Here is a 72,089-nt window from a genome sequence, read left to right as displayed (position 1 = left end):
AAAGCTTTGAGATTTTTCCGAAATCTTTAATGAATCTACGATAGAAACCCGCATGGCCTAGGAATGACCTAATTTCTTTAATCGTTTTAGGAGGTGGTAATTTTTCGATTAGACCTACCTTCGCCTTATCTACCTCAATCCCCTTAGCAGAAATAATATGCCCTAGCACAATGCCCGATGTTACCATGAAATGGCATTTTTCCCAATTGAGGACTAAATTGACCTTTTTGCAACGTACAAAGAGCAAAGTCAAGTGATGGAGATATTCCTCAAAACTTGGTCCAAAAACAGAAAAATTATCCATGAACACTTCGAGATATCTTTCTAGCATGTCGAAAAATATACTTATTATGCACCGTTGAAAAGTAGCGGGTGCATTGCACAATCCAAAAGGCATACGACGATATGCAAAAGTTTCAAAGGGACAGGTGAAAGTTATTTTCTCTTAATCGATTGGAGCAACAGGTATCTAGTTGTACCCGGAATAACCATCTAAGAAGTAATAGTAAGAATGTCCTGCTAGACGCTCTAACATTTGATCAATGACAGGTAAGGGGAAATGATCCTTAGGAGTCATCAAGTTGAGTTTCCTATAATCGATACACACTCTCCATCCATTTTGGATTCGAGTGGGGATTAATTCGTTGTCTTGGTTTACTACGACAGTGATACCAGATTTCTTAGGAACTACTTGTATAGGACTAACCCAACGACTGTCAAAGATAGGATAGATAATACCCGCATTTAGCAATTTCATCACTTCCATCTTAACCACGTCTTTCATGATAGGATTTAGCCGTCTCTGAGGTTCTAAGGAAGGCTTAGCGAAATCCTCTAAACGAATGTGGTGCATCACCACAGATGGACTAATTCCCTTGATGTCAGTTATGCTCCAACCAATAGCTTATTGATGTTCTCTTAATACTCCTAACAACTTTTCCTCTTGAACTTCATTGAGGTGAGAGAAAATGATCACGGGCAAAGTTTGATTCTTGCCAAGAAATGCATATCTCAAGGTCTTTGGAAGCGACTTGAGTTCTAATTTTGGAGGCTCGACATGGGAAGGAACAAGATTGGATGTGTGCACAGGAAGACTTTCAGCTTTTGCATGCCACCACATAGAATTTAAGAGTGGAACAGATTCAAGCAAAGCATTGACTTCGCTTATAGACTCTTCTACGTCCAAGTCAAAGTCAAAGTTAGCCAAATATTTCGTTTAGGGGATCAGAGTACCCTAACTCTTGATACATTTGATTGACTAGCGTATCTATCATGTTCACTTCCTCCATACCATCATCTACATCAATTCCTTGAAAATTGTGAAAAACGTTCAATTTCACTTTCATATCCCCAAATGCTAAAGTCATAATCCCATTTCTACAACGAATGACTGCGTCAGACGTAGCTAAGAATGGATGTCCTAAGATGATAGGAATATGACTGTTCGAATTGATGACTGGCTCTGTGTCTAAGACGATAAAGTCAACAGGGAAATAGAAAATTTTGACTTTAACTATCACGTCCTCAACTATACCCTTTAGAATTTTTATGGACATATCGGCTAGACTCAACGTGATATCGGTGGGTTTCAAAACCCCCAAACCTAATTGTTTGTAAATCGAATATGGTAAAAGGTTCACATTGGCCGCTAAGTCTGAGAGACATTTTTCGACCACTTGATTTCCAATATGAATGGAAATTGTCGGACATCCAAGATCCTTCAATTTTAGTGCAATCGTTTATTGGATGAGTGACGAAGCTTGGACTGCCATGATAGCTTCCCGAGGAAATGGTATTTTCATTTTAACTGTGGTCAAATCCTTTAGGAATTTCGCATAAGAAGGTATTTACTTAATGGCATCTAGGAATGGGATCTTGATATGCACATTTTGGAAGACTTCTAAAACACCCTCAAACTGTTTATCTTTTTTAGAATCTCTAAGGCGATGAGAAAATGGAGCTTTTGGAATCGGCAAAATGATGGGAGGATTTTTCAAATCTTTCTCCTTCTCTTTTGGAGACTCTATGACTTCTTTTTGAACTTTGTCCTTCTCTAGGACTTTTTCTTTCTTGTCAATAGGTTGGACCTTGTTGTCCACCTTCTTTCCCAAACACAAGGTGTGGATATCTTGGACTAAGTCTTGTGGAGCTCCAGAATAGCTTCCTATTTCGTATTGACCTTTTAATCCATTTGGAATCAAAGGTTGACCTCTAGGGTTAGGGATAGTCTGAATAGGAAATTGACATTTCTCTCTCCCACTCAAGGAGAGAGTTAACTGTCCCAACTGAACTTCCATCTTAACTATGGATTGCATAGTAACCTGATTAATCTAAGTTTGATTTTAATGGGTTTGCTGTTGAGTTTGGATGAACTGTTGTTGCTGCCTCATCAACTCGGCAATCATAGATTCTAAGGACGACTGTTGTTGGGTAGGCTGATGGTAATTGGTCATGGGATCTGGTATGATGGCTCTACAATCTGTAAATTGTTAGGGTTGATAAAGGACTTGAGGAACAATTACTTGGTTTGTGGAAGAACCAAATTGCCTAGGAAAACTCTTATTGTAACCTGACGGACCACTAGATTGAATAGGTTCGTTCTATCTGTACGAGAAATTAAGATAGAACCTATTATCTGGGTGATACGTTTGGCTAAAAGAGTTCGGAGTTGGTTTCCTAAAAGCATTATAGCTATTAATCGTATTTGCTTGTTCAACTTTGATTTGAGGTAAGGTGGGACAATACTCGACTAAATGGTCGTTACCGTCGCATATGACGTACAAAGAACTCGGTTCAACAGTCACTTGCGAAATTGTATGAGGGTCTATGTGAGGGTTAGATGCTAAGATGGTAAAGGCATCTAACTTCTTCGTGAGATTGTTCATCCCACTCACTAGACTAGACATGATATTTTTGAGATCAGGGTCTGTTTTCATCTCATACATGCCTGACTTCCTAACTGGATTGTCTCTATCAAACTATTCCTGTTTAGTGCTCTAATTTTGAGCACTCTCAGCTAACTCTACGAGGAAATTGTATGCTTGGTTGGGAGTCTGGTCTATGAACTGACCCTCATGCATTGACTCGACTAAGGTACGTAGATTCATTGTTAATCCTCTATAAAAGTTTTGCACCAACTGTGCTTTGTCAATGCCATGGTGTGAGCACTTGACCAATAAATCATTGAATCTTTTCCAAGTTTGGGAAAATTCATCATCAGGACGGGTTCTAAAATTTCTAATGGAGTCCTTCATTTTCTCAGTTTTAGTCACGGGATAGAATTTGGCCATAAATTTCTTGGATAGAACATCCCAGGTAGATATGAAATTGGGTGTTAGGGAGTTCAACCACGCAGCTGCGTGGTCTTCCAAGGATAACGGGAATAGAATAAGCTTGATACTCTCCTCATCTAGATTTTAATTTCTAAAAGTTGTACATATAGTCAAGAATCGATTAAGGTGGGTGCAAGGTTGTTCACGCTCTAAATCGTGGAACTTAGGGAGCATATTGATGGTGGCAGCCCTAATTTCAAACTGAGATGCATTGTTCAATGGTAACACAATGCATGTAGGAGGAGATGCGGAAGTTGGAGCGAAGAGCTCATTGAGAGTTCGCTCTCGATCATCCATCATAACTGTCGATGGTATCTTGCGTATCCTACTAATGGTACGTTCGATCTCAGGATCAAATGGTTCTAACACGATGTTTTGTGAACGTCTACCAAGCATGCAAGTCACACAGTCGATCAAACAATCATGAAAAGAAAAGACTGGACCTAGATAGGTTGCCTAAAGCTAGACAGCTCTTAACTGGGTAGAAATAGCACAACTAGCCTTCCAACTCGATTCTATGGAGTCAAATTTGAATCATTCGAATCTCCAGATTGGAGGTGGCGCACAATGCATAAGCAAGGGCGCTCTTAAATCACATTCCTTTCTTGAATAGACTGAGTCTATCGCCTCAAAGGGTAAGATCTTACTAGATACAAAAAATGACCAAGAAGCGCAATTGGCACAACTTGAAGTAGAATTTCTCCTATTGAGCTCGTGGGCCCTATAGTCAAGTCTAATTGATTTTAATTAATTTGATTGAATGACTAGTAAGTTGATTATCCTAATTAGAGTAAGGAATTGGTAATGACTTCCAATCCTTATCTTATCATGCCATCCCTAGGAGAGGGGTGCTCTTTACTACTTAATTAACTATTATAAGTGTGTGCAAATTGGAAAAATAACATACAAAGACAAGGAGTAAGCAACTAGCAAAGAGAGGCGTGGTTATTTCGAGATTACCTCCCGTGCTAGACGAGGTGAAGACGATTTGAGTCGACTTAGGCCACCAACTCCAATTTTGGTGTGTGAACCTAAGGAGCCGTGACGGTATTGTCCACCCGTCGTCCTTCCTTAGTTTATTACAATCCAAGCCTTCTTGGATAATTAAAAAAATTACAAAAAATCTTATACAAGAGTTTTTAAAACAAAAAAAATAAACCTAACAAAAGATTAAATGAATTTGAAAGAAAGAAGAAAAAAAATGTTCACCTACAAGAAGCAAAACAGAAATGTTAGCAGAAATGATAGTAAATAGACTCAAAAATAGAATCTGACTTATCACAATCTTGTTAATTTTGTCAAATTTTATAGAAAATTTTGTTCTACCCCAAATCGATATAGTATAGTAGATAATCGGAGATCGGAGTAGAAAGTTACAGTCAGTTTAAGTTTTGCTGTCTAAGGTGAAAAAGAAAATGAGAATGACTTTTTTTTTCAATGTTTTTTTCTTCTTTCTTCTCTCTTAAAACCTCAAGAACACTTGAACCTATAAAAGGAAACCAAAAGAAAAAAATAAAATAAAATAAAAATGAATTTTAAATCAAAACTTACCACTAATACCTTTATCTTTCTACGGTAGCGACACCAAAATTCTAATGAGACTATCGTTGTTCTTCTCACCGGAGTTAATAATAATCTTACTTTTACCTTACTTGTGGGGCAAGTAAGGGATCGAATCCAAGAGAAAGGAGGAGTAGAGTTAAGCTAAGAGGATAAAATTCAAATTAACTAAAAGGAATTAAAATTATTTTTCTTTGTATTTTTGAACTTATAAGAAGATGTAAAATTGTTAGAAAATGAACTAAAGTAAATAAAAATTAAAACCAAGTAAACTTATGAAATTAAAGCAACATTGGAGGTGGATTTACCTAGAACATGTTGATGAGCAATTCCTAATCTCTAGCCTTTTTATAACTCAATCGTAAGGGCTTGGTGTTAGCTTCTTAGATCGGAAAATTTTACTAATTAAATCAAATGAGGGTACATAAACAAAGTAGAATTCTTTGAAAACTTCCTACTATCAATTATCTAGTTTAAGCATACTTTATCTTGATCTAATCTAAGCATAAAGTATCTATATTAAGAATAAAAGGTGCAAGAAATTTAAAGAAAACTCATAAGCATTTTAAATAAAAGAAAGGCATGAAATTAGAAATAACACAAGAACTTACTCTAGGCTTTTCTACTCTCCAATAGAGGGGAGCTTAGCCTAATGTCATTGCAAGAAAGGAAAGATAAGAGATGAAAGAACTTTTCTTCATTTTATGGAGAAACTTACAACTTCTTCTTCTTCTATTTCTTACAAAACTATTTAACCAAAAGAAAATAACTAGAAGATAAATATACAAAAAATAAGATAATAGGCTAAGGGCCTTAGATTAAAGGAGTCTTGGATAAGAGAACCAAGATGGGACCCCTTCTCTAAAGATGGAGGCTTTATTAATAGAGAAAAATGTGTGTAGAAGAGTCTAAAAGTAACATCCACTTTTCTTTGCACAAAAAGATAAAATAGGAGAATATAAGTTAAGGATTAGGGCATTCCAAAGTGTTAGGACATTCTAAAGTGGTCCCAAATGCTTTTGCCTTGAGATTTTGATTCCAAAATGTTGATTTCCTGCACAAGAAACACACGTAATTATATTTATCTAGTAAATGAATTTATTTATATATAATTAAACCTACTTAACATGCAATATGGTGTTTTGAGGCTTATCATGATTATTACATTAATATGGAGAAATAGGTATAAAAATCAAGATAAATATTTGGAAAATGTGCGTATAATTGAGTGTTGGTGCCTAACACCTTCTATCACCGTAATGTGATCCCCGGACTTAGCTTCTGTTTGTAAATTAGTTGTTTTTATCCATTTTGAGTTGATGCTCGGTTCCTAGACCATAATAACTAGGTGGCGACTCCCAAACCTTGAAAATCAAAAGTGGATCCGCACACCCTGCGGATCAAGGGCGCTTTCATTTACGGTTACATCAACGGCTAGCTTGAACCGGATAAATGGTCAACAATGTGGTAAGCACGGCGATCGGCCACAAAATCAAGAACTAAAAGTTAGTGAAATGTTGTAACATCATATCCCGACTGAAAATGATCCAGTCGTGAATCCAAACTTTCTAATTCCACTACTCCACCATTATGTAATATGTATCTATTGTTCTAATTTCAATTATAAACTTAAAATCATGTTTCCTACTTCAATGTTGTCAATTATATTTATATAAGAATGAAAATATATAGTGAGTATTGATGACTGATGTATTGTAGAAATTTAAACCATTTAATTGCTCATCCCTGGATAATATGTATTAGTTAACCGTAGTTTAATTTGTAAAGCTTTTCTTGTATTAAAATGATTCAGTATGATTACTCGATCACGTTAAGTGAGGTTATTAGTAGGAATTATTTGTGGACCTACTAGATAACTATTGTTACTCACCCTTTCTTTTAATTTTTTTTAGTTAAAGAACCTGCAACTGGTGAGACGAGTGTAGAGCCATCAGTTGAGGAGCGTCTCGTTGGTCAGATCGACGACTAAAGTCTGTTACCCAATAAGCCTTGGGATCACTTCCACTACGAATCATCTTGTCTAGGAGGTATATATAGTTTTGGACCGAGTGATAGGTCTATGTTACAGTAAAGATAATTTTTTGTAATCCTGTACATTTTTACCTTTTATGCAACTCTGGTCTAATTCTATGTTTTTCAAAATTTATCATCTTTCGCATCTTGTATACCTTTGGCCCATTTTTATATAGGATTTATTGGTTATTGGCTTATCAGGTTTTTGAGTTCCGTGGAACGCTAATATAAGTAGAGGGAACCATGTCAAAATTTTGAGGTGCCACCTAGTACCTTGAGATTTGACCTTAGGTTTTGTGTTAGCATTTGGCGGGATGCCACAGATGATATCAGAACATAGTATTAGATCTGTATGGGATACAGATTAGAAAATAAGTTGATACCACAACATTAAAAATAACAATATAGTATCACTAAGGATCCAATATCCGAGCTCATCAGTAGTTCCGTATTGCGATGGTGAGCTCTTCTGTGTTTAGAAGTCCATAGAACCTAGTAAGCCTAAGATAAGATTTTAAACTCATTTTGTTAGTAATGAAATAGTGTTTATTACTAGATTCCTTATTATAATAGTAGTTAATGCTTCCATTTGAATGATGTTGGCGTGGATATGAGAAATGCCTTGCTTTTGATAAATAGTTGATTACTAAACTTGCAGGCCAGGAAAGATGCAAGGAAACAGAGTTACAACTGAACCCATGACAAGGATTCAAACTGGTGGGGAAGACCTACCTCAGGATCGAGTAAACTTACCAAGATAGAACGGTTGATATAAGTAGTCTTAAAGTTATCCTAAAGTCAAGCTCGCATGGAAATGAGATAATCAAAGATGTTTGAGACTCAAGTGATCATGGTGGATCAACTAACAAAAAGATTAGAGACGATAGAAGAAAAGCTCAGCCACCACCTTAAGGATAAATCCTAGAAGGAACACGGAGTAAATATCTCACCATAGGAAGGACTACGAGAGGAAATAGGGATAGTACAATCATCGCCTCAAAGCCTAACAGAAGAAAGGTAGTTAGGATCCAACATGAGGCAGATAATTACGAAACTAGTAAAGTTACAGGGAAATCAACCATATATAAGAAGCGAGAATATAGAAATGCTTACTCAAGAGATGTAAGACTTTTACAAAAAATAACAACATATAATATTAAATCAATCGAAAAAAAGAGTAGTGACATGTTACGAATGTGGTAAGCTAGGACACAAAGGAAAGCAATATTCGGGTCAACGTCAATCGATTAGAGATGCATGGCTCAAAAAGATATTAGATGGGCCAATTCAATGAACAATAAGGCTACTAGGTTTTAATAAGGTTGATAACATACTTATGCCACTATAAACCAACTGACCTAGCAGCCAAAAGCGAAAGAGAATAGAATTACAGACATCCAAAGGACAGATCAGTCAACCCCATACATCTTTTACTTTTCGACCAGACCCGGTCAAGAGATCGATGTATTCGAGGCTAATCACCTTTGGATCAGTGTATCCACAGTATATGATTCCTCCACCATCGAGTTGTAGAGTTCCCTCATCACTAAGTCATAAAGTAGTTGGAACTCCAGCGATGCCATCAGGGCCAAGAAAACCAACGAGGCAGATCCAGAGATTACAGACTCCAGTTTACCAACTGCCAACTTCACAGAAAATTACAAAAATAAGATCATTGACATGTTACGCATGTGGTCAGGTGGGACGTATCAAAAGTGAGTGCCCTCTATCACAGTCGCAAACAGGGTTGTGACCTAGGAAAAAGTACCTATCTCCGAAGAAATTTTGGAAGGTACGATTTCTCATTATAAGGTTAAAAATTCGAAGTCTATTTGATATTGATTCTTCTAAATCATATACTTCTGTTAAGATTTTGTACACTTTTTAGAGCTAAAAATTTTCGAGATGGGTCGAGTAATAAAACTATCTACACCACTAGGAGACTATGATTGATAAACAATTGTTCAGTGGTATAGGGCAAGGAATGTTGATGAGATAGGCACAATAAGGTAGGGTAGAAAGAAATATTCTGAATGAAAATGTGTGTGGTAGGGATGAGTGTATTTATAACATGATAATGATATGGTGTTGAGTTTGTGTGAGTAAAGGCTAAAAGTATTTATCGGTAAGTGAAAGCGCCCTCGATCCGTGGGGTACGCGGATCCGCTTTTGACCCTTGAGGTTTGGGAGTCGCCACCTAGTTATTACGGTCTAGGAATCGAAAACTGACTCTAAACGGATAAAAAACTAATCTACTACAGAAAAACTGAATCTGGGGATCACATTACGGGGTTGGAAGGTGTTAGGCACCAACCCCGCCCAGCCAGTGCCGGTCTCTACTTATCCAAAATAAGACTACATTGCTAATGGCAAAACCTAGATAAAAAAATAATAGAAATGTTACCTTCGATATGCAAAGGTTCTATTCCCTCAGATCTGGTGAAACTGCTCCTTGTACCGTACTCCTTACTTCGTTCTGTCTCCGGATCTGATTTCTGATCTCCGAGGCAAGGTATCTCCTTCTTGGATCAAGATACTTCAAATTTGTTATGGATTTTGGGGTGTTTTTGAAAGGTTTCTAAGTGTTTTTCAGGCTAAAATCAAAGTATGGGTGTTAGGTAAGGAGTTGAGACTTCAAAATTAGGATTTTGGAGAGGTTGTGGAGGCTTCTTCACCTACTTTTTCTAGGATTTTTTCTTTGATACGAAAATAGGGTGTGGAGGCTCCTATTTATAAAGTTTTTTAGAAGCATTAGGGTTTGATTAGGGTTTCTTTTAGAGTTTTAATTAGGGTTTTGACTTTGGTCTTATGAGATTGACTTAGTCTTTAGGGTTTTGACTTTAGTCTTATGAGATTGATTTGATTAGTTTAAATTAGGGTTTTGATTTAGGATTTTGACTTTAGTCTTATGAGATTGACTTGATTAGTTTAGATTAGGGTTTTGATTTAGGATTTTGACTTTAGTCTTATGAGATTGACTTTAATACTTTGACTTTAGTCTTTCTTGGTTAGCTTTTAATATCTTGACTTTAGTCTTACTTGATTGACTTTAAGGTTTACTTTAGTCTTACTTGATTGACTTTAATTTTTGGAGAACCCCCCTTTTATTATATCTTTAATTCTTTGGGCCCCCAGATGGAGGGGTCCTTGAATAAATATCCTGGCAACCATCAACAATTTTGCTTGAAAGCCTGATTGATCGATTTTTTCGTTCAAATTTTTAAATTAATTTTATTAATGTTTCACTTTACATTATTTAATGATTTATTTATTAATTTCAAAAATTTTAATTATTAAAATTGTAAAATTACCGTTTTGCCCTCGGAGAGGATTTTTTACTTTTTAAGTCGTTTTTCAATGTTCCAAGATGTGTTGGAATCAATTTTTCATAAGGAATTCAATGGGAATGTTGGTTTTTGTCATTTATGAATTTTTTGAATGAAATGGTCGTGAACTTTATGAGGGGCATTTTTGTAATTTTGTCAAATTCGTTGAAAATTGGCGAAATGATTTGTTTAGTTTTGATTTATTATTTTATTTGTTTGAATGAGTTTTTCTAATCGTAACGTAGGCTCTAAGATTGTTTTGATATTAGGGGTATTTTGGTAATTTGGTCATTTTTAGTGATTTTTATCGTGAAGCTTCTTTTTGGTCTGCAAGATGATGATTTCTATGTTTCTAGGGTCGTATTTTCCTAGCGTAGCGTGATTTCTAAGTTTTGTCAGTTCGAGATACCTCATTCGGATTTCTGAAACATATCTGGTAACAAAATAAAGCATTGGAATAGACATTCATCATTGGGAACCGTTGCGATCGGGTTGACGAGTTGATTAATCAAGCGAGTGCAAAAATGGGGTGTCTACAGATACCCTTATTTGACAGAGGGTTGAAGCAAACTAGATAGCAAATCTATTTTGGTAGATAGTACGATATCCGAATGCCAAAGCTAGTGACAGTTCATTTTGCAGCCTGATTTAGCAATTCGTCGGGGTGTTCGGGTCCTTGAGGGTAAAACTCTCCCCGAACTAGAAAAATGTCAGGTCCTTTTGCAGTCTTTGAATTTTAGAAAATTCTCCTTGACTGATGTAACAACTGTGCAAGTGTGTCTACTCAAAATCTGAGATAGATTTCAAAGAGTTTGAGTTGGAAATGAGTCAAATTTGAGATTGAAGTGAATATAAACTGAGCATAATTTTGAGAAACCCTCGATGGTATCTGAGCATAATTCTGAGAAAACCCTCGGCGGCATCTGAGCATAGTTACGAGAAAACTCTCGGCGGTAACTGAGCATAGTTCCGAGAAAACCCTCGGTGGTAACTGAGCATAATTCTGAGAAAACCCTCGACGACATCTGAGCATAATTCCGAGAAAACCCACGGCAACATCTGAGCATAGTTCAGAGAAAACCCTCAGCGATATCTAAGCATAATTCCGAGAAAACCCTCGGCGGCATCTGAGCATAATTTCGAGAAAACCCTCGGCGGCATCTGAGCATAATTCTAAGAAAACCCTTGGCAGTAACTGAGCATAATTCCGAGAAAACCCTCGGCGGCATCTGAGCATGGTTCCGAGAAAACCCCCGGTGGTAACTGGCTGAGTAAAACTGAGAATGAAGGAATAAATCTGGGAAAGAAACGTTTGAAAATAAATCTGGAAAAAGAGTGATTGAATCTGGGAATGGATAGATCAGGGAAAAAATGAATGCCCTATCTCCTATTCCAAATGTGAGATCCACAATGCTTTTTTTTGAACCTCAAAAGTTTTATGAATTTAAAACCTGAGTTTTTATTTCTTTTTGAACCTCAAGGGTTTTTCAAAAAACTGTTATCAAGAGGGTAACCTTAAGTTTGGGGTTCCCATTATCTTTTAGGATTAACATTGCTCAAAACAAAATGCCCCTAGTTTGATAACAAAAGTGGCACTGGAGATAATTGAATACATCATAAAAAGATGCCCCTAGTATAAGGGGAAATTACATATTAGAGGAAAAAGAAAAATATCCCTTGTATGAAGGTTTAAAATATTTGATTACCACAAGCGCAATAAAGATCCAACTTTTTATTTTGATTAATTTTACTGAAGATTTTGAGTCAGGCTCAAGAGAACAAAAATATTTCCTTTTGAGACTCATCATAGAATTCATCCTTCTCTCCTTTGGTTCACTTGGGGAAGTAGAACTTTTTAGATCGATCGTAGACAAGATACTTGTGGCTTCCGAGTCTATGCCTGATTTAAACTGAGTATTGAATTTGATTATTCGGACTTCTGATGTTTCAGTTCGGACCGCTCTCAACTTGGGATTTTCTTCTGTTTTTCTCTGTTGCTCTAACTTTTGCCTAGATCGCCTTTTCAGGTTTTCAATCTATCAAGCTTGCTCTAGCTTTTTCCTAGATCGCCTCTTCAGGTTTTCGATCTAGCGAGCTTTTTTTTTTCTTGGCTCTAATTGTTGTCAAAGTTGTCCTTTCAGATTTTCAACCTTGCGAGCTTGCCTTAATTTTTGCCTAAGTCACCCTTTTCGGGTTTTCAACTTAGTAGGCTTCATCATTTTTTTATCTTTTTATTCTCCTCTGAACTTCTAGAATTACTGTCTAATCATGCTTTACTATCTTCCTTGACTTTTCGTACGGTACTTAGGAGGACTTTTATAGGTAAGCCTAGGACTGGGTATAAAAAGAAAGGAATTTTGAAGCTCAAAAACCTAAATGCCCCTTGCATGGCATTTCATTTAAAAAATTTTCTTGGATTTTCTTCCCCATTTTGGATGATATTTCTTTTTCTTTTGAATTTTTTTCTTTTTAGATTTTTTTTTTGTCGAGGAATCTATTCTTTTATTTTGATGTGGTCGGGCCTGAAGTAATTTCTCAGGTTGCTTACGTACCCCAGAATTTTGGGATCAGACCAAAACGTAGTTCAAATTTTTCATTCCCCTGGGTTAGGTAATCAGGCTAAGAAGTAAAAGACATAATTTTTCTCTTTTTGAACAGACTGCAAAGGGGTTGAGAAAGGAGATAATGAACTAGGTAGTAGGAAAATGGATTCGACAAAAAATGGCCTCCTTAAATGTAGTACCGTTTGATTTGGTCAAGGTTGGTTGGTTCTGATAACTCGATTCCATCATGATTTTGAAGCCTGACAGCTTTTCCTGATAATATTTCCTTGATGATGTACGGACCTCCCCAATTTGGTTTGAACTTCCCTTTTAGGGTCAAAGATAGGTGCCTGATTCTCTTTGAGTACTAAATCCCCTACTTGTAAGTGACGGGCCTTGATCTTTTTTCAAATGCACGGGCGACTCTTCTTTGATAAGCTTGCACGTGATACAAAGCTCTCAGTCATTTTTCCTCAATCAAATTCAATTCTTCATACCGTTGGCGAACCCAATCTGTTTCTGACAACTGACTTTCCAACAAGACCCTGAGAGATGGAATTTTCATTTCAACTGGCAAGACTACTTCCATGCCATACACTAAGGAGTAGGGAGTAGCTCCGCTAGAGGATCGAATTGAAGTTCGATATGCCCATAGTGCAAATGGTAGTTTTTCAGACCAATCTCGATGTGATTGACACGTTTTCCTGATGATAGTCTTAAGATTCTTATTAGCTGCTTCGACTGCTTCATTAGTCTGAGGGCGGTAAGGAGATGCTTTGTGGTGTGAGATTTTGAACTTTAAAAACAAAGTAATAACCTCAGCTTTGAAATGTGACCCATTATTAGAAATCAGTTCCGAAGGTACCCCATACCGGCTGATGATGTTCGTTTGGATAAACTTTGCAACTCGAGACGCAGTGAGGACAGCATAAGAGGCAGCTTCGACCCACTTAGTAAAATAATCGATAGCAACTAAAATGTATTCATGCCCGTTTGATACTTTAGGCGATATTTTACCAATAATGTCAATTCCCCAAACTGAGAATGGCCATAGTGAAGTCAGACCAACTAATCGAGAAGGTGGCACATGTATGAGATTTGCATGTATTTGGCATTTGTGGCAGGTCTTGACGATGTGATGACAATTTGTTTCCATCGTAGGCCAGTAGTACCCTTGTCTCATAATTTTCTTAGCTAACATTTTCCCACTCATGTGAGGCCCGCATTCTCCTGAATGTAGTTCAACCAATATATGTTCAGCTTGATCTTCATTGACGCATGACAAATGAATCCCATCATAAGACCTTTTGTATAAACTTCCTACGCACAGGATGAATTGAGATGCTAATCTTAGTAAGGCTTGTCGTTCCTTCCTCAATGCTTCTTTTGGGAATTCTTATTTTTCCAACACCTTTTTAATGTCTGTGTACCACGGCTTTCCATCAGGTAGTCGAGTAGCAATGTTGATCTGATAATAATATGCAGGTTTGTCTTTGACTTCGACAATGATCGGCCTCAATTCCATGCCAGGGAGCAAATGGATCATTGAAGATAGAGTGGCTAACGAGTCAGCAAATCTATTATCTTCCCTTGACACGTGTTGGAACACAATAGCTTTAAACTTACTCACTAAGTTTAACAAATACTCATGATAAGGCTTCAAATTTTTGTCCCTAGTCTTCCATTCTTCCAATGACTGGTGTATAACCAAGGCTGAATCCCCAAAAACTTTAATTTCTGTAATGCCCAGATTCAAAGTAGCTTCAATTCCAACGATGCATGCCTCATATTCGGCTGTGTTATTGGTGTTAGAGAAGGCTAACTTAACAGCGATCGAAACGTGGCATCCTTTTGGAGAAAACAGGACTGCCCCTATTCCATACCCATTCTGATTAGCGGTTCCATCAAAATACAACTGCCATGTTTGGTTCTGAGGCTCTTCTTCAACATGCAAGATGTTCTCATCTGAGAACTGATCAACAGGCCTTATTCCTTCTACTACCGTGTGATCTGCCAAATATTCTGCTACAGCTCTCTCCTTGATAGATTTCTGTGTAACGTGTGTGATGTCAAACTCTGATAACAATAATAACCAACGTGCAGTTCTCCCTGTCACTGCCGGTTTCTCGAAAAGATACTTGAGAGGATCCATCCAAGATAACAAGATAATTGAATGAGATAGTATATAGTGTCGAAGTCTCTTAGTATCCCATACTAATGCCAAGCAAGTTTTTTTCAGGGCTGAATACTTTCGTTCATACTCTAACATCTTCTTACTGATGTAGTAGATAGCCCTTTTTTTGTGAGTATCTTTGCCATACTGTGCAAGCATGCATCCCATAGCTTGTTCTGTGACTGACAGATAAAGAAGAAGTGGTTCACCCGGTGTGGGTGAAACCAAAAAGGTGGGTTTAAGAGATACTCCTTGACTTGGTCGAAGGCCTTTTGACATTGCTCATTCCAAACTGTTGGTTCATTCTTCTTGAGAAGCTTGAAAATAGGTTCGCAGACGTTGGTGAGTTGAGCGATGAATCTGCTGACATACTGGATTCTATCTAAAAACCTCGAATTTGGTTTTCAGTTTCCGACGGTGGTATCTCTTGGATAGCTTTAATCTTCACAGGGTCTACTTCGATCCCTTTTTGACTGACCACAAATCCCAATTATTTTCTAGAAGTTACTCCAAATACATATTTCTACGAGTTGAGGCGAAGTTTGTACTTTTGAATCCTTGTGAGAAATTTTCCTAAAGCAGCAACGTGCCCCAGTCATTCTTTGGATTTGACTATCATGTCATCTACATAGACTTCGACTTCTTTGTGTATCATGTCATGTAGTAGAGTCGTGGCTGCTCTTTGATAGGTGGCTCCGGCATTCTTCAAACCAAAAGGCATAATCTTGTAGCAAAAGGTTCCCCACTGTGTGATGAACGACGTCTTTTGCATATCCCGAGGATCCATTTTTATCTGATAGTACCCCGATAAGCCGTCCATGAAGGATAATAAAGCGTGCCCTACTGTACTATCTACTAGAACATCTATGTGTGGTAAAGGAAAACTGTCTTTTGGGCTTACTTTGTTTAGGTCTCTGAAGTCTACACACATTCTGACTTTTCCATCCTTTTTAGGCACCGGGACGACATTGGCGATTCACTCAGAGTATTCTACTACTTTCAAAAATCCAGAGTTAATCTGCTTCGTAACCTCTTCTTTAATTTTCAAAGTCCATTCCGGTTTCATATGTCGAAGTTTCTATTTAATGGGTCGAGCATCCGGATATAACGGAATCCGATGTTGAAAAAAGTCTGTGCTTATTCCCGGCATATCCTTGTAAGACCACACGAACACGTGTTTGAACTTTCTGAGCAAGTCTACTATCCCTTTACGTTCATCGGGGGATAATGTGATCCTAATCCGAATCTCTTGAGGACTTTCTTTTGTTCTGAGGTTGATGACCTCTACTTCCTCCATTATAGGTTGAGCCCGGCGTTCATTTTCTTGTTCAAGTAATTTGATTATTTCAGGGGGAGGTTCTTCGTCAGAAGATTCTCCCTCCGAAGTTAAATTATTATTGTGCTCGGGGTAATCAAAAATTTCTTTCATTTCATTAAAAAGAAATGGGGTAACAGGACTCATTGCCAACTTGACAGACTCACTTAACTTAGCAAAAATAATGGACTTACTTGACTCAGCAAAAACAAATGACTCATCTAGCATGTCAAACTGAATAGGACTAAGGGGACTGACAGACCCAGTCTTGACATGCAACACAAGACTAATTACATGATAGCTAGAGAGACACCCTACAGCGGGTTTGATTGCAGACTGAGGATTTGGGATCCCCTTCTCAGTTGACAACACCAGGACACTGTGATCTTCAGTGAATAACTGGTCAATGTTGAGGGAGTCTAGATTGAGCTGCCAGTCTTCAATTTTCTTCTCTTCAGCTTCTGTGCTTGCTTCCTTTTTAGGCCAATCCATACCAAAGAAGATCTCAAATCCCGACAGACGAGTACCTGTGATGTGGTCAATGAATGGCTCTGGAACCCACAGTAACGAAAATCTTCTCCTTCCTTCACGAAATAGCCATTAAGGGTCTTACGATAAGGCTTCATTTTGATGAGATCCGTGGTGCGTCTTTGCCTTTTCGCAATTGCCTTGTCCCGCTTTGTCTTCCAGTATTGGGCCCAATCTTCATTAGTAGGCTTATATCCTAGTCCGAATGTGCCGATGACCTCTTTAATTACTGGTGCCTTTTTAATACCTTGCTGCTTGCGACCTAAGCCCATACCAAGGAAAAATCTCATTTTCTTGAATATATTGGCCATGTAGCAGTTAGAAATATTTTCCATTGGAAAATATTCTTTCATGGCTTGATCCCATTAGACTGAGCATATCTTTTCAAACTCGAACCCACTGAGCTCTACTCCCTGTTGTTCTGGTTGAATCTCAAGCAACGGCTCATCCTTAGCTTCAGTACTATTTATAATCCCTACAATTTCAGCATCTCCATGGAGAGTAATCACTAGCCCATCCTTGATAAACTTGACCTTCTGGTGTAGCGCGGAAGGGATAGCTTTGATCTGGTGTAACCATGGCCTCCCTAACAATAAATTGAAAGAAGACTGGATATCGATAACCTGAAATTCCATAGGAAATTCAGCTATGCCTGTGGACAGTCGAAGGTGCAAAATTCCTAGTACATCCCTTTTGGTGTTATCATAGGCCCTAACCCCTTGATTAGTGGGCCTGAGATCTTCAGTTTTAAACCCAAGGCAAGTAGCGCTTTTCAAAGGACAAACATTCAATGCACTCCCATTATCGATCAGTACCAGAGGTACCCTCATCCCGTTACAGTTAACTGTGATGTGCAATGACTTAGTGTAGCTTGCTCCTTCTTTTGGGAGATCTGAGTCTAAGAAGGAGAAGATATTCTCCACGTAAGTCGCCCCTACTATGTTGGCCAACTGATCTGGAAAAGTATCAAGGGAGACTTGGGCTGTACTTAATGCTTTGAGAACAGCCTCCCTATGGGCAGTGGAAGCCATAAGTAAACCCCAAACCGAGATATTAGCTCCTGATTTCTTCAATTACTTGATCACGGAGTTATCTTCTTCAATATTCTTTGATAGGATCTTCTCTTTCTTTTCTTGCCAGGACTGCCGGATTATCAACACAGAGTTCTTGTGGCTTAAAAATTCTTCTCCCTCGAGTCATATATCTAACTTCATCACAGGAGAGAGAGTAAGGCTCATCTTCTTCAGTCAGCAAGTATGAATCTTCATCTGTCAAAGATACAGGGCTTTTCAAGGTCATCTGAGCCAACAGGTAACTAGTGAATGCGGGGCTACTATATCGAAATGGGGATAAACAATACGTATCATCTGAGATTAAATCAAATGGTTCATAGTTTGTGGTGAAAACTTCATCAATGAAGGCTATCCCGGTAAGGGGGTAACTAGGCGGTTTGACTTGGATGGGATGGATAAGAGAGACAAGATCGAATGGTAATAGTGTGTGAGATACCATGTTCAGGGTTGGTGGAGGTTGATATGTAGGTAATAGATTAGTGGTGACATTTGGTGGGCTAGGGATTGTGACCTTTTTATTGTCAATAAGGTTTTGAATGGCCTGGCGCAAGGTGATACATCGATCAGTGTGATGACCAGGATTTTGATGAAACTCGCAGAATAAGTTAGAATTGTATCCAGCTGGCAAGGGATTAAGTAAAGGTCGGGGTTGGATAGGGATAAGAAGCCCTTTTCTCACTAATTTGTGAAAAGCTACAGTGAGACTCATCCCTAGATTGGTAAATTGATGCGGAGTTCGAGGTTGACTTGGGTGAGCCTGGTTATTAGTTCGGACTGGGGGTTGAGCTAGGGTAATAGACGTGTTGGCTATGTAGACATGGTTGGTGCTAGGTTTAGAAATATAGGATTTCTTAAACTTGTTATCCGAGGGATTAGAGAGAATCCTAGAGGCAAAAGCGTCCTCAAGTTGGCTTCCGGCTTGTAACAATGACTCGAAAGTAGGGAGATATTGGGCCACTAAGTGCTGAGCATATCCTTGTGAGAGGTTCTTTAGGATAATCGCTATTTGTTCTTTCTCTGAAGGTCTATCCCACATTTGGGCAGCCTTGGCCCTCCAGCGACCAATGAAATCAGTGAATGTCTCCCCATTCTTCTGCTTAGTTGCCCCCAAATCTCTTTTTGAAGTCTCAATCTCGATACTGTACTTATACTGATGCCAGAAGGCCTTTGACATGCTCTCCCATGTGCCCACAGTAACTGGATCTTGAGACATTAGCCAACGTAGTGCTGATCCTAATAAAGTTCTCTGAAACAACAACGTCATATGTTCGTTGCTGAGCCCTATAATGCGCATGTTAATAACATACACCTTAAGATGTATTTTTGCATACCCTATACCACTAAACTTGTCCATTTCCGACATCACAAACTTCTCGGGCAAATAGATTCTAGGGATGCGGTTCAGCGCTTCAATGCCTGTTATAATTTCATCGATACCCTTTATACTCTTCATAACCGACTCTAATTGAGACATTCTGTTAGCTAACACCAGATTTTCATCAACATACTCTTCGTCTCCGTCGAGTTCGAAGACTTCACGTGGACGTCTCTCTTCTATCTTCTTTCCTTTTGGGTCATCTAGGGGATTGCCCATTGATTCCGAGGTCTGTTCTAACACTTCTACTTTGCCTTTTATACTGTTGATATCATTGGTAAAGGCAGCCAAGATCTTACGGATCTCTGTGAGTTTAGATTCTGAAGCCATCTCTACTTACTGATTTGGTACTGTAGTTCGTTCTAACCGACTGGACCTATGACTCCAACTAGGAGGTGGACGCTTGAGTTTGGGCGCAATGATAATCCTATATGACCCCATCAAAGGTAAATTTAGTCAATTTCGGTATTACCCTCTTGATAACATTTTTAAGAATCACTTTATTGAGGTTTGTGCACCAATCCATTAATTAATCCATTCACACAATGAGCATTCAAAGAAGAAATAAATATTTATTTGAAAGAAAAAAAATAGCTTTATTGAAAATGATTGACAAAGAAATGTTCTTATTAAAAACATCTTTCAACAAATTTGACTTGAACTATTTTTTACATGGATGCTTGGCTTTGTCTTGATGGTCATCAGGATTGCTGTCAGGCTTGACCCTCTTGGCTCTAACAACTGGTTCTTTGAATTCTACCGGTCCGTCTGTATACCCTAAGGTGGGCTTGTTCCAAGTTTTCTCGATGAGGTGTACTAACTTTTCAATCAAAGGCTCGGGGGGAAAGAAAGCTTTGTGCTGAGGTAAAGATAACTCTATGGGTACGTCGTACTATTCTAGGATCAAATTAGGATGGTAAAAAGATGTTTCTTCTAAACCGATCAGACTGCCATAGTAGGATCCTTTGGTTCCTAGAACAGGGGGATCAGTCATCCACCAACGGCACCTAAAATCGATATGACAGGCAAGGCGAGTGTCTAACCATTTGCTCCAAGCTTTGATTGAGTTATAACATACTAACAGGTTTCTCTTGGAAAAGTGTTCTGGCCCATATTCGTGGTTTGAGGGAACATCTACGATTTTGAGACGATCACAAAGCCACATATAGAGTAAATAGAGGCTTCCTTTGAAGCTTTCCTGCTCACCATTGTTATGGCATCTAAACCTGAGAAAGTTTCAGCTAGGATGAGAGGTACCGGATTGACTTTCCTTGAGAGTTGAGAGGTTATATCTATGAAGGACTCAGGGATAGTTTGGCCATCATTATTAGAGGTCAGTATGTATTGGGCTAGGATTCCTAGGCACAATCGATAATCTCTAGTAGCTCGCCAGGCTTTGGATTTTACATTGATAGGATGACTGCGGGAGCGATATGGGCCCAGTAAAGGTACTAAGTCCAATCTCCCGTTATGAACTAAGGCCTTGGCTTCTTCCTTGAAAATGTTCAGTCTTGTGGTGAGGTCACCAGAATATCCGATCTTCAATAAGGGCCTGACTAGAGGTCCTAAAGTGGATATCCCCATGATGCCACAATAATCCTTGTGAGTGGGGCACAAATGCATATACCCCATGTGGAATATATGAAGATGGGGGTTCCATCGCTTAGCCATAGCATGTAAGAGGTTCCAGTCTATCTCAAACTCGTGGAAGTAGAGAGCACTCCTCAATATGAATCTCCCAAAATTGATCTTCTCTGCAGGGTGCATCCCTACAACGGTCGTTTTGACTAATTGATCGATTGGGTTATCGCCTGTGACTAGCATCCTGGTTTGACAGAAAAGGGTATTTTAGTATTCTTCCAAGGTCCATGTAAAATATCAATTTTCTCCTTATTTTCTTTTTAGAAAACCTTGTTCTTATGGAACACATTTTTTGAAAAATATTTTTTCTTGGAAAACATTTTTTTTCTAAAGAACACTTCTTTTGGAAAACATTCTTCTCTGGAAAATATTCTCTTTCTAAAAACTATTTTTTCTTTGAAAATTTGATTTCCATTTGGATTTAAATGGCTTGGTCCATCCTGATTGTTGGATCGGATGGACTGGGTCATTATTATAAAAGAATGGATTCTTTATTGGGTCAGTGCACCCATTTTAATCAGTTAAAAGAAAAACTTTAATCCTTGAGGGCAGCCATACATTTTGATCTTATCATCCACATCATTCACATCAATCACAAAGTCTCATAAGATTCCATTCAATGAATAACCCGGGAATACCCACGATAAGTTCGAGTTGTGACCTACGGGGAAGGTTTCTAGACTCTAAGCTTACTACGTGCAATGCATTTTTATCTGGCCACCCTTGCCCAAGCACACCTATATACCTTTTGATATGTGGTGACTTGGTTTGATATACCGTATAGGTGATAATCTAAAACCTCAACTCACTTCTCTGAAGCCAAAAACAGCCAGTTTGATCTCCAGTTGAGAGGTGGCGCACAATGCTAAGCAAGGGCCCACTTAAATACCTCTCATCTAGAATAGACGTAGTCTATCCCCCTCGTACAATAGGGTACAGCGGGGTAAGATCTCGCTTAGGCATCGGTTTTGACCAAGACGGGTACGAGTCAAGAGTTGTAGCTTTCATAAATGGTTTGGCATCCCACGAGGGGACCGACCACGTACTAGTACTACGTTGGCAATCGGGATATGTGACTGTGTGGCTCACAATAGGTCAAAGGCTCAGGTCGCTCCAGCCTGGGTGCATCAATATACCTCTCAGAATCACCTGATCAGACGGTATTGATGCCCCAGTTTGATATACCCTAAGGTACGCGACTAGAGTTGTGATTTTCATGAATGACGTCACATCTCCGAAGAGACCGGGCCATGAACTAGTGCCACGTTGGCTATATAGGACGTGTAAGTGTGCAAAACAGTAAACGTGCATGTGGTGTGTGCAACACAGGGTGGGGTGTGCCCGGGGCCTTTTTCAAACAAATGGGCCCATGGATCCAATCAAACCAATCATTATAACATGAATCACATGAATATTTAATCAAGACCAACACCATTCTAATCACATAGATATTTAATCAAGATCACATGATTAAAGAGAAGCATATCAAGCATATATCCATGTTAGAAGCAAACATTTACATATTTCTTTATGTGTTTCAATCAAGGGTTACTTGAGTGACCTCAAATAAATTGTGATTTAAGAGAATATCGAATTAAGGATAGAGTGGTAATTGTTGGAACACATAGTGGTTTTACAAGACTCGACCAATTGACTTTACTATATATTTTTTTTCTTTTTTAAAAAAATTTAAAACAAAAAAAAAAAAAAAAAAAAATCCCAATTTAAAATGGCCAAAAATCTAGCCTATAAACCGTTTTTTTATTAAAGAGAGAAAAAAAAAAAACCAATACATCCCGAATCGACTTTCACATGGAAATTCCTTAATTAAAAATCAACAAATGGTGTAGAAAATCCAATTTTAAACTTTGATTGCAAAAATCCCCATTTTTTATTTTGATGTTTGATCGAACACGTGTTCTAATTAGTGCCAATGATGGAATAAAGATTCCACGTGTTCAATAGGATTTGGAGTGCATGTTAAGAATTCCGTGAAATGTATTTTAGCGAACTGATTTCAGGTTAAAAATAAAACAAAAATCAACACCCCCAATTTTTCACTACTAAGTTTAAAAAAAAAATGCCCAAGATCAGAACACGTATTATTTTGATTTTTTTTTCAAAACCCAAAGATGTCTCCACATTTAAATCCTGTAAATTAGAATGGCAACTTCATCGGATGGTTCCAACTTTGCAAACAGCACCTTCGTAATTCAATCCAAATCGTCAATGAAATCCAGATCCTAAAAACTTTATAAACATCGATGAATACACACAAAAAAATCAGCAGATTCAGTTTGGGGAGGAAAATTCGTAGAAAACTCAAACCGAAACAATGATCACCCGTTTAAATCAAACGATTTGGTGATTCGGTTGAACTAGATACAAACGAACACAGAAAAAATTGGTTTGTAACGATGAAACCATATGAACCTGTAAGAAGATGATGTGGGTTTAAAAAAATCGATTTTTTATATTGATCTTCGCTGATTTCAATCGGCTGAACAGAGAGACCAAATCGGTCTCTGTTAATAACGAAGAAACCATATGAACCAGCGTTGTAAGAAGATGATGTGGTAAAAAAAAAAATCGATTTTTCTTTGTTGATCTTCGCTGATTTCAATCGGCTGAACAGAGAGACCGAATCGGTCTCTATATGAACCAGCGTTTTCTTTTGAGAAGACGATGTGGGGATAGAAAATCATGATTTTTACTCATCGCACACCAACACGTCATTGCTGTCAATAGACAGCACTACTTTTAGAAACAATAAATTTATTTTACTTAAAAAAAAGGTTAATTACATACTCTTTTTTTCTTTAAAATATTTTTTTAAAAAAAAAAGCTAAGAAAATAAAACGCTGTCCAATGATCAATCGCATACACCCTAAAAAAATAAAAATATAAAGAAAAAGAAAATCTACACCCGTAAAAAAAAAAAAAAACAATCATCATACTATCTTCTAGGGGTGCAACTTAATTCGGTTCAAACCGAGAACCGAACCAATCCGTGAGTTTTGGGTTGGGTTGGTTCGATTTTAATTAAATACGGTTCGGTTTCGATTTTAAAAAAATAAAAATCGATGGGTTCGGTCCGGTTTTCGGTTCAGAATTTATAAATAATCGAACCAAGATTTTTTATTTTAAAATAAAATGTATTTTTTTTTCAAAACCCTCTCTCCTTCACTCACTCTCTCTCTCTCTCTCGTCTCTCCCGTTGAGCTGCGGCTGCGACTGCAACCTGTAGTCTCTCTCTCTCTCTGCAGCTGACCTCCGACTGCGCCTGCGACCTCCAACCTCCGACTGTGACTGAGCCTGGAACCTCCGGCCCTTCGACTGCTCCTACGACTTCCGACTGCCCCTGCAGCGTTCGATTGCGACTGCGACTGTGCCTGAGCCTGCAACCTCCGACTGCGCCTGCACCTGGAACCTCCGACTGCGCCTGCACCTGCAACCTCAGACATGCGGCTGTAACCTGCGACCGGTTCGTTCATCTCCCTCTCTCTTTCTCTCTCTCACTCTCTCTCTCTCTCTACCTGTGTCATGTGCCCCTCAAATGGTTAATCCATAAATTGGATGATTGGATTTCGATTAAAATGGGGGAAATTTTGCTCTTCGATTAGAAATTAGAAAATCTCTCAGCAACCCATGAAACCGAACCGAACCGAACCGAATTAAGGTCGGTTTGGTTCTAAACTAATTCGGTTCGGTTCTAAACTAATTCGGTTCGGTTCTGGTTCCCATATAATAGAACCGATCTTGGTCGGTTCGGTTCTAATTTTACTCTAAACCGAACCAACCCGAACCGAATTGTACCCCTTCTATCTTCAATAAAACCAACCATTCCGAAACCCTTCATTATTTAGGATCACGTTCGATAACCCTTGATTGACTCACAAGAATACTATGTCGAAGCCAAATATTTAACATCAAAACACATGCTCAATAATCGAAAAAATAAAATAAAATAAAAAGTAACAAAAAACAGATATGCAAATAATGAATAAACAAATAAACAAAGAATAAATATAAAAAAGAATCTAGGTTATTTTAGCAATACTCCCATACTTGGGATTTTTCAAGTTTGATCCTCAATGTCCCCAATGGAGTCGCCACTGAAAGCGCCCTCGATCCACGGGGTACGCGGATCTGCTTTTGACCCTTGAGGTTTGGGAGTCACCACCTAGTTATTACAGTCTAGGAATCAAATACTGACTCTAAACAGATAAAAAACTAATCTACAACAGAAAAATTGAATCCGGGGATCACATTACGGGGTTGGAAGGTGTTAGGCACCAACCCCGCCTGACCAGTGCCGGTCTCTACTTATCCCAAATAAGACTACATTGCTAATGGTAAAATCTAGATAAAAAATAATAGAAATATTACCTTCGATACGTAAAAGTTCTATTCCCTCAGATCTGGTGAAACTGCTCCTTGTACCGTACTTCTTACTTCGTTCTGTCTTCGGATCTGATTTCTGATCTCTGAGGCAAGGTATCCCCTTCTTGGATTTGGATGCTTCGAATTTGTTATGAATTTTGGGGTGTTTTTAAAAGGTTTCTAGGTATTTTTCAGGCTAAAATCGAAGTATGAGTGTTAGGTAAGGAGTTGGGGCTTCAAAATTAGGGTTTTGGAGAGGTTGTGGAGGCTTCTTCACCTACTTTTTCTAGGATTTTTTCTTTGATACGAAAATAGGGTGTGGAGGCTCCTATTTATAAAGTTTTTTAGAAGCATTAGGATTTGATTAGGGTTTCTTTTAGAGTTTTTAATTAGGATTTTGACTTTGGTCTTATGAGATTGACTTAGTCTTTAAGGTTTTAATTTAGGGTTTTGACTTTAGTCTTATGAGATTGACTTGATTAGTTTAGATTAGGGTTTTGATTTAGGGTTTTGACTTTAGTCTTATGAGATTGACTTGATTAGTTTAGATTTAGGGTTTTGATTTAGGGTTTTGACTTTAGTCTTATGAGATTGACTTTAATACTTTGACTTTAGTCTTTCTTGGTTGGCTTTTAATATCTTGACTTTAGTCTTACTTGATTGACTTTAAGGTTTACTTTAGTCTTACTTGATTGACTTTAATTTTTGGAGAACCCCCCTTTTATTATATCTTTAATTCTTTGGGCCCCCAGATGGAGGGGTCCTTGAATAAATATCTTGGCAACCATCAACAATTTTGCCTAAAAGCCTAATTGATCGATTTTTTTGTTCAAATTTTTAAATTAATTTTATTAATGTTTCACTTTAGATTATTTAATGATTTATTTATTAATTTTAAAATTTTTAATTATTAAAATTGTAAAATTATCGTTTTACCCTCAAAGAGGATTTTTTACATTTTAAGTTGTTTTTCAATGTTCCAGGATGTGTTGGAATCAGTTTTTCATAAGGAATTCAATAGGAATGTTGGTTTTTGTCATTTATGAATTTTTTGTATGAAATGGTCATGAACTTTATGAGGGGTATTTTCGTAATTTTGTCAAATTCTGTGAAAATTGGCGAAATGATTTATTTAGTTTCGATTTGTTATTTTATGTGTTTGAATGAGTTTTCCTAATCGTAACGTAGGCTCTAGGGTTGTTTTGATGTTAGGGGTATTTTAGTAATTTGATCATTTTTAGTGATTTTTATCGTGAAGTTTCTTTTTGGTCTGCAGAATGATGATTTCTATATTTCTGGGGTCGTATTTTCCTAGCTTAGAGTGGTTTCTAAGTTTTGTCAGTTCGAGATACCTCATCCGGATTTTTGAAACATATCTGGTAACAAAATAAAGCATTGGAATAGACATCCATCATTGGGAACCGTTGCGATTGGGTTGACGAGTTGATTAATCAGGCGAGTGCAAAAATGGGGTGTCTACAGTAAGTGATGCTTAAGGATGATATGGTGTTTGGTGATGAAGATAAGGCATGGTGTGGTGATGGTAAATATTAGGGAGCATAGGCAATATGAAAAGGATAATGATAGTAACATATTGAATAAGGATAGTTTAGACCTTTCGGCTAGGAATGATTGGGAAAAAGGATTTTATTGTCTTGTGAAGCCTAGTGAAGAAATAATAAGGTTTTGAAAGATTAAGTAGGTACCTGCAGAATATAGGTGTGCAATCTGAAACTGAAATTTGGTATGTGAAAAAAATGAACGAGTATTGGGAGGTAAACTTGATATGTGAAAGATGCATTTCATTAGGGGAGATAAGAAATAACTGAATGAATAATGGGGCATGTTGGGTTTGACGGTTGTGTAAGTTAAAAATATTGTTAAAAGATATAGAATTACAATAGGTAAGAGTTAGATAGAGAAGATAGTTTTGAAAGTAATGAGGGGTGGATAGTAAAGTGTGTTTTGTTAATTAATGAGTATATTGTTCAAGCTGTAGATGATAATAAAATAAAGAACAAAAGAAAACCTTGACATGCAAGGGTCGAACCACAGAGACAACGTTAATACAAAGTAAATTTTTTATTTCCAATTCATTTCAATTCCAACAAGTGATTTAAAAATAGTTTGCAAGAGATGATTTATCTATAATAAACTACTAAAATAAAAGAAACTTAAGAAAATGTGAGAGAATTATAAATCAATTGGATCCACCTTCACAAGCTTTATCAGTGAATTCTTGTTCTCTACTTATCTCGATCCACTAAACAAAACTAATATTTGTGGATCAGAAAATCAAACAGTTATAATATAAACAAAATCAACAGTATGAAATAGTTTAGGCCGAGATTATTAGGTAAACATTAACTATTCTCTGTAAAGCATGGCTCTTCTTGAACTTATCAAAGAAAGAGACCATCAAAACTTTGAAAATAATTAATATTCAATCATTATAATAAATACATATGCTATCACAATAAAACTATTAAATCATTATGAGAATCGTAAAACACTAACAAAACTTGCTCAGGCTTCATCAACCGATCTATCAGAGATTTAACCAATACTCATCGCAAGAACAATAAAGCAAAAATAAAATAAAGGAAACATGAAGAGAAAACAGAGATGGAAAAAAAAAAGTTATCTTTATTGCTTGACTTCAAACTGGCAAAACCTCCTTACAACTTTCATAAAACTCAGAAAAGAAAGAATATAAACACTAATCTTCACTGAAATCTAGTCTTAAACTAACTCTCTCCAATCCAGCCCCCCTACAACTCTTGGTCTGGTTTTTTATTTATAAAGAGACCAGATTAAGATTTTCTATCAAAATTAGGGTTTCAGAGACCTTCCGTATTTACATAAAATACTAAAAATAATCTACTGCGAATGGTATCCAACCGTCAAGCTTTAGTACAAATCTCGAGGTTTGACTTTCTTAATTGATCGCGCCGTCGCAATTGACCATGGCGTCGTCGTGAAGTTTTAGTCAATTGACTTGACTTTTGGTCTATGGTCTTCTTTTGGATCCTGAATTACAGTGGTAACTTCAGATTTTCCTAATTCGCTTTGACATTTCGCGAGTAATTCCTGTTATATGTAAATAATAGTAATTAGTTCTAAATTACATAATTAAATGGAAAACAAAAATTATTATGGAATAACAACGAACTATATGCAATTAGAGGGTTTAGTGTATAATTTACTGATAAAGTCTATGTAATTAGGGCTCTAGAAATGACTTTCTAGACCTTGATCACACCCCCAAACCTAGATTTTGCTAGTCCCAAGAAAAAATAAACTAAAAACTAAGTTACAAACCACTTTCGTAGGTTATACGACTGCATTTAGCGAATGCAGCAAGCCCTTAAACCCCTAGGTTATCCCTAGTGGACGAGTTTGACTCGTGAGGGTTTGTAGTGAATATACCCACAAAATTCTAATACTTTATAAAAATATCAAAGTCAAACTTAATGGATGTAAGGCAAACATAACGACATTTTACAAATCAGTCAAAGGTTCATACGTTTAAGTAAAGTTCTAGTTTTCACTCCTCAGTTTAGAAACTTTCAAAAATAACTTGAGTGCTCGTGCAATTTTTTTGATTTTTCTTAAAAAAATATATATATCTTTTGTAGGAACAAGATTTCACCTCCTAACTACTAAGAATGGTCTGTTCTTCCTCAGTTTTAACTCGAAACTAAGCATCCTGTCTAGGATTGTGAGAGGTGTGGATGTTCACTTTAATACCTCTAAGGGGCTTTATTTATGATATTTCAGCTTACTCACGTTTTTACCATTGACGGCTTTCACCCTACTGAAACTATTTGATCTCATTGGACTCTTTGCTTTTTGCACTTTTTTCAGCTCAAGCATATTTGTTTTGATTTGGTCTTTTCCATATATTTCTGCTTTTTCCTTTCTCAACTTCACCACTTTTCTAATTTATTTTTCAATTTCTACACACATCATCATTTTGCTAGTGTTCTTTTTACAAAAAGTAGGTAGTCATTTTCAAGGTACTCAGTCTAATCCTATGGTTGCTGTCCAAGTCATATTATCTCAAGTTCTATTTTTCTTCTAACCAGCCAACCAAAGGACAAGGAAGTCATAGTTCATTAGATTAGGTTTCCCCTAACACTCTAGACAGATAAGAGGGTCTACACTTGTTCCATAAAATCTTATTTTTACTCAATCAGAAGTGTCGTAACATTTTCAAAATATTCTTTTGATTTTCTTTATGAGGAATACCAATAAAATCTTATGATAAAAAATTAGGACATAGCCTGAAATTTGAAATTCATATGTAAACAATACATAGAAAGAGTTTTTAGAAAATATTTTGCAAGTGTTAAATATTTTTAATTTTTTTTTTTTCAAAATATTTTTTTTCTAAGAACAAGAAACTAAACTAACAATGAATTAAACATGAAATGAAATTATCAATGAAATGCAATGCAATTGTGAGCTAACCTAGTACCTAGCATCCCCAAACCTAAATGTCATATTGTCCCCAATATGCAAACAGTAAATAAACAAAGAGAAGGGTTAGATCACACCTGAATCAATTTTGACATTAATGAACAAACTCTTGCTACAACTAGTCTGAAAAGACTGAAAGTTATAACAATGATAATTTTTTAAACAAGATTGCATAAAATCCTACCTAAAAATTAAAAAAAAAAACCTAATTAAGAAATTAAAAACATCCTAATCGAAATAAAACTCATCCTAATTTGAAGTTGCCTCCCGAAAAGTGCAAGTTTATTATCTTCCGCCAGACAATAACATGAGGCTAATCCTGATACACAGGATTCCTCAGATAGGAATATTTTTTTTTTGGGTGGGAGTATGAAAAATGGCTTGAGTCGTTGATCATTGTCTTGGAAAATACTACCATCCGTTGTATTGAGTATCTCGATGTTGCCATAAGAATTAATTTTATGGACCACAAAGGATCCTATCCATTGAGATTTCAATTTTTCAGGAAATAGGTGGAGGTGGGAATTATAGAGTAATACCTGCTGACCTATATGGAAGGACTTTCGTTGAATGTATTTGTCATGCCAGGCCTTTGTACGCTCCTTATATTGTCGAGTACTATCGTATGCATCATTACACAGTTCTTCTAATTCAAAGAGTTGAAGTTTTATGTGCTCTCCTACTTTGACAAGATCAAAGTTAAGATGTTTTATAGTCCAATATGCACGGTGTTCGAGTTCTACTAAGAGATGACAGGCTTTTCCAAAGATGAGACGATAGGGGAACATGCCAATCGGAGTTTTGAAAGCAGTCCGATATGCCCACAATGCGTCATTTAATCGCAAAGACCAATCCTTTTGTGAGGGATTAACTATTTTTTCAAAAATGATCTTGACTTCACGATTGGAGATTTTGAACTGTCCACTCGTTTGAGGGTGATATGGAGTGGCGACCTTGTTAGTGATAACGTATTTACGCATAAGACTTTCGAAAATTCGATTACAAAAATGCTTACCTCCATCGCTAATGATCACCCTTGGGGTACCAAAACGAGCAAATACGATATTTTTAAGGATGTTGACAATGACTTTGTGATCATTGGTCGACACGCTGTTGCTTCTACCCATTTAGATATGTAATCGACTGCGACTAAAATAAATTGGAATCCATGCAAAATAAAGAAGGGTCCCATGAAATCAATGCCCCAAACATAAAAAATTTCAATGATCAAAATGGGTTGTTGAGGCATTTCATTCCTTCGGCTAATTTTTCCTGGACGTTGGCATCGATCACACGATTTAGCGAAGATGTGGACATCATGAAAAAGCGTTGGCCAGTAAAAACCGTATTGCAACACCTTTGCTGCTGTTTTCTTACCTCCAAAATATCCATCATAAGCGTGGTTGTGGCAGAAATCGAGTATATATTTCTGATCATGGTCAGAAATACACCGACAAATTATTTAATCTGGACAGTATTTAAATAAATACGGGTCATCCCAAAAAAATCATTTAGCTTGGGCGAGAAATCTAAGTCGCTCTTATTTCCTCCATGAGGTCGGTGTTTATCCAGTCACCAGGTGACAATGTCAGCGTACCAAGGTGTATCCATATTGGAGATAGACATTAGTTGTTCATCTGAAAAGTTCTCAGTTCTCAGAGATTGGGAAGGAATCAGAACTTGTTTCAACTACCAGTCTGGATAAGTGATCGGCAACCACATTCTCGTATCCTTTCTTATCTCGGATTTTTAGATCAAATTCTTGTAGTAAAAGAACCCATCGGATTAACCTTACTTTTACATCCTTCTTGAAAAGAAGATATTTCAGCGCTGCATGATCAGTGAAGATTATCAGCTTGGATCCTATTAAGTAGGAGTGGAATTTTTCCAGAGCAAAGACTACTGCTAGCAGCTCTTTCTCAGTAGTTGAATAGTTATGTTGGGCATCGTTCAACGTTTTACTCGCATACTGGATAACATGGGGGAGTTTGTCAACTCGTTGCCCCAGTACAACACCTATTGCGTAGTCTGAAGCATCACACATCACCTCAAAGGGCAAATTCCAGTTTGGTGGTTGGATGATATGTGTTGTTGTCAACTCAATTTTGAATTTGTCAAAAGCGTTTAGACAGGTGATAGAGAGTTCAAAGTTTGCATCTCTGGATAATAAGTCGCATAGAGGTTTGAAAATCTTTCCAAAATTCTTAATGAAGCGCCTATAAAAACCTGCATACCCTAGGAAAGAACGGACTTCCTTCACAGTTTTAGGGGGAGGTAAATTAGCGATAAGGTCAATTTTTGCCTTATCTACCTCAATTCCCCTGTGGGATATGATGTGTCCCAACAAAATCCCGGAAGTGACCATCGAATGGCACTTCTTCCAGTTTAACACTAGATTTTTTTCGCGGCATCTAGCTAAGACTAACTTTAAATGATGTAGGCAATTGTCAAAGCTAGATTCGAAGACTGAAAAGTCATCCATGAATACTCCAAGAAATGTTTCTACCATATCAGAGAAAATGCTCAACATACATAATTGAAAAGTTGCAGGAGCATTGCACAGCCAAAATGGCATGCGTCGATAGGTAAAAGTCTCGAAGGGACACGTGAAAATTATTTTTTCTTGATCTTCAGGGGCGATCGGGATCTGATTGTACCCCAAATCAAGAAAGCAGTTGTAAGTGTGTCCAGCTAGGCACTCGAGCATTTGATTTATAAATGGGAGAGGAAAGTGATATTTTCGTGTCATAGAGTTTAACTTCCTGTAGTCCATACAAACTCGCCACCTAGTTTGGATACGAGTTGGTACTAGTTCATTGTCCTTGTTGGTCACAACGGTGACACTAGATTTCTTTGGGACCACTTGAATAGGACTTACCCATTTACTGTCTGAGAAGGGGTATATAATACCCGCATTTAGCAATTTGAGGACTTCTCATTGGACAACCTCTTGTAAGACCGGATTCAATCTCCTTTGTGGTTCTCTCGATGGTTTGTAGTTATCCTCGATGTGTATTTGGTACATAACCACAGAGGGACTGATGCCCTTGATATCAGCTATGGTCCAATCAATAGCTTATTTATGCTCTCAAAGGACCTCTAATAACTACTCTTCTTGGGACTTTTCTAAGTCAGGTGATATGATTACAGGGAAGGTTTCGTCCTTCCCTAAGAACGCATATTTCAGCGTGTTAGGCAACTGTTTGAGTTCAAGTTTAGGAGTCTCTTCAATTGAAGGTTGGGATGAAGATGTGGGAAGACTCTCTATTTTAGGTTGCCAATTTGTGAAGTCCATCTCGGAGACGGATTCTAGGAGGGCATTTACCTCCTTGATGGATTGTTCTTCATCAAACTCAAGGTCAAATTGACCTAAGTATTCTTCTAGAGGGTCAATATTCTTCGCTTCCTGGAATGTTCTGCTGACCAATGTATCAATCATATTGACCTCCTCCATATCATCCATGTTAATGGATTGACATTTGTTGTGGAAGAAATTCAATTTTACTTCATGTCTCTAAAGGCTAAGGTCATGATCTCGTTTCTACATCTAATTACAGCATCAGATGTGGCTAAGAATGGTCGACCCAAGATTACTGGAACATGATTGTCTGGGTTTATGACGAGTTCAGTGTCAAGTACCACAAAATTAAGGGAAAATAGAAGTCTTTAACCTTAATTATTACATCATCTACTATCCCGTTGGGAATCTTAACTGATGTGTCTGCTAAACTGGGAGTGATATCTGTAGGTTTGAGTTCCCCTAAACCTAGTTGTTTGTAGACAGAAAATGGCAGAAGACTCACACTAATCCCTAGATCTAGCAAACATTTTTTAATCATTGTTTCCTCTATATGCACAAAGATTGTTGGACAGCCTGGATCCTTAAATTTAGGTACAATTGTCTGTTGAATCAGACAAGATGATTGGGCTACATTGTAGCATCTTTAGGCACAAGGATTTTTCTTTTCACCGTAGAAAGATCTTTAAGGAACTTAGCATATGAAGGAATTTGACAGATAACGTCCGAAAAAGGAATATTAATCTGAACATTCTTGAAAATTTCAAGAATACCTACAAATTGCTTTTCTTTTTTATTGTCTGTTAATTTATGTGAAAATGGGGTCTTGGGAATGGTGATTTCTTTTTCCATTTGAGTAGGAGTTTCTTTTTGTTGGTTCTCTTCGTCTGTTGAAGGTGCACTTTCGATGTCGTCTTGTATTGGGACCTCATTGGGCATGTGCACTTGGTTATCCACTAACTTACCAGAACGTAGTGCGTGGACTGCTTGAACAGAGTTATTAGAGGAACCAAGTTGACTTGATATTTCATACTATTTTTTTGGGGCAGTTCCTCTTGGGTTAGGCATAGTTTGGCTTGGAAATTGTCCTTTATTTTTCTCCCCAAGAAAGAACGATAATTGCCCTAGTTGAACCTCAAGATTTTTAATTGATTATTCATGCCTTTGACTCCTTTGATCCTGGTCCTACATGAATTTATGTTGTTGCTTGAACATCTCTGACACCATTGTTTCTAATGCAGAGTTTGTTTGTACAACTAGGGGAAAATAGTTGGTCATAGGGTCAACAACAATCGTCTTTTGATCAGACGTATGGGGTGAAGAGTAAGATGCTTGTGGAACCAAAGGAAGGTTCGCATTAGATTGAGATTGCCTATTATAATCTTTTTGAAAACCTGGAGCACCACCATGTTGGATAGGTTCGTTCTGACGATAAGAGAAATTGGGGTGAAACCTATTGTCAGGGTGGTAAGTTTGATTATACAAGTTTGGAGTGGGTTTCCTAAAAGTACTATATGACCCAATAGCATTGGCTTGTTCTGTATTGGCCATAAGACAGTTTTTCGTGAGGTGGTCAAAAGTTTTGCGTATGTTACATGCGAAAGGCATCTCTGAATTTACTTGGAGTGCGGAATGTACCTCTTGTTGGCTAGTTTTGATGTTGAAAGCATCAAATTTCTTATTTAAGTTTTGCATAGTACTAACCAGAGTAGTCATTACGTTTTTTAGATCAGGCTCACTTTTGATCTCGTACATTCCTAGTTTATTGGTTCCAAAGTCACTTCTATCAGAGTCTCCTAAGTTAGTGCTCCAGTTTCGAGCATTTTCAGCGAGTTCTACGAGGAAATCGTAAACTTGATTTGGAGTTTGATTCATGAATTTTCCTTTGTGCATAGACTTCAAAAGGTTACGTTGTGCTGTTGTAAGACCACGATAGAAGAAATTGACCAGTTGGGCTTTATCAATCTCATGATGTAGGCATTTTACAAGCAGGTCATTAAATCTTTCCCAAGTTTGGGATAATTCTTCATCGGGTTTACCCTTGAAGTTCCTAATGGCATTTTTGATTTGTTCTATTTTTGCCATTAGAAAGAATTTAGCCATGAATTTACGGGATAACTCATCCCTAGTAGTAATCGAGTTAGAGGGCATCGAGTTCAACCATTCTGCTACATGATCTTATAGAGATAGAGGGAACAACCTTAACTTGACATTTTCATCATCAAGGTGACCATTTCGAAAGGTTTAACATATGGTCAGAAATTTATTCAAATGATTATAGGGTTGTTCACTCTCGAACCCATGAAACTTAGGAAGCATATTGATAGTGGCTGTCCTAATTTCGAATTGTACCACATTGGTTGCTGGCAAGGCAATACATGAAGGGGGAATGGCTGTAGTGGGTGCGAATAACTCGTTAAGAGTTCGTTGATCTTCTTTGATCATTTGAGGTGGGGCAATCGGTTGAGCCATCTCGGGTGGCTGAAAGATAGGTGAAGAATCGAATTCGGTTCTAATCCTTTGAAGTGGATGAGATCTTGTGATCTCAGGATCGAATGGTTCAAGTGGATTCTTTTGAGATCTCGTACCTAACATGCACTAATGATGAACATAGATAATAGGGAGGAATTTCACACGTGCTTGATAGGTTCTTATTAGACTAGACAGCTCCTAACTATTTCAAAGGGATAGCTTGAGCCTCCAACCCAGTTCTCTGAAACTGAAATTAGTCAGTTTAATCCCCAGATAAGAGGTGGTGCGCGATGCTGAGCAAGGGCACTCTTAAATCACATTTTCGTCTAGAATAGACGTAGTCTATCCCCCTCGTATAGTAGGGTACAGTGAGCCAGGATTTTTCTTATGCACTAACTTCGATCAAGAAGTGCAAATTGGTGCAACTCAGGCTAGCTTTGCCCATTGAGCTCGATGGGACCTATGATCAAGTCTAGTCAGATTTTAATTAAATTGAGGCTTGTGTGAATTAATTTCCTAATAGGGTAAGAATGCGGTGATGAAATCCGATTCTTATGTTGTTAGTGTCATCCTCGTAAGGGTGCCCTTTTTACTATTGTGCAATCGAAAGTGTGCAGTTAACTCAATCAAATTCAATACAGAAACCCACTTGCAAGGGATACATGGGAGTTTAAAGTTTTACCTCCCGTTCTAGACGGGCGATGATTGAGTTGAGTCGACTCGGGCCACCGACACCAAACTCGATGTACAAACCCGAAGAGCCAAGACAGTTACGTCTCACTGTCGTCCTCCCTTAATTCTATTACAATCCGAGCCTTCTCAGAATAATTAAAATTAAATAAAAATAAATAAATTTAAAACTTCTAAAAAGAAAATCCTACTGTAGTTCTACTTTAAACAAAATAAATAAATTTTGTTTCTTCATTAAAGAATCGGATCCGGGTGGTAAGATAAAATTTTTGAATCATGTTGCTCCTCGTCAAATCCTTCAGCTGAAAACAGAAGACAAATCAAAGTTAGAATTCCAGAAAAATTATATATTCATTAAAATCCAGAAGTCTGAAGAAAAATTCTACAAAAATTTAAATGCGAATCTCGAGGTTTGACCTAGGCGGCGTGGAAAAAGTTTTGATGAAATTGACTCAAATTTTAGGGTTTTGTTCGTACTGCCTTCAGGAATCCAAAAGTAATTTTTTCAGATTTTTCTGAAATAAAAATTTTGATCGACAAAAAATCGAATCAGATTTTCGGATAAAATAAAAAAAATATTGGATTACACCGTTGTCCCCAGCAGCGGTGCCAATTTATTAGAGCTATAGATGATGATAAAATAATGAACAAAAGAAAATCTTGCCAAGCAAGGGTCGAACCACAGAGACAATGTTAATCCAAAGTAATTTTTTACTTCCAATCCAATTCAAATTTAACAAGTGATTTAAAAACAGTTTACAAGAGATGATTTATCTAAAATAAACTACTAAAATAAAAGAAACTTAAGAAAATACGAAAGAATTGTAGATCAATTGGATCCACTTTCACAAGCTTTATCAGTGAATTCTAGTTCTCTACTTATCTCGATCCACTAAACAAAACTAATGTTTGTGGATCGAAAATTCAAACAGTTATAATATAAATAAAATCAACAGTATGAAATAGTTTAAGCTGAGATTATTAGGTAAACATTAACTATTCTCTGTAGAGCATAGCTTTTCTTGAACTTATCAAAGAAAGAGACCATCAAAACTTTGAAAATAATTAATATTCAATCCTTATAATAAATACCTATGCTATCACAATAAAACTATTAAATCATTATGAGAACCGTAAAACACTAACAAAACTTGCTCAGGCTTCATCAACCGATCTACAAGAGATTTAGCTAATAGTTATAGCAAGAACAATAAAGCAAAAATAAAATAAAGGAAACACAAAGAGAAAACAGAGATGGAAAAAATAAGTTATCTTTATTGCTTGACTTCAAACTGGCAAAGCCTCCTTACAACTTTCATAAAACTCAGAAAAGAAATAATATAAACACTAATCTAATTCTCTGAAATCTATTCTCAAACTAACTCTCTCCAATCCAGCCCCCCTACAATTCTTGGTGTAGTCTTCTATTTATAGAGAGACCAGATTAGGATTTCCTATCGAAATTAGGGTTTCGGAGACCTTCCGTATTTACATAAAATACTAAAAATAATCTACTGTGAATGGTATCTAGCCGCCAAGTTTCAGTATAAATTTCAAGGTTTGACTTTCTTAGTTGATCGCGCCACCGTAGTTGACCATGGCGCTGCCGTGAAGTTTTAGTCAATTGACTTGACTTTTGATCCATAGTCTTCTTTTGGATCTTGAATTACAGTGGTAACTTCAGATTTTCCTTATTTGCCTTGACACTTCGCGAATAATTCATGTTACACGTAAATAACAATAATTAGTTCCAAATTACATAATTAAATGGAAAACACGAATTATTATGGACTAACAACGAACTATATGCAATTAGAGGGTTTAGTGTATAATTTATTGATAAAGTATATGTAATTAGGGCTCTAGAAACGACTTTCTGGACCTTGATCATATATTTTAAGTGTAGAAGGGTTGAAAAGTGTGAGTAGACGAAGGCTAATTGTAAGGCTAGTAATGTCACTATGTAACATGTGAAAGTACATGTAATAATTGATATTATATATGATTGAGTTGAAGAATGGATGAAGTTTGGGAAGTGTAACGTGAAGTTTCGAAAAAGATTTAGTGGAGTAAGTTAGGAAGTAGTGAATTTCAAAGTAAGATGCAATGTAAGGCTCATTTTCTTGAATAAGATATTAAAATCATAATGTTTATGACAAAAGCCTTGAGAAGATGTCACGATAAGTAGGATATGAAATATTGAGTTGAATGTAGAAGTAGAAATATATTGGGAATGGATATTTTAATGTTGTTCACAAATTTAGTGTCAAAGAATAATTGTATTACAGTAGGAGGTATATTGAGTATTGGATGTTGTGTATTAGTTTATTTATAATTATTAAGTGATGTACAAATAGTAGTGGTGTGTTTGCGGTAAGACTAAGTATTGAAGAATAATATTTATGGCAAGTGTGAGTAAAACATAATAGACGGTGTAATTAGTGAGAAAAGTAAAGATAAATGATGGAGAAGATGTGAAAGGGTTGTTGTTAGTAGAAATTGGTAGTGAATTGGTGTAATGTGAGTTGATTGTATTTTAGGATTATACAAATGATGAATTAGTTGGAGTATGAGAGTGATTAATTGATGGATGTATTGGGATGATGAAAAATAGGTGACCCGAGGTTTATGAGTTATAAATGAAATTAGCATGGGACCAAGAATGGATGATAATCAAAAATATGTATTGTTTATTATACATGTCATGTTAGTGGAAGGGTGACAAAGGTTGATAAGATACGATTTCAATTTAGATGACGAAATTTTTATTAAGGAGGGAGAATGTAATACCTTGAATTTTTAATTCGTATCTTGGGAAAATCTAATAATAAAATTATGAGAAAATTTTAATAGAAAGACTTAGGGTAAAATACCCGGATCTTGTTAGGTTCATTTTCAATGAAAACTGACTTCGCTATTAGATTCAAAAAAGTTGAAATATGTACTTTAACCTGTGAGCACACTCGAATTCGAGTTCGAATGAAAAAGTTATAAAATCCTCAAATTTCGTGTTGAGCGAGACCTAAAAGTGCGAATTTTCATTAGAGCGAGAATCAAGAAAATTCGACCGCACCATCAGGTCGACAAAGAAAAAATATTTGAAATAGAATATTCATTCGTTGAATTTCAAGTCCGGGAAACCAAAATATCGTCAACCATCAAAATAAATAAAAAATTACAAAGATGCCCTCAGCCTTATTATAAAAAAAAGCTAACTTTCTTTTTAAGTCATTCTTTTCTTCTCCAAAGAACCAAACACCAGCCTACTCTCAACCCAAGAGTTTTGACCCATTCTAGTTAAGTTCTATCACAAACGAGTCTAAGTTGATCGTCAACGAAGAAAAAGAAATCGTCGACATCGACGAGCTCCACATTCTCAACACCTTGGATCTTTATTTTCCTTTTTTTCTTTCCATATCTCATAAAAATTAGCAAGTAGGCTTTGATACCGCTAACTTGGAGCTTCATCTCGTTGTAGAAGGCTCGTCTCCTATTGTAAAAGAGAAGGAGAGTGCCATCACCGAAAGTTTTACAAAATCTTCGTTCATTTTTGCAATCAAGTCAGTCCAACCTCGACTCTCATGCCATCCAACCTTGATTTTCATGTTAACTCATCACTTTTGGTGACCGTGAACTTTGGTAGGGGACTTTCGATTCCTAGTGGTAACTGTAGTTTTCGAAATATACATTTAGGGATTTTAATCGAAAATGTGTTGTAGTTATAAATCGTAGAAAAGTTTTGTTTGATTTTCAATTCATGTTTAGACTTAGAGATTTGATGTGCTTTTATCAAGTTTTATCACTAATTTTATGAGTGGGTCGATTGATTCGAATAACGGAAGAGAAATCTAAAAGAAACGATCGAAAAATCAAAAGTTCGAGCAAGCTGGAGCTTGTTGACGGCGCAACCGTCAGGCCAAAAAAGTTGGCCAAACTATAATTTGATTTTTACTTTATTTTCCTTATAATTTATATTTGCTTTCCCACCCTTTATTTTATTAAAAATATTTAAGTAAATGGTTGCTTTCTATTTGCATTAAGTTCTTTAATGAAATTGAGATTTTACCCCCCATTTAGGAGTAATGGGAATGGTTTTAAGATCTAAATCTCAAAGGATCAAAATCCAAATTTTTGTTTCTAGAACAAAACGTAAATTTCGACGTTTTCGATAAATTTTCAAAAGTTAATATCTTTCGCGTTACTTTGAATTAAGCTATAAAAATTATATGGTGTCGAATCTCGTGTTCAAGGCTTTCATTTCGAAAAATCCATTTTCGATATCTAAAACTTTGAAAATTTGAGTTTCTAATACTTAACTAAATTTTTACCAGCTTTTTCAATTTTGACAGTTTGACTTCACGTACTTATTGGGACCCTGTTTCAACTAAAATTTGATAATTTTTTGATTGAATGATCAAAGAGAATTTCAAAGTTTGAAAAGAAATGTTTGATTTAAAAAGTTGAGTGAAAACACCAAAAAATGGGAAAAGGGATGAAACGGTAAAATGCCAGAATCACACCCGAGGGGTTATGTCTGTATTTTACATTGATGTGTTGTGTGTAAATTGGTGAAGGGATATCTAGTGATAATGATTGGTTGCATGTTTACTTAAATTCCGTTACCGCAAGGCGCTGAGTTCTGTTATTTATTTTAGGTCGCATTGCCACAGTTGCATGGTAGGAAATTAGATATCTATTTTCAACCTTGTAATGTTAATTTCTCTTTTATTTTTAAAGAAAAAATGATATATATATATATATATATATATATATATATATATATATATCTATATATATATATATGTACCTACTTTGTGAGCTGTTAAAGAGTTTTTGAATGCCTAGAAAGATAGTACATCATATCATCCAGAGTGATGTACTATCCTAGGATGTACGGTAGGGACCACCAAGCTCATATGTGGTATGGGACACATATGAGAGTGGAGTCACAACCAGAATTCAGATCCCTTCCTCTGTATCTTTATTAGTGAATTTGTATTGTAAAGGTGGTCGTATATGAATGGAGTTGTATATTTGAGAATCACATGCACCCTTGACAGGCATAGACGAAGATGATTAGTCAGTTATCACTAACAATCTATAAGTAGTCAAACATTCTGACACATCGAAAAGAGACCCATTGCTTACAGTCATGTCAACGACTAGCCTGAGCTGAATAAATGGTCAACCAATGTGGTAAGCATGACGACCGGCCACAAAATCAGGAACTAAAAGCCAATGAAATGTTGTAACATCATATCCCGACTGAGAACGATCCAGTCGTGAATCCCAACTTTCTAATTCCATTACTCCACCATTGTGTAATATGTATCTATTGTTCTAATTTGAATTATAAATTGAAAATCATGTTTCTTACTTCAATGTTATCAATTATATTTGTATAAAATGAAAATGTATAGTAAGTATTGATGACTGATATATTGTGGAACTTTAAACCGTTTAGTTGCTCATTCCTGGCTATATGTACCAGTTAACCGTAATTTAATTTGTAAAGCTTTGCATGTATTAAAATAATTAAGTATGATTACTCGATCACATTAGGTGAGGTTATTAGTAGGAGTTGTTTGTGGACCTACTGGATAACCATTGTTACTTACCTTTACTTCCATTTTTTTAGCTATAGTGCCTGCAACTAGTAAGGCGAGTGTAGAGCCATCAGTTGATGAGCATCTGATTGGTCAGATCGACAACCAAAGTCGTTACCCGATGAGCCTTGGAATCACTTCCACCACGAGTCATTTTGTCTTGGAGGTGTATATAGTTTTGGGCCGAGTGATAGGTCTATGTTAGAGTGAAGATAAATTTTTGTAATCCTTTACATCTTTACCTTTTGCGCAACTCTGGTCTAACTCTATACTATTCGAAATTTACCGTTTTCCGCGTCTTGTATTCCATTGACTCATTTTTATACAGGATTTGTTGGTTATTGGCTTATTAGGTTATTGAGTTCCGTGGAACGCTAACATAAGCAGAGGAAACCATGTCAAAATTTCGAGGTGCCACCTAGTACCTAAAGATTTGACATTGGGTTTTGTGTTAGCGTTTTATGGGGTGCCGCATGAGAGATTAATAAATGTCATTGGTGCGTTTGTCAAATAGAATGGCATCACAAGATACTCAAAATGTCATAACCTCATTCTAAAGGTTGTTTTTGAAATATCTTCTTCCTTGATCCTCAATTGATGGTACCCCGATCTAAAATTGATCTCTGAAAAAGATTGGACACCTTGCAATTGATCAAATAGATCTTCTATTTGAGGAAGGGAATATTTATCCTTGATTGTTACTTGGTTCAATTTTCGATAGTTTATACACAATCAAAATGAACCATCTTTCTTCTTAACAAATAAGATTGAAGTTTTCCAAGGTGAGAAACTCGACCTTATGATGTGACAACCCGTCTAAAATTCTACGTATCTCGAAAAAATGTTAGACAAGATACATGAGGTTAGAAGATTTGAAAATTTATAATTGAAATAAGTAAGAAAAACTTTGGGTTGTCAAAGAATTGGTCGAGAAAAGTATATATGAAAAGTTAACGACGAAATAAAGATAAGCAAGGAAGCATCAAAGGGACAAAAATTTGATGAAAATGGAATCTCGAAAACATGAATATACCATTAGAGGGATCTCGGATAAATATTCAAAATAATATATCTGCATGACGAAACTCGAAAAGAAATGGTCTCGAACTCAGATTTTTTCGACATAGTCATGTGAGTCAAATTAAAATTAAGCAAAATTAAGTTTAAGAATTGAGTTGTAATTCACAAGTGATGGACCCGACAACCCATTTGAGTAATTAAATAACTTATAATAAGTTTTAAGTAAGTAAGATTAGAATAATTAATAAGGAGTAATTATTATTGACCAAGAGTCGAGATGACTCATTAGAGTCAAATGACACCTAATCATGAAGTGTCTTATGTGTGACTAATATAGAACACATGTTAGTAACCTATCTCAACCCATTCTATGCATCCTCAAGTAAACCAAACCATGGTTTACTAAACATGGTTAGAGGTAATCCATTTTTATATAAACCTATTCAAAGAAAAAATTTGTCTCCTTGCTTGTTGGTAACTCCCAACAGATTTTCCACTATTATACCATACCAATTGTAGACGTCCCATTTTTGCCTAGATCGAGCCTGAGAGTACCAAAAACTTTTCGAGGAAGGGCTTGGCCTAAGATAGTTTCAAACCCTAATTTGCCAGCACCAAGGTCTGATGACCAATTTTGTGATAGTTTTTTGCTTGGCCAAGGGTAACCTACGGTCAAGCATAAATTTTGTCTCGTATGGGATAAGGCATAACTTTTTCCTAATATGGGGGTAACCCATGGTTAGGCAAAAAATTTACTCTAATTGTGGGTCACCCAAGTCCAATTCTATTAGGCAATTTCTCTAACCTAATTACATCAATCAAAGTTGGCATCGACACGGAGTCGGTATAATTAAAAAGTGATTACATCAGCACAAAGTTGGCATCAATACAGAGTTGGCATCAACACGGAGTTGGTAAAACATTTTGAAAAAGAATTATATCAGTTGGAGTTGGTATTGACATGGAGTTGGTATAGTATTTTGTAAAAGTAGATTGCTGCAAACAAGTTGAGTTAGAAAAACATCTTTTCTATTAGTCCTCAATCCAATTTTTTGAAACCAAAATCGGCCAGTCAAATCTCCATGGAAAAGATGTTGCATAGGGACACTTTTAAATCACCCCATTTCCTTAAATAGACGTAGTCTATTCTCCTCATATCAACAAGGCAAGATCATTCTTAGGGATCGACTTTGATTAAGAATGGCAATTGGTGTTTTAAAATTCTTTTTTTTTTCAAATCTAATTTGTTGAAAAAGTAAATTGATTCATTTGAATTGATCGCCCGATTATTGATCTTGATAGATCGTATATGGATTATGGTTCGAAATAGATATGGATCGTAGACCCATATTCAAAGTGGATATTGGTCGTTGACCCATTTTGAAGTGGATATGGGTCGTGGACCCATGTTTGTAGTGGATATGGGTCATGGACCCATCTTAAATAGGATATGGGTCGTGGACCCATTTTCGAAATGAGTGTGGGTCGTGGATCCATTTTGAATCAAATATAGGTCGTGGACCCAGTTTGACATGGATATGGGTCGTGGACCCATTTTCGAAGTGGGTATGGGTCGTGGACCCATTTGAAGCGGATATGGGTCATGGACCCATTTGGAAGTGGATATGGGTCGTGGAACCATTTGAAATGGATATGGATCGTCGAACCATTTGAAGTGTATATGGGTCATGGACCCATTTGAAAGTGGGTATGGGTTGTGGACTTATTTGAAGTGAATATGGGTCGTGGACCCATTTGTAGTGAATACTCGGTGAGGGATGATAATGGGTTTGATTATGATCCAGATCAATAGTGTGTTACGTTGGACGAAAACAACTTTGATCGATAGAGTGCATGCGAGTTCCATTTTGATCAAACAAAAAGTGGCGAGGGGTAGACCCTAAGCTTAACAACAAAAGTGTTTCATTTGATTATTTTTAAGCTTTAAAACTCAAAATAAAATAAAGTTCAAGAGAAAAGTTGTCAAGACTCTTGTAAGGAACAAAATGAGCAAAAAAAAATTTTAGGGTCCGTTTTTCAAGCACGGACCAGAACCTTAATTTTCAACAAAGTTATTTTTTTGCATATTGGCCTGTGTTGTTTGCACGGACTTAACCATTTTTCTTAAGTCAGTGCATGAAACACGAACTAGAATCTTTTTTGGGCTCTCTATTTTGGTTCCCAAATTTATGGATTTCGAGGCACGTAACCTCTGTTTTTTTGCTTGGGCCACTAAATTTTTTTTTTTTTTATGATGCAAAATATAAAAAATAAGAGATTTCCCCTTTTACTTAGGAGGATACACAAGGAAAACAAAAGGGAAAAAAATTCCTAAAATCTATACAACTTGCCTTCGTGGGCTAAAAACAGAATTACAACATATGTATATGGGATGGATACGGATTTTATTTTGAAGATCTTAGTGTCCTAAGTCTATTAATTACGTTTCGATGCATACAGGTTTATAGATGGTTTTTTGGATGTCCATCATTCAAACCTCGATGATCACCGGAGTATCCATGTCTTAAGTTGGTGAATGGGGTGGATGTTCTCCTCCCCACCACCCAAAATAACTATCTCGAGGGCTTGAGAGTACCGACATCCGGGGCTAGAATTTTAATAAGGAGGGAGGGTGGTATGTGCATTGGGATATGAACCGCGCGAGCACGTTCATTTTTTTTTTTTTGAAAAATATATTCATCCTTACATCATTGGTCCCAAAATAAAAAATAAAAAAGCAAAGCATAAGTAAGTAAATATTACATCCATTCTCACATGAAACTTGTTAAAAAAAAAATATAACAAACGTTAGTAGATAAACTAGAAAGCAAATAAATGGAAACACACATTTTGTTTTAAAAAATGATCGAATCGGAAAAGAGGGTCGGACCTGCTAGTATGCTCCCCAGTAGAGTCGTCAAGCTGTAGACACGAGATTTTTGATTTTTGAATATCTCCACCACTTTGGGGGGTTTTAGAGTCGTCACCATTCTTTTTGTAAAAGGGTGTGAATGGTCACCAAGGTTACATTTTTGAAAAGTGTGTTGTTTGGCATTTAGTGACTCCTTTACGTATAAGATTCATTGGTCCAACTTTTAATCTATGTAAGGGGATCTATATTAGGGAGTAGGGAATGTGTTAAGTGCCCTACTCCCTCCACTATTGGTGGTAACTTCGGATTTGGTCAATTTTGAAAGAAAAAAAGGAAAGTCGGATAAATCCGATTTGTGCCCCCAAGGGACTTTGATGTTGGCTTAAATCGTTGAGGGCACCCTTATTAGAAAAGGAGCCCTTCGATGGTTCAAACTTTTAGTAGTGTGTGTGTAGGTGTAGAGAAATGGAAAAAGTAAATGAGGGAAAGTTGGAAGGGAGAGAAGGAAGGTGTTCTTTGTCCAAAACCCATCTTGATCTTCTTGACCTTCTTTTGACCTTCAAGGTGATGAGTCTTCCTTAATTTTTCTTTAATGGAAGATAGAAGATTGAGAGAAGATGATGCTTAACTTAGTAGTGAGTTGGGAGTTAAGGGTTTAGTAGTGAGTTGAGAGTGAGAGAGTAATTTCTTAATTTTTCATTAGGAGGTGTGAGTTGAGAGTGATGGGGGTTTTATAAGATTTGGAGAGGAATTTTTAAGGGTATAATTGGATGAATTAATGAAAATGAGTAGAACAAGTTAAGGATTGTGAGATAAGGTATTTGTAAATTGATGGTGGTAAGAGGATATTTGTGGAAAGGGGTATAAATGAGTTATTGGTAACCCAACTGGATTGGATCCTTCAACCCATTTGGGTTGAGTGTTAGGTGGAGTGAAATGAGTAGTGTTTAATTGAGAGAATGAGGGTGTAAGATGGTGGTTGATTGATTGAGTGTTTGGTGAGTTGAAGGAATTAGATTTTACTTAAAAGAATGAGTTGTGTAAGAAGATAATTAATTAAGTTTTTGGAAGGGTGGAGAAGGTGGTGACATGTGTCAAAAGGGGTGTGGAGATGAAGTATTAGATGAGTTGATTGGAGAAAAGCAGTGTTTGATTTGAAATGAGGGGTATGGGTTTAATTTGTTAATGTAGGTTTGTAGGAAATGATGATAGTAGGTTTGTAGGGAATAATGATGGTAGGTTAAAGGAGGGTGATAGTAGGTTAAAGGAAGGTGATAGATTGATGTGATTTTTTTACGAAAAGGTGATGAGGGTAGGTCGTTAGATGAATGATGTGAGTTGATGTGGTGTCATGTGTCCCACCTAGATGATCTTGGGTAATTGGTTGTGATTGGTTGTGATGTTGGGCTTGGGTTGAGAGTGGAGTTTAGGTAGATCGGTTGGGTTTGGGTAGTGGTTGAATAGTAATGGTAATGGGCTTGGGTTTGAGTAGAATGATTGGGCTTCGGTAGGATAGTGTTGGGTTGAGTTGATTTGGATTAGGGTAGGGATCCAATGGGCTTAAGTGATGGGTTGAATATGAATGGATTTGGGCTTATGTTGAATGGGTTTAGGAGTATAGAAGGGTGGTTAGGAGTTTGGGTCCATGGGCCACATGAGTAGGGCCTTGGGTCATTTATTGAAAGATAACGATTAGATATGCTACATTTTTTAAGGTTTGGGCCTTGGGGCCCATTCCAATTTTTACGATTTTTGGGGCATTTGCATTGAGGGCCCGATCAAATTTGAGTGTCTACAACACCTTTATAAACCCATAATCCCCTTATCCATATCTCTTACCCGTGGACTGCCCTGAAATCATTTGAAATTATTTTGGTTCCTAGACCTAAATTAGGTGGCGATTCCCAATCCTTAAAAATACCCCAATCACCAAAAAAATTTAATTTTTATTTTAGAGTAAAATGTGTCGAGGTGCTTTCAATGACATGTGTGACCTCCAAGAGAAACAGAGCAGATATCTCCCAAACATCTCTCTACCTAAAACTCGTATAGAGATGAGAAATCAAAACTGAAAGCCAAAACATTTAAATCAAATAAGAGAAAAATCTACCGAATCACTCCCAATCTCACTAAGAAGACCAAAATATTGCTCTATAACTTCAAATTTGATCAATTTTCATCGAAAAACTATCGAGAACTTCTTTTACATTCTCAACATCCTCTTCAACTATGAAAGTCGTGTGCCCCCACTAGAGTCGCTAAAATGTAGCTGTCAAGAATAGGATAAGGTCTTAGATGAAAATCACTAAAATATAAGTGTCAAAAATATGATAAGGTCTTAGATGAAGATGATCTAGGCACGGGAAAGTTTTATAACAGAAAAGGAGGAATCACAAAAAAATGTTGAAAATTAGGGTTCCATTGGAGAAAAGGATGAAAAAGAAAAAGGCCCTCCTTTGTTGTCATAATATAAGAATTATGGAATAAAATAATAGATTTAAATGACTTAAATGCCCTTATAAGATTCTTTTCTATTTTCTAACTTTATGGAAAGCCCCTTGACCTTAGTCCTTTGTTATAGACTAATTAAGACTACTTAAATGCCCTTATGATTCATTTTGCAATATCTACCCACTTTTACAAATAAAAAATAATAAAAAAGAAAAAAAAATTTCCCTCAGATTTAAATTTAATAATTTAATGGATGTTCATTTTCAAAGTATGGATCAAGTCCCAAAATAATAAGCATGTAGACCCAACAATTAAAATCTTACTAAGTTTGATTATCAATTTTAAAACACATGAGGTATCTCAAATATTCACCAAATTGTCGAGGGATATGTTAAAAATCACCCAAAAGGTGGTCAGGTCATTTGTTGAACCGATTGAATCGGGTGGAACAATTGGTTTTTTCAAAAAGGGTTTTTTGGTTGACTAGACACTACATGAAAATTGGAAAATTTGATAGAAAAAAATTTACAGGCTAAGGCCAACGAATTTTAAAAATTGAATTTTGACGGTCTAGAACTATCAAAATTCTTAATGTTCCCAGATTTGACGGCTTAGAACTGTCAAATTTCTCTCATCCTTCATAAATTTGATAATTTCAGTCCGTAAAACAAAAAAAATTTGACAATGAAAAATTCGAGGGCCCAAAACCATCAAATTTAAACTTTTTTTTCACATTGTAAGACCCGTAGAAGCCTACAGATCTGATCCAAACTGGTCAGATCAACCAATCCAAATTTTAAAACACTGAATAATATCACTATGTGGAAATTAGAAAATTCAATGGGCCAAGGCAAATGTCGATGAATGAATGTCGTTAAAATTCTTGATGTTCCTCAGATTCAATTGTTTAGAGTAATAGAATTTCTCTCATCCTTCTATTAATTTGAAGTACATTTGAATTCTAGGTTCGTAAAATTTTATGAAATTTGAAGGTTTGGACCATCGATTATGGGCATTTTTTCAGGCTGGGGTTACCCCGTTACCATAGACCTAATTCTTTCCATATATCAGCGTTTCATTGGTTATCCAACACAAGAAAGTTCAACAACGTTGTGACCGACCGCAACAACTTAATATTTTTTAAATTATATAATTCAAAAGATTGCTAATGAACAGATAAAATCCAATTAAAAATAACTCAAACGTATAAGCTGGCTAATATTTTTCTATTATTTAATTCAAAAGATTGCTAATGAACAGATCGAATCCAATTGAAAATAACTCAATAACATTATTAAATAAATTTCTTTGTTCCACCAATCAAAGCCCCTCTTCACTTGGCTTTCTTTACATGGAAGTGTTCAAATACTACATACAGTATGTGTATACAACTGGTGGACCCTACTCTATGTTTTCAAATATAGGGATTGACATGAGATGAGTAGTCCCGAATACCTGCACCTTCCCATCCCATCCACTCCTCCCACAAGTCCCAATCAGGATCACACATGCCCCTCATCGACTCATTATCTTCACCATAATCATAATCTTCACCGTTGATTTGATCGTACAAGCTCACATCGATAGATTCTCCCCTCAAATTGCTCATCACAACCTGTAGTGCACCAATCCGAAATAAAAACAGTGTAAGTAGCGGTTTTGATTATACATGTAGTAGGGTCTGTGGGGCCAGTAAAGATAATTATGATTACGTACATCGTATGCTTCGTTAATACGGTGGAATTGGACCCCACAATTGCTTCCTTTACATACATCTGGATGATACTGCCAAAAAAAAAAACAAAATTAAGAGTAATCCAAAATAACAAATTTTAAATCATAAAATCTTTATGAAACAATAACGAAATTACTCGTTTATTAAATTAACGTTAAGTAAATAAATTAGGATTTTTTTTTTTGTTGCCAAAAGACAAAACTCAAAAGGACGCAATTACAAATTCTGTAGCAGAGAGTACCAATTCAAACTGTCCACGAAATACAGAGGAAAATTTATGAAATTAAGAATAGTTATTAAATAGCCATATGAAGAAAAGGTTGAAAAAGAAAAACATAACCAAAAAAAAAAAAAAACAAGTTTTTTAGGGGTAAAAAATATTTCAATAATCCAATAATAAAAAAACATTTCACATTCCTTCTTAATTGAAGAAACAAATCGAGCCCATCAGAAAAAAAGATCCATTCAAACAACCAATTATGGGTATGAAAACAAAAACATGCCAAACTTCAACTTAATTCTTATAAAATAATTTAAAAAAAAAGACCCACCTCCAAAGCAAGCTGTCTAAAAGCTTTCTTGACTTCTCTTTCGGAAGCACCAGGTTGGATTCTTAGCGTTCTATACTGGTCAGTCAGCCTAGCCGAAGAACAACAAAACTTCATCTCTTTTCTCTTCTTCATCCAACGGCTCTGATTAATCCATGATCCACCATTCACCATCCCAATTGCAGAATCCATTTCTTTGATCAAACTTAAACTCACCGATCGATCTCTTACTCTCCCCTTTTATAATAATAATAATAAATGAAAAAAAATCAGAATTTAATTTTAAATAAAAATGCAGAGTAGAAGAAAAAATATATATATTCGATTTCGAATATATCAATGGAAGATACGTTTTGAATTTTGATGGACAGAAGAGATTGTGAGTTTACTATATATATATAGGAATGGTGAAAACGACGAGGAAGACGGAAGGTCCTTATCCACATACCGAATGACTGACGTGGCTCTGTTTTATTTTGTCATTCTTATCCAGGTGATTTAGACATACCCCTTCATATTTTGGATAATATTTGAAATACCCCTTATCTTTTCAAATTTATGAATTTCCTCCTTTACCTTGGTCTTCTCTTACTGACTAATGAAAAATGACCTAAATGCTCTCCTCTTCAAACTCTAGTCGAAAACCTTTGAATTCTTTTTTCCAAAACCAGTCATTTTCAACGTTTTTAAACTCTATGGTAAATTAGTTTTGGTTAGAATCGGTTTAAATGGTTGGGATAAAACACGGATCTTGAGGATGGGCATTTGTTTATTAGTTTCTTTTACAAGTCGATGAATCTCAACCCATTAATCTTTAATTCATCTTTTGAACTTTACCTTCTCCACTTATAGAAAATCTTAGATTTTTTTTTTTTTAACCTTCATCTTCACGTTTAAAGATTTTATCATTTCAATAGAAAGTCTCGTGAATAAAATAATTTTTTTATAGAAAAAATAAAAAATGATATAATTTTAAGTAGAAGTTATCCAAGAGAATGATGATTACTGGTGTCTTTCACAAGAGTAATAAAGGGTTTTCGGCTATAAGAGCATTTAGGTTATTTCCGGGTTAGTTTATTAGTTAGATCGAAGTCAAGGGGGCATGCCATCAATTTGAAACAAAAGCGGTGATCTTAGATATTTATAAAAACGTGGAGGGGTATGTCTAAATCCCCATTCTTATCCAGAGAATCATTAGTGTCAGCCAGTGATGGACATCATTCCTATTTCTCTACGCTTAGATTTTCTTGGCGATTCGCTGTGAAAGCTTGAGGACCACGTCCTCCCCAGGCTTACATTTTTGGCATTCTGCTGTTTGGGAATCTTTTAATAATAATACCTCCGCTTTTAGGCGAACACGTGATTATTATTATTATTTTGTTGTTTTCTCGTGGATAAGGATTCATTCGTATTTTCTCTCTTTTAAATTTTCGGAAAAAAAATCTTTAAATCACAACTCACCGATACTTGCATCTTCTATTTAAATTTTAAGAATTATCTAATCGGTCCCGTTCGGCACCCAACCATTTGCCCAACATGTTTTATCCTATATGGGTTAGAAGTTTTGGAATAGGCTGATTTTTGATGAGAATGATCTCTATGGTGATGAGATGATCCTCACCAAAAATCAGCCCATTCCAAAACTTCTAATCCCATGTTTACATGTTGAAAAATCGTGAACCATCCATTTTTTATAAATCATTTGTAATGGGGTTAGAAGTTTTGGAATAGGCTGATTTTTACTGAGGATGATCTCCTCACCATAGAGATCATCCTCACCAAAAATCAGTCTATTCCAAAACTTCTAACCCATGTAGGACAAAACATGTTGGGCAAATGGTTGGGTAAATGGTTGGGTGCTGAACATTTCCCTTATCTAATACTTACATCTTCTATTTAAACCCGACTTTTACTTCTTAAAATCAATTTTTTTTTCAAAAAGCAGTCATCAGAGGTGTTTGCATAAGTAGAAAGTAACTATAAAAGAAGTAATTTTATAAAAATATATTTTTTATAAAGAAGAATTTTTTTTAAAAAAATCAAGCAATGATAAATACTTACTTTTATAAAGTGAAAAAAATCTCACGTTTCACCCTAAGAAACTCAGCCATTGGATTGAGTGCAATCCAATGGCTATAGATGCTCTAAGTTATAAATCACATGTAACTTAAAATCTTTAAATTATTACAATGACTTCCTTCATCAACTTTTGTGAAATTACTAAGACATCCCCATCAATTGTGGAAAAAAAAATCATCGATTTTTTACCCGCATCTTCTTCAAATCAATGCAACTCTCTCTTAAATCCTTCTTCTTCATTTTCTCTCTCTCTCTCTCTCTCAATCGAAACCCTCCCCTCTTTTTCTCACTCTCGAATTTCTCTTGAGAAGGAACCTTCTCCTCTCAATGCTCTTCCTATATTGGGGCTGGCAATATCAATGTTAGTGTTTTTGGTGGGGACACCTTTCTATAGGCACAAGGTTCCTTCAAGGAGTCCCTTCTCTAGGATGGCAAAGGTTCTTGTGATTGCCCTAAGAAAATGGAAAGTTCCCCTCCCTAATAACCCCAAAGACCTTTATGAATTGAGTTTGGATGAATATGCCAAAATTTAGCACAAGGAGAGGGTTCCTTCTCAAGATAAATTTGAGAGCGAGAGAGAAGGAGAGGGAGAGAGAAAAGAGGGTTTCGATTGAGAGAAATCCAAGAGAGAGAGAAAGATAAGAAGAAGAAGATGGGGGTAAAAAATCAATGGTTTTTTTTTTCACAATTGATGGGGATGTCTTACTAATTCAACAAAAGTTGATAAAGGAGGTTGTTGTAATAATTTAAAGGTTTTAAGCTACGCGTGATTTGTAACTGGGGGCATCTATGACCATTGGATTGCTTTCAATCCAACAACTGAGTTTCTCTCAAAAAAATAATTTCCTAAAATGAAATAAAACTGAAAAAAAAAATTCAAAATAACACACTTACCTTATTAACATAGTAAGATTTCAAATCTTACTCAGGGTCTACGGCCTCAAATAAATTACCAAATTGACAATCCAACACCACAACCATTTAGATTTCATGGAAAAACTTGAATCCAAAATAAAAATAATTTATTTTGGACATGATCCAAGATTTTGAAATGGATGACTATCCCCCCACCATAACCCAAGTTTTAGTTTGAAATTTAAAAGTGAAAAGAAAACTTTTGCAAGTTTTTTCTCTTTTAAATCTAAGAATTTTATCCTCCACGTCCACGTGGCATTGGATCATGGTTATAGATGCCACAAGGTGAGCTCAATGACCCTTCGTAATATTAAAAATTTTACTTAGTAAGGCTAGCCTTACTCAAATACTAAAACCTTTGTTACTACTTGCAGGTTGCACGCAAACACTGCTTTGTCATCGCCATTGGCATCAAAATATTCTCTCCCAGTAATATAAAAAAAAGGTTCAGAGAAGAAGATAGATAGATGAATGAAATATTAAAATAAATGTTAGTAAATGATGATTAATATTTATTTAGAATTGATTTAAATAAAATTAATCTAGTTTGTTTTAAAATGATATTTGAAAGTTACTTTGTGATTGGTGTACTTTCTTGTTAAAGTAACAGTAAGTATTTTTTATTTAAAACATTATTATTGGTTGATATCTTTTCACATGGATTGAAGATTGTAAAACCACTTTTTGGCTCATTTTTTCAAATAATTTACAAATCCCACATTACTTTCTAATTTTTTTGGAGAGATTTTTAAACCTATAAATTCGAACTTATTCTCAACTCTTTCTTCATTCTAAAGACTCTTTCCTTGAGAATTCCTAATGGCTTTTAGCTATATAGAAATTTTTAATAATTATATATATATAAAATAAGAAAGAAAGAAAGAAAAGAATGAGAGAGAGATAAAGATAGAGAAATAAAAATAAAATAAAAAGGAATTGGAAAATCCGATATGTGCCTTCAAGTATGAGGGACTTTAATATTGATTCAAACCATTGAGGGCACCCTTATTGAAAAAGGGGCCCTTTGATGTTTCAAGTCATTGGTGGTGTGTGTGTGTAGGTGTAGAGAGGGGGAGAAGTAGAAAAGGGAAGTGGGGAAGAGAGAAGGGGGTGATCCTTGTCCAAACCCACCTTGAACTTGATTTGATCTTCTTTATCCTCCCAAAATATGAGTCTTATTTTCTTGATCTTGATTATGATAATGAGTTAGACTTTTGATGGTTGATGGTTGAGTTGATAAGTTGGAAGAATTGAAGGTTGAGTATGATAATGAGAGAGAGTTGAGAGTTGAGAGTTGAGATTAAAGGGTTGAGATTAGAGGGTTGAGTATGATAGTGAGAGAGAGGGTGATTTTCTTATGAGACTTGGGGGTTTTTCTCAAATTTTCATTAGGTAGTGAGAGTTGAGAATGATGAGAGTTTTATAGAGTTTGGAAGTTATTTTTAGAGGTAAGATGGGGTGAAATATTGGGAGAGTAGAGAATGGCATGCGTTTTGAAGGTGGGGGGTATGAAATTTAGAGTTAGGGTGAGGGTAGTTGTGTAATGAAGGTAAATGAGTGATTTTTTACTCAAATGGTTTGGATCCTACCCAACCATTTAGGTGGAGTGTTTGGTGAGGTGAGCTAATGGGTGTTTAAGAGGGTGGTTGTGATTGAGTGGTGTTTAGTTTAAGAGAATGGAGGGTGTAAAAGGGTGGTTGAGAGGTTGAGGGAGATGGTGACATGTGGCAAGATGTGTGGAGATTAGGGGTTTAAATTTAATTAATGGGAGATAATGAGTGTTTGATTTGAGAGGAGGGGTGTAGGTTTAGGTTGTAGATATGGATTTGTAGGTAATGATAAGGGTAGATTAGGGGAAGATGATGGTTGGTTAGTAGGGAGTGATGATAGTAAGTTAGGGGGGTGTGGGTTGATGTGATTTTTTAGAGAAAAAGTAATAGGATAGTTAATTTTTTAGAGAAAGGATATGGGAGTTGGTGGTTTGATGAGGGAGGTGAAATGGGGTAATGACATGTGTCATTTTTGATGAAAAAGTGATGATTGATTTTATGTGGGTAATGGTTTGGGTTTGGGTTAATGGGTTGGATATGGATAAGGGCTTAGGGGTATTGGGCTTAGATTTTAGGAAGGGCTTTGGATTTTAGGAATTGTTTGGAGTCATTTTGGATTAGGTTTTCAGGGGTGGGTATGTTTTAGGTGATGTGGGATTAAACTTAGGTTAGGGGTTAAAGTGAGAAACGCATTTTGTGTGTGTTGAGGGTTCGTGGGTTTTAGGTGGGCTTCGGATAATTTGATTCGGGAGCGGAGCGGTGAAGGTTGTGGAGAGTGGTGGGTATCCCAAGTCTCATTTTGTATTTATTTATTTTTTTAGGGATTTTAGGAATCCTCGGTTTGATCAAAATGTCAAATGTTGGCGAATTGGGCTTTTTAGGCCCGTTGGCAACTTTTATTGAGAATCATATATTTTTGGGGTTCGGGAGTGGAGCGGTGAAGGTGGGAAGGTGGTGGGTGTCCCAATTCTTTTTGGTGGGCCCATTAGACTCTTAGGGGGTCTTAGGAACCTCGGTTCGATCAAAATATCACTTTTTTAATGATTTGGGCCTTAGAGGCCCGTTGAGAAATTTTGTTGAAAAATCGATATTTTTGGATCCTTACGAGTAGTGACCCGTTCAAATTGGGGTGTCTACAGCTGTCCTTCTTTGCAGGAATTGCGTGTAAAGAACTTCAAAGAATAGACTAAACCTCTATTTGTACGGGCCAGAAATTTTTTTTAAAACACGACTTCAAATTACCAATTGAATTGATAATCTTCATAAAAAATGGCTACTCAAGATGGGGTCTGACAGAGTTTTGCCTTATTGATTCCTTGATCTCGATAGCGTAGAGCTCATGTGAGATCTCAGATTTGATGAGTTTTGAAATTCAGTAGTTGCTTCAGTCGTGTTTTGGCAGATCAGAGTTGAGTGCAACTCGAAAAGGTTTTTATTTTTATTTTTATCTTACTTTATTTTTACCATAACTTAATCCTCCAAATTCATGCATTGTCCTCTATAATGACGCCTTTGATCCTTTCAATGGTGCAAGCAATAAGGTTGTTAACAGTTGCCACAGATCCAAGAGGGAGTTTTGTTGTTGGAGTTGAATCAACCAAGATCTGAAAGTAGGAGGACTACATAGTCTGAGTCACCCTCATTAAGAACCACATTCATTGCAACAATATCAACAGGAGTATAAACTACGAACGAGTTTGTTGTATCGGTGCTACTCTTTGTAATATCAGCATGTTATTCTGGTTGAAATTTGAAGTATTTACTCGCAGTAGAGATACACAATTACCAGGATCTTGGCCATTTGAACAACACTATCGTTAGAAAGGATATCCCGCTCATCACAAGAATTCTTATTCCGGAGGAAATCAAAGACTCTTTTTGGTGGAACAGGAAGCCAGAAAGAAGTGGATGCACTTAACACAATACCAGGAGGTCGGCCTGGGTCGTCTATGCTCTTTTTGGTCATGACCCTTACATTTTCAACTCTACTTCTTGATAATGTGGTTTATGTGTGAGTGGTAGAAACACTCACACCAGAACGAAAACTCATCACCATTCTCTCAACTAGCTTTCGCCCTTCTTGATTCGTTATCACACCAATATCTTTAGCTGGCATGTTATTAGTCATAACACTTGCAAGGCATTCGCACTGTCGATCTAAGGTAGCAACCCATCGCTTTGCTCCAAATCCAAGGTCATAGTTAACCAGCGATTTATATATAATGTGAATTGCTTTGTCATCCACTTCAACATGTTCAATCCATACAAGCTTGGAGTATCCATTCGGCATTTCTTGGGTTACACAGCTAGATGGCCTTCTTCGACATCTCAATATCGGGCTAGGACGTAAATGGTCCAAGGACACATTGACAACCACCCAAATTCCCTCGGAGTGCTGTTTACAATACCTTACAAAGAAATGCTCTCGGGTCGAAACAAGAAGTGAAGGGACTTGGAATTCTACTATCATCACTTGAAGGGCTCCATTGTAGTTTCCTGCTGCGCCTGTTGATAAGACATCGAGATTCATTGCTCTTGAAATAATGCTAGAAAACACAGTGGACCACTGATTCACATCCATAAGGAAAATGTTTCAGCCCAATTCCCCTAGGAAAAGTTCCCATGTACTATTTTTCATTTAGAATCTCATAAGTATCGTCAAGGCCACACATCCATAAGGGTTCCCCAAGTTGGGCCATTCGGATCAACTCTTCCATTGCTGAAATCGCAAGCTCGATGATCAATGGTTTATCTGCCTCAATAGGCCTGGAGAGTGATCTCAGGAGAGGCTTGCTCATGGTCTCTGCTTCGATGCCTTCGTGTCTTACCTAATGAGTCGTGATGCTTCGGACGTCGAGATGGTGATGGTGGGGCAAACTATTCGAATTCGTACTTTGGAAGAGAGACTCGATTTATTTCTCATCGAGACATGTGATTGACACAATATATTTTGTATTTTCTTTTTGTTAGTAAAAAATGTAATATGAAACTTTTGAAATAAAAAGAAAATAGGTTTTTTACTTACTTGGCCTAAGGTGTATCTATTACTTTGAAAACATGAAGTTTGAATCAGTCCTAGATTTTTCATCATCACCAAAATAGTAGTTTTGAAAACGTTTTGAATTTTTGTGATTTGTCTTTGTAGAATATGAACACTTTAAAAAAATCTTTGTTACTTCGATGATTTATGTGTTTTTGCCAACTACTGAGGATATAGATGTTAGTAGCTCTTTGGCTCTTTTTAGAGTCATCCCCAGTATCCCAGTACTAGGTGAAAATCAATTGAGCGTGGGACTTGCGATTTCAGGAAATTTTTGCCGTTCACAGTTTATACTCATGCGGGCCAGGAGTTAATCTTTTTTTTTTATACCATTTTTGCCCCTAGTGCCAATTACGATTTTCACCAAACCCGATTTCCACGTTTTTACGCATCAACGCCCTTTTATGAGATTTTCATCTTGCCAGTGGCTTTGATCTTGCCATAATCTGATTCTTTTACTTGTACCGCCCTTTCGAATTTTCACTATGCCCTTTCAGACTGTGCTTGCATTTTTTTTTAGATTTTTACATTACAAATCTTGTTTGGAGCCTTTGTATCTTTGTGGCTTGGTGACTCAAATTGAACTGCGAGATTGGCGACTCTACTTTTGTAATGACACTCTTTCTTGAGTGATCGATCTATATTCTCTTCTCGAGTGTGCTGATGATTTTTCATGGTTTGGTAACTCAAGTTGAGCCGCGAGATCGGCTACTCTACGCTTCAAGTATTCTTGTTTTTCGAATATCTGGTCTGGACTCCCCTCTCGAGTCTTCCAACGACTAATAAGACTTGAGGTCCGGATCAAGTTACAAGATCATTGGTGTTACCATTGTCAATGTGAAGCCTTAGAACATTCCCTGATCCGAAAGGACTTTTGGTGGGACGAAACGTTGGCTTAAGTTTAGGGTAGTGGAAAGGATACAAAAATTTTAAGATCTGGTTCTATCTAGAGTGGGTTACATGTGGGGTTTGTCTATTTTTATTTCGAAAAGGTGATTTATGTCTCCTCCCAGCGTCTCTTGAACTTGTTTAGGCTGGAGATTTGGGTCGAGCTCAAGATCAAGTGTTCAATTTTTGACTTTTTTGTATTTTTAGCCGTTCACAATTTTTTTGTATTTGTATCAAGTGGTCGGGCCAGGAGTACTTTGATGCTTTTCTTTTTAACATTGACTTGCCCCAGTCTTAGGTTAAGAAATGAACGTGATGGCTCAAAGGGCTGACTAGGGTTAGATAGTTGTTTTCAGGATAGCAAAGATGACCTTTCGTCATCTCAATATCAGTTCTCAGGCATAGTATTTCTTGACAGTGTCAGCATTGATTGGTTGCGAGAAGACTTGTTCGTCAATTTCTGTGAGAATTAGAGCTCCTCCCGTCATTACCTTTTTTTACCATAAATGATTCCTCATAGTTCGGTCAAAATTTTCTCATGGCGTCTTCTTGGATTGGTAAAATCTTTTTTATGACAAGGTCTCCTGGTAAAAAATTTCGTGGTTTGACTTTCTTGTTGTAAGCACGTACGATTCGCCGTTGGTAAATTTGCCGTGATAGATAGCTGCAAGTCGTTTCTCCTCTATCAAATTCAACTGATCGAACTGAGCCTGAACCCATTCTGTTTCATTTAGCTCTATTTTTTTTAAGATCCGGAGGGAGGGAATCTCAACCTCGACGGGTAAGACTGCTTTCATTTCATATACCAACGAGTACGGAGTTGCCCCAGTCAAGGTTCGAAATGAAGTCCGATAGGTGTAAAAAGCGAAAGGCAACATGTCGTGCCAATCCTTGTATGTGACTGCCATCTTCTCGATGATTCTTTTGATGTTCTTGTTGGCAGCCTCAACTGCACCGTTCATCTTGGGTCTGTAAGGTACAGAGTTGTGATGAGTGATCTGGAAATTTTTGCACATCTTGATCATATCCTTGTTCTTGAAGTTCTTGACATTGTCAGTTACTATTCCGTTGGGAAGTCCACACCGACAGATGATGTTATTCTTGATAAACTTTAGGACGTTACTTTTTGTAACGTTGGCATAGGATGCCGCTTCTACCCATTTTGTGAAGTAATCGATAGTAACTAGGATGAAGCGATGCCCATTTGAAGTTTTTGGGAAAATCTACCCAATAACGTCCATGCCCTAGAGTGAGAAGGGCCAAGGAGTAGTCATATTGTGCAATTCTAAAGGCGGAGCGTTGATCTTATTGGCATAGATCTGGCAGAGATGACATTTACGAACGTGTTAATAGCAATCGCTTTCCATTGTAGTTCAGTAATATCCCATTCTCATGATCTTCTTGGCAAGCATGTGACCATTCATGTAAGGTCCGCAAACTCCACCAAGTACAGTTTCGATCAATCGTTTAGCCTCTGCTTTTGTGACGCAACGGAGAAGAACCTCGTGATGTGATTTTTTGAACAGAGTCCCGTTACTTAGGAAGAATTGGCTTGCCAATCTTTGGATGGTCCTTCGTTCATTTACCGTTATATCTGACGAGATAGTTCAATCTTCTAAGTATGCCTTGATGTTTGAATACCACGATTTCTCCTTGGGCTCTGCTATATCCACTAATAAACAATAGGCTGGTTCGTCTTGGATGCCAATTTCGATAGTATCAATGACTAGGTCCTTTGAAATTCTAATCATGGAAGTAAGCATGGCCAGTGTATCTGCAAACTGATTTTTGGCTCGTGGCATGTAAGTGAATGAGATCCTGGTGAAGTTTGAGCTTAGTTCTTCCAAGTACTCATGGTAAGGGATTAATCTTTGTTCTTGAGTCTTCCATTATCTGGTTGTCTGATAGACCACTAGACTTGAATCTCTAAATACATCGATTTCATCCACTTCTAAGTCGATTGTTGCTTTTAACCCTGCGATACATGCTTCATACTCTACCTCGTTATTGGAACATTGGAATTTCAATCGGATGGCGATCGGAACGTAAGATCCATCTAATTTGATCAAAACTGCCCCTATTCTATTTCCTTTTTAATTTGTAGCTCCGTCGAAATACATCTTTCAACCTTGCTCTTCGTTACTATCTTCAACTTCTATCAACAGGATGGCTTCATCTGGGAAATTTGTCTTTAATGGCTCATAGTCGGGTAAGGGATGCTGAACTAAGTGGTAGGCAATAGCTTGCCCCTTGATGGCCTTTTGAGTGACATAGATTATGTCAAACTCATATAACAGTAATTACCATTTTGCGGTGCGACCTGTTAGTGCTTGCTTCTCGAAGAGATACTTGAGAGGGTTCATTCGAGCAATAAGCATAGTTGAGTAGCTGAGGAGGTAGTGGTGCAATCATTGAGATGCCCAGACCAGTACACAACAAGTCTTTTCGAGCGCCGAGTACTTTGCCTTATAATCGATGAATTTCTTGTTGAGATAGTAAATAGCTTGCTCTTTTCGACCTGACACATCGCGTTATCCCATATACAACCCATAGACGTTTCTTGTACTGAGATATACATTAGTAAGGGTCGCCCTGGCGTAGGAGGAACCAAGACTAGCGGATTGAGTAAATATTTTTTTATCTTGTCGAAGGTTTCTTGACAATTTTCGTTCCATGCTTTTGGTACATCTTTTCTGAACAGTTTAAAGACTGGTTCGCAGATAGGTGTGAGTTGCGCGATGAATTTGTTGATATACTATATTCTACCTAGAAATGCTCTGACATCCCTTTCTGATATTGATGCTTTCATCTCAAGAATGTACTTGGTCTTTGTTGGATCTATCTCAATGCCTCTTCTACTGACAATAAAGCTTAACAATTTGCCTGACGTTGCCATGAAGACGCATTTTGCCGGGTTGAACCTTAGACTGTACTTCCTTAGCCGATCGAATAACTTTATCAAATTTATCAAATGATGTTCCTCCAAGTTAGACTTAGCAATCATGTCATCCACATAGACTTCCATTTCCTTGTGGATCATATCGTGGAATAAGGCTGTCATTGCACGTTGATAAGTTGCCCAGGCGTTCTTGAGCCCGAATGACGTGACATTGTAATGAAAAGTACCCCAGGGTGTGATGAATGCTGTCTTCTCCTGGTTTTTTCTGCCATTTTTATCTAATTGTAGCCTGAGAAATCATCCATGAAGGAGAACATACCATGCCCTACTGTGCTATTAACTAGAGTGTCGATGTGAGGTAGTGAAAAATCATCTTTAGGACTGGTTTTGTTCAAATCCTGATAATCGATACACATTCGTACTTTTCCGTCCTTCTTAAGTACTGGAATAACATTGGCTAGCCATTCGGAGTACGTAGAGACTACGAGAAATCCTGTTTGGAACTGTTTCATCACTTCGTCTTTGACTTTGAGTGTCTATTCTGGCTTGAGTCTTCTCAACTTTTTCTTGATCGACTTGCCCCCAGGAACGATCGGTAGCTTATGAACAACGGGATCTGTGTCCAAGCCAGGCATATATCTATAGGACCAGGTAAAGATTTCTTGATAATTGCACAGTAGTTCAATCATTTCTTCTTTTTGTTGAGGGATTAACAAGGCTCCAATTTTTACAACACGTGGGTCATCTTCAGTGCCGAGATTAACCGATTCAATATTTGGTTGAACACCTTTTTCATTTCGGTCTAGAAGGTCTTTGATTTCTTTAGGAGGGTATTCGACTTTGTCCTTTGACTTTTCTTCAATTCTCATGAGGTCGAAATCAAGTTCGAAATCAAAGTCATACTCATCCCTTTCATATTCTGTTCTGTCCAAAGGTCCATTCGAATAAGACAAATCCCTTAAATTCTGAGAAAACTTTTTTATTTTTATTTTTGGAAGATATCTATTTTTTTGAGATTTTGAAAGCTTTTTGATTTTTTTGTTTTTTGAAGACTTTTTAACTTTTTTGATTTTTGAAGAATTTTTGATTTTTTTTGGTTTTTGAGTACTATTTTTCGCACATCTAAAATAAAAAGAGCAGTCATGCATTAATAAAGATAAGAAGCCCTCAAAACGGTCTTTACCTGAAGACAAAGGCTCGTTATGATCCTCGGGCAAATTGATTTTGCTTAACGGCTTTTTTTTGGAAGCCTCAGTAGCCTCAAGTGTAATAGGAAATTCCTCTCAATTATTCAAAGTTTCCCCTTTTCTAAGGGGGTAGATGAGATGAGAAAGTGATTTGTTGGGTGGTTTGGTCGGTGGTTCAGAGATGACCATGATCTCCGATTGATTGTTGTCAGAGTTGGACATAGTTCCCCCCAAACTCGGTGGGATGATGACTGATGCCTAGTCGATGCCAATGGGGAAGGGTGATTCTTTCTCTTGGCTCATGGTGATTTCTACTTTGGTTGATTCTGGAGTGGTCTCTAATAAACTTTCATCAGAATCCCCATTGAATAGGATATCAATGCTTTCTACGAAGGATGGTTGGGATTCGACAATTGAGTCTTCTTGAATGTGCACAAGTTTGAAATTTATCACTTTTGGCTTTCTTACTGGTTTTGTCGACAGTGGTTCTGATAAACTGTCGGGTCTGACTTGTGATTTCGAGAAGTTGATGCTAATATGAGGAACTCTACCCAAATTCCAGACATTAGGCTCACAAGTTTGCTTTCTGGTTAACCGAAGTTCCCTCTTTTTGTTGTTCATTTAGGTAATATCCTTTTTCGTGGGCCTGAATCTCAAATCGAAATAAGGAGTATGCTTCTTTGCTTCAACCAGCGTAGCTTTCCCTTTTCCTCCTGGTCCTAACCCTTGCCTGGGTTGGCAACCTGCCTTTTTCAAGACCCGACCAATCATCAGATTTGCCCTTGATAGTTCTGCCTTCACCTTCTCTTTCCCTTTTTCAACATGGTTAACGACAGCAAACTGATAAGAATGGTATAATACTTTATCATTTGTCATTTCTATATCGATGAAAGGGACGTCCAGAGTTCTCCCGACTGGGATTAAGTTCTCTGCCAAGACGGATATCATCCTCTGCCTCAGCAATATGGATCCATGGCCTACCCAGCAGTAAGTTAAAGGTTATAGGTATCTCCATGACCTCGAATGTTATCTCGAAGGTGCAGGGTCCTATAGTGATTGGTAAATCTATCTTTCCCAGAGAGTCCTTTCTCGAACTGTTGAAACCTCGGACAACCTTATTGTTGGGTTTAACATGTGACCAGTGAGTGTTAAGTTTTCAAAATATTTCGAGAGGACAAACATTGAGCGCTGAACCATTATCGATTAACACCCTTGCAACCATCATGCCCTTGCACATGACTATGATATTTAACGGTTCAACATGCCCCTGCCTCTCTGGCACAAATTCACTTTCTGTGAAGATGATGGGGTTGGGAGCCATGATTTGACCCACTGTTTATTCCAACTATGCGGGTGAAGTGGTCGAAGGTACATGTGATTTTCCAAGAACTCTCAACAGTACTTCTTGGAGTTCCTCTGATTTTTGTAGCAAACCCAGAATGCTAATCTGAGCCGATTGTTTGTTCAGTTGGTCCACTACGTTATACTCACTCTTGTGAATAAGCTTAATGAAGTCTACTGTTTCTCTATCTGACACTTTTCCTATTTTTTCTTCCTTGTCCTCTTCGTTTATCTTACCCCTGTCCCTTTTCCTTTCTTTTTTCCTCATCCACTGTTTCTTTTGCTGTCTCTTTTGTTTTTTCCCTGATGTTTATCCTTTTTACTGGTACTTTTTGGCACTTCCCAACTTATGTCATGTGGCCAATGTTGGCCACCATCGCTTTTTTCATTGTCTCGACCCCTGCTGACGTGGTGATAGTGGTCTCATAGCTCCAGGAGACTGCTTGGTTAGAGTTGTATGGAAATGGTTTTGGTGAGTGTATGGTGATTGGGGATGGATCGGGTTTTACATTGAGAATAAGAGTTGGCGGTTGTGATTTGGATGTCGTGGCGATGGGGAGAGCTATTTGGAGGGATGATGGAGTGTAAGGAATAACGAGAGGTGGTCATGAGAATGAATGGTAGGGTATGTGAAGGGGGGTCGAATCGAGTTTTGAGGATTTGGCGATGTATAGGGTATGACGAGTGGTGGTCGAGTGGTAGCATTGGGAATTTGGTGAGTAGGATAGATGGTAAGATCAGCCATTTTCAGCGGCGATCGTGTATTTCGATGCTGGTTTGTCGTGTACTGGTTGACGATGCTGACTGTTGATGTCTCTGGCTCACTTGTTAGGTGGATTCTAATCTTCGACCCGATAGGAGCTATCAAAGTTGATGGATTAAAATCGAGTTCCCTAAGAATGACATTTACTATGTGCCCACCTCCCCTTCTATTGCTAGTATGTAAGGGGTTTTGGTTGATATTCTGTTGTTGAGGTGGGTTTACGGGCCCGTCCAGTATGAGAGCCTTCTTATTTATCAGGTTTTGTACCTAATGTTTGAGTTGCCAGCACTGATCTGTAGAGTGCCCTGGACCACCCATATGAAATTCACAAAACAAGTTGGGGTTGTATCCTGGTCTATTCTCAGCTTCTAGATTTGATGGCCTTTTAGCGAGATATTCTCCTCTAAGCAAGATCGGGAGTAATTCTAATAATGTCATTGGCAATCTGGTAAATACCCTGTTAACTCTATTAGGCCATGCTTGCTGATTCTGTCCATATTGTGGTGCAGGCTGTGTTGGCATGGTCTGTGGAGGAACCATCCGGAAAAGATTTTGTGGTACTGGAGCCCAGGCAGCTCGAGGTACTGGTGTCCAAGGTACTTGTGGTATCGGTGGCCTCTGAACTGGTGTTTGAATAAAGAGAGGTTGACTAGGTTGTACATTATTAACTTGTGTTTTCTCTCTCTTTTTGACAAAAGGTACTGACTTTTTCTGTGCTGATGTCCCTGCTGCTGCACTTAGGGATGTAAAGTCAAATATTAAACCAGTTCGGATCCCGTTCTCAACCCGGTCTGCTACTTGAACAAGATTTGAGAAAGTGCCAGTGGTATGTCCTACGAGATGGGTGTAGATTGAATGTCCCAATATAGAGATAAACGTGGTGTTCATCTCTTGTTCGGTCATAGCAGGCCGTACCTGGGAAGCTGACTCTCACCACCTCTGGGCGTATTCTTTTACTGTTTCCCTCTACTTCCTCGTCATTCTAGTCATATCATTCCGATCCAACCCCATATCTGTATTGAACCTGTAGTTGCGCCAGAACATCTCAACCAAGTCTTGCCAGTTCTTGATAAGTGAGTGGTCCAACCATGATAACCATTTGAGAACCGACGCTGTTAAACTTCTCTGAAACAACTGTACCAACAATCTGTCATCCTCGCCGTATTGGCACATCAATCCGTAGTATAGTTTGAGGTGCGACAGAGGACACCCAATGCCATTATATTTTTTGAATTCCGGGCATTTGAACTTAGCTGGTAGCTGGGTGTTGGGATAGAAGCAAAGGTCCCTGAATCTTGTCCCTCCTAAAGTATTTGTACCCTTCATCCGTTTCATTTCTTCTTGGAGAGACTCAATCTGCTGGGCCATTTTGTCATCAGTGGCATTTTTGGCCTCGGGCACCCTAATGTCACACTCATCGTCTGGGATTACCACCGGAGGTGGTTGATTCTGTGGGATGTAAAGTGGAGGGCCTTGATACATTGGCATAGTAGGAGGTGGGGTGGTCTGTTGATCTGGTCGTGTCTGTTCAGGGGGTTTCAGATTTGATCCAGATGCTTGGTGTTGAGCGACTTGCGCTTGTAGAAAGTTAGTACTACTCAAAATGGCCATCAACATATGTTCCTGTAGATTGAAGGAAATACCGAGGCTTCTTAGGGTGTTTGTACTTCTTTCGTTTGGCCACCTTGTGCGTACAGAAGACCAAACGTTACTGTTTTGTTCACAAAAAGGAACATGCATGATGTTTTATTAAGTTCGACAATTATTCAAGATAACACCTAAAAGGAAAATGTGGTTCGTCAGCGTGGAGCTGGATTGTTTGAGAAAAAAAAATTACATCAGCACGAAGCTGGCATCAGCACTGAGCCGGCATCAACACGGAGTTGGTAAAATATTTTGAAAGGGATTTACATCAGCCGAAGCTGGCATTGACACGGAGTCGGTAAAATAAAAAAAACATTACATCCGCACAGGGCTGGCATCGACACGGAGTCGGTAAAACATTTAAAAAGAATTACATCAGTCGGAGTTGGCATCGACATGGAGCAGGTATAATTAAAAGTCGATTACATCAGCATGAAGCTGGCATCAACACTGAGCTGGCATCAACACGGAGTTGGTAAAATATTTTGAAAAGGGAATTTCATCAGCACAGGGCTAACATCAACACGGAGTCGGTAAAACATTTTGAAAAAGAATTACATTAGCCGGAGTTGGCATCGACATGGAGTCGGTATAATTAAAAAATGATTACATTAGCATGGAGCTGGCATCAACACGGAGTTGGTAAAATATTTTGAAAAGGGAATTTCATCAGCACGGGACTAGCATCGACACGGAGTCGGTAAATTTTTTTTTGAAAAAGAATTACATCCACCGGAGCTGGCATTGACACAGAGTCGGTATAATTAAAAAGCGATTACATCAGCATGGAGCTGGCATCAACACAGAGTTTGTAAAATATTTTGAAAAGAGAATTTCATCAGCACGGGACTGGCATCGACATGGAGTCGATAAATTTTTTTTTTAAAATTTTAAAAAGGGAATTACATCAACACAGGACTGGCATCGACACGGAGTCGGTAAAATATTAAAAAAAAAGAAATTGCATCAACCGAAGCTAGCATCGACACGGAGTCGGTATGACATTTTGAAAAAGTAGATTTAACTGAAACAAGTTGAGTTGTTTGATTGGTTGTCATCTTTGTTAGATCACTGATGGGTCATGGGTTTGATTTGAAATTGGATATGGGTCGTGAACCCAATCTGAGATGGATATGGATCGTGTACCCATTTGAGGTGGATATGGGTCATGGACCCATTTCGAAGTGGATATGGGTTGGGGACCCATTTGGGGTGGATTATCAATTTCTGTGTTACCCCTTTGATAACATTTTGCTGAATCCTGAGATTGAATTTTGTACACCAACCCATTAAATAATTCATTTATGCAATGATTATTCACACAGAAACTAAAGGAAAATAATTTTATTGAATTATTGAAAATTATTGACAAATAAGATTTTCGTTGAATAACATCTTTCAATAACTCTGAATTAGATTATTCTTTATATAGACGCTTGGCTTTGTTTTGATCATCATCAGGATTGCTAGGACAATTAGGCTTGCTTCTCTTGGTTCTAACGACAAGCTCTTTAAACTTTGCTGGTCCATCTGGATATCCTAAGGTGAGCTTGTTCCAGGCCTTTTCAATGAGATGTACTAACTTTTCAGTCAATGGTTCGGGAGGAAAGAATTCTTTGTGTTGAGGCAGTGAAAATAGTATAGGTACTTCGTACTGTTCTGGGATCAAGGAAGGTTGGTAAAATGATGTCTCCTCCAGTCCAATCAAACGGACATAATATGATCCTCTGGTACCTAAAACAGGGTAATCAGCCATCCACCAAGGGCATCTCAAACCAATATGACGGGCAAGGCGAGAATCCAGCCAATTGCTCCAAAACCTTGACTGAGTTGTAACGCACTAACATGTTTCTTTGGGAAAAGTGCTTTGACCTATACTTTCAGGGTTGAAGGAATGTCCACAATTATAAGACGGTCGCAAAGACACATATAAAGTAGATAAGGATTTTCTTTGAAATCCCTTCCCTTACCATTTTTTATGGTATCTAAACCTGAGAAGGTTTCAGCTAGAGTGAGAGGTACAGGGTTGGCTTTTCTTGAGAGTTGGAAAACTATGTCTATGAAGGACTTAGGGACAGCTTGACCATCACTTTTGGAGGTCAGTATGTATTGGGCTAAGATTCCTAAATACAACCGATACTCTCTAGTGGCTCGTCAGGCTTCTGATTTTACATTGATGGGATGATTGCGAGAGTGGTATGGAGTCAATTAAGGTACTAAATCCAATATCCCATTATGGACTAAGGCCTTGGCTTCTTCTTTTGAAATGTTTAGGCCTGTGACGAGGTCACCAGAATATGCTGTCTTCATTGAAGGCTTGACTAGAGGACTTGAAGTAGATATCCCTATGATGCCACAATAATCTTCATGGACACAAGTGCATATGCCCAATGTGGAAGATATGAAGATAAGGTTCCAACGCTTAGCCATGACGCGCAAAATGTTCCAATCTATTTAAAACTTGTGGAAGTACAAGGCACATCTCAACATGAATTTCCCAAAGTTGAATTTCTCTACGGTATGCATCCCCACGATGGTTGTTTTGACCAACTGGTCGGTTGGGTAATTGCCTACAGCTAGCATCCTGAGTTGACACAAAAGAGTATTTCAATACATTTCCAAGGTCCATGCAAAACATCTCTTTGTAAGTCATTTTTTTTTCTCTTTTTTTTTTCAAACAATAAATCTTTTGTAAATCATTTTTCCTTTTCTTTTCTTTTGAAAAATATTTTTCTTTTTTTAAAATAAGTTGGGACTCGAATCAGAAAAAGAAAAAAACTTGAATACCATTTCGACTCAAATGGTCCGATCCATCGTGATTGTTAAATTGAGATGAACTAGGTCATTATGAATCACTGCCATATTTAAAATGGATTCTTTATTGGGTTGGTACACCCATTGATATAATAGCTTTGAATCAGGTTAAAATAGTTTAATTATCTTGAGGACAAAACTGTAACTTCCTGATCTTAATAATTTGTAATGTCTATTTTCGAAAAGTAACCCGGAAACACTCATGATAAGTTCAAGTCGTGACCTATGGGAAGATTTTTAGCCTCTAGGTTTACTACGTGTAATGCAATTTATCTAACTACCCTTGCCCAAGTGCACCTATATATCTTTCGAGCGTACTCAATCAGACGGTATGTGGTGACTTGGTTTGATATACCATATAGGTGATAATCTAAGACTCCAACTCACATCTCTAAAGAAAAAAATAGTCAGTTTAATCCCCAGTTGAGAGGTGGCGCACAATGCTGAGCAAGGGCACTCTTAAGTCACCTATCGTCTAAAATAGACATCGTCTATCCCCTTAGTACCATAGTACATCAGGGTAGGATCTCGCTTAGGCACTGATTTTGATCAAGAAGTGCAATTAGTGAACTTAGATTACTTTGATATACCGTATAGATACGAGTCTAGGGTTGTAGCTTTCATAAATGGTTTTAGCATCCTGCGAGGGGACCGACCACGAACTAGTACTACGTTGGCAATCGGAACATGTGACTGTGCTTCTTACAATAGGATAAAGGCTCAGGTCGCTTCAGTATGGGTGTATCGATATACCTTTCAGAATCACCTGATCAAACGATATTGATGCCCCAGTTTTATATATCTTACGGTATGTGGTTGGAGTTGTGGTTTTCATGAATGACGTCGTATTTCCGAGGAAACTGGGCTACATACTAGTGCCACTTTGGCTATTAGGGATATGCAAACGTGCAATACAATAAAGTAAACGAGCTAGTGGTGTGCAAATAGGATAGGGTGTGCCCGGGGCATTTTTCAAGTGAATGGCCCCGTGAGCCAAATCAAACCATCAATAGATGAATGCCACATATATCAAAGAAGGCCAAATCCATCACATCCACATTAAGATCATGTAGGCACATTAAAATATTCCTATAGAGACCATGGCTTTTCAGATAATTAATCAACAAAGATAGCACATCCATAGTTAGGTATCGACCAATTCATTTTTTTTTCATATATATATTTTTTATAATTTTTTTATAATTTTTTTAAACGAATGAACTAACATAAAATGACTTCTTTTTTGTTTATCCAACCCAAGATTGCTTTGAATTTTCATTTTGATTAAGCAAAAAGTGGTGAGTGGTATATCCTAAGTTTAACAAAAAAGTAATCCGTTTGATCTTTTGAAGCTTTCAAACTCAAAACAAAAATAAAGGACAAGAGGAAAGTTATTAAGACTGACGTAAGGAACAAATTGAGCAAAAACAATTAATTTTTTTTTTAATTATTTTTTTAATTTTGTTTTATACTCATTTTGAGGCACATTGCCTCTGGTTTTTGGCTTGGGCAAATTTTTTATTATACTCATTTTTTATTCTTATAAGAAATCGAACATAAATGTTAGTGAAAACAATAGTAAACGGACTCGAAAATCAATTCTGACTTGTTTCAATCTTTTTGACTTTGTCACATTTGAAAGAAAATTTTGTTCTACCCCAAATCGATATGCTATAATAGTTAATCGGTGATCAGACAAGAAAGTTACAATCAGTTTAAGTTCGACTGTCCACTTGGCAAAATATTTTTTTTTTTTTTATTACTCATTTTGAAGCACATTGCCTCTGGTTCTTGGCTTGGGCCAAAAAAATCATTTTTTTTAAAAATTTTTTTGATGATATGCATGCTTAAAAAAATAATCGAATAACTAAAGAAGAAACCAATTTTTTTTTCTTTTTACCCAAGAGAGTAAATAAAGAAAAATAAATCCACCTAAACAACAAACACAACATATACAACAAATAATGTTAGCTTGAAAATAAGAATATTTTGTATTTTTTTTTTAAATGGTCGAGTTGACACAAGGGTAGAGCCTTCCCTCCCCAATGGAGTCGCCAAGCCGTGGACACGTGATTTATTCAATTTTGAATATATCAACCACTTTGGAGGGGGGTTTTGGAGTCGCCACTATTCATATTTGAAATAGGGTAGTTAATTTTTTAGAGAAAGGAGATGAGATTTGGTGGTTTGATGAGGGAGGTGAGATGGGGTGATGACATGTGTCATTTTTTATGAAAACGTGATGATTGATTTGATGTGGGTAATGGTTTGTGGATTAGGGTTAATGGGTTGGATATGGATAAGGGCTTAGGGGTATTGGGGTTGAGTTTTAGGAAGGGCTTTGGATTTTAGGAATTTTTTGGAGTCATATTAGATTAGGTTTTCAGGGGTGGGTATGTTTTAGGTGATGTGGGATTAAACTTAGGTTAGGGGTTAAAGTGAGAAACGCATTTTGTGTGTATTGAGGGTTCGTGGGCTTTAGGTGGACTTCGGATAATTTGATTCGGGAGCG

The 72,089-nt window shown here is 37.1% G+C and overlaps 1 protein-coding gene and 2 pseudogenes across 1 annotated transcript; all 3 read right to left on the bottom strand.

Moving 5' to 3' along the window:
* Positions 1 to 29,836: 29,836 nt before the first annotated feature.
* Positions 29,837 to 35,535, bottom strand: LOC147393174 (uncharacterized; annotated as a pseudogene).
* Positions 35,536 to 49,440: 13,905 nt separating this feature from the next.
* Positions 49,441 to 50,824, bottom strand: LOC147393173 (chaperone protein dnaJ 8, chloroplastic-like). The gene is made up of 3 exons (XM_086456982.1): positions 50,461 to 50,824; positions 49,891 to 49,959; positions 49,441 to 49,789 (listed from the first exon to the last, which is right to left on the bottom strand). The coding sequence occupies exons 1-3, from the start codon at positions 50,647 to 50,649 to the stop codon at positions 49,589 to 49,591; spliced, it is 459 nt and encodes a 152-aa protein (XP_086313108.1). The 5' UTR covers positions 50,650 to 50,824; the 3' UTR covers positions 49,441 to 49,588.
* Positions 50,825 to 56,485: 5,661 nt separating this feature from the next.
* LOC147393172 (homeobox-leucine zipper protein MERISTEM L1 pseudogene) lies at positions 56,486 to 57,799 on the bottom strand (annotated as a pseudogene).
* Positions 57,800 to 72,089: the final 14,290 nt, after the last annotated feature.

Source organism: Akebia trifoliata, chromosome 10 (assembly GCF_017979445.1).
Source record: "Akebia trifoliata isolate Shusen 1 chromosome 10, ASM1797944v1, whole genome shotgun sequence".
Lineage (NCBI taxonomy): Eukaryota > Viridiplantae > Streptophyta > Magnoliopsida > Ranunculales > Lardizabalaceae > Akebia > Akebia trifoliata.
Note: the sequence above shows the minus strand (reverse complement) of the source record. Positions and strands in the feature narration are given on the sequence as shown.

Bases quoted from the DNA above. Each gene is read 5' to 3' on its own strand.
- LOC147393173 (XM_086456982.1), bottom strand. From the start codon at position 50,649: ATGGATTCTGCAATTGGGATGGTGAATGGTGGATCATGGATTAATCAG. The intron at 49,960-50,460 runs GTGGGTCTTTTT...TTTTTTTGGCAG, and splicing joins TTAGACAGCTTGCTTTGGAG to TATCATCCAGATGTATGTAA. The intron at 49,790-49,890 runs GTACGTAATCAT...GGTGCACTACAG, and splicing joins GTATTAACGAAGCATACGAT to GTTGTGATGAGCAATTTGAG.